This window comes from Macrotis lagotis, chromosome X (assembly GCF_037893015.1).
Source record: "Macrotis lagotis isolate mMagLag1 chromosome X, bilby.v1.9.chrom.fasta, whole genome shotgun sequence".
Lineage (NCBI taxonomy): Eukaryota > Metazoa > Chordata > Mammalia > Peramelemorphia > Peramelidae > Macrotis > Macrotis lagotis.
In genome coordinates this window covers 87,419,190-87,491,278 of record NC_133666.1, presented here as the reverse complement: position 1 = coordinate 87,491,278, position 72,089 = coordinate 87,419,190, and the positions used below count along the sequence as shown (strand labels likewise).

At 38.7% G+C, this 72,089-nt stretch overlaps 2 pseudogenes; one reads left to right on the top strand and one right to left on the bottom strand.

The window, feature by feature from the left end:
* Window positions 1-8,169: 8,169 nt before the first annotated feature.
* On the bottom strand, window positions 8,170-9,399 carry LOC141498047 (eukaryotic initiation factor 4A-I pseudogene; annotated as a pseudogene).
* A 7,413-nt stretch (window positions 9,400-16,812) lies between these two features.
* On the top strand, window positions 16,813-56,552 carry LOC141498740 (transcription factor E2F5-like; annotated as a pseudogene).
* The last annotated feature ends 15,537 nt before the right edge of the window (window positions 56,553-72,089 follow it).

The following is a 72,089-nucleotide window of genomic DNA, read 5'->3' as shown; positions in this document are numbered from 1 at the left end:
CCCTCCTGGACTGTTTCTTTACTCATCTGTCTTCCTCTGCCTGTATCTAACTCTCTACAGGTGTGTAGATAAACATATAAATCTGCATTTCTCCTATTTTTACAGCAATGAGGAATTTAGTTTTGTGAGCACATAAGAGTTAAGAACAAATAGTGCATCACTCACCTCTTCTCTTGGCTCAAAAAAGAAGCCAGATAAGGAATTGTTTAGCATGAAAGCCAGTGACTCAGGATTCAGGGTTTCCTTGGAAACATGAGTCACCATGACAACTGGTGATTGGGATCAGCTGATGATTCCTACATAGACACTGAATACTTGCCCAGCAGGACTAATACTCTGCTGTGTGTGGGGGGGGTGCTCCTTCCTAGAGCCCTTGCTGGGGTCCTTTCCTGCTACAAAGATGTGACCATTCCTAGCCTGATCTCCTTTCCCCAGGAGAAAAGGTAGAGAATCAAGGGAAGGGAAGGGTCCACACCAGGTGACACAGGAGCACCGTGACACGTGATGTCCTCTCTCTCAGCACTCCTCCCCCTCCAACCTCCAAACCTCAGGAGTTATGCACACCCTGACTTCTGAAGTCCTAACTGAGACCAATATCAGACTCCCATGTTCTGCAGCAATTTTCCACCTTTACTTCTCCCTTCCTCCTACCTCCCTTTAATAAAGAGCATCGATTCATTCTTGTTATTTTAGTAGGATTGTGATGGTGTCAGGTGGAAATGAACTTGTACTTCCTTCTGCCTGGGACCAGTCCTAAATAATGCACTCCACAAAGCATACAGACTTCTCAGGTTACCCCACACACCCACTCCCACACTGCACAATGTGGTAGATGCTCATTCATCACAGATATGAAAGACAAGGGAAGCCAAGGTAGAAACTTTGCAGAGAACCAAGCTTGTGGCCTCCAAACCTTAAACCAGAAGCCTTTCCTCAACATCACTATGAATGAGTGGATTTTACAATACAATGTGGAAGACTGTGTAATGGAGTAAGGGAAATATATAAGCTTACGTCTATTCTCCCAACATCAATGATAAGCCTCCTGGACAAGTTTCATAATTTCTTTTGTTAAGGTGCCTCCAGTGACAAAGCATGGAGTTTCTAGGTCATCAATTGTGGAACAATTCACCCTTCCCTCAACAAAGAAGAGAAAATGAACCCAGAATTTATGATATTCTTCCATAGGCTTAAATTGTGGAAACTTATTGAGAAATGCTGCATTCAGACATCTCTAATTGCTATTCTAGCCTGTTTCACACCAATGACATACATTTCTGTAATCACTTCTCCACAACTATATCAGACTTCTTAACTCCCCAACACCCTTCAGTAATATTCATTAGATTTTGTAATTAGGGATAGTTTCTTCATTGTATTTTTATCCCCTGAGCCTAGAAAAATACCTGTGATATCCTAGGTGCTTAATACATTTCTCTTCTTTCATTAGTTGAGCTTGTCTTTGAATATAGTCCTCTGATTGTTAACACCACTTCTATCATAAGAAATCAGAGGGCTCTCACCCAGTAGAAGCTACTCAAGCTTTCTCACTGAAGTCTATCAAAATTCTATACTGGAAAAGAGAATGAGTATAAGCAGTGACAAAGAAAACCTAAAAGAAAAATACAATTGAAGACATATAATCAGCAAGAATTCCAAAAGGAAAATATAAGATTAAAGAAATTAAATTTTTAATGAAAGAAATAATAAGAATGAGACTTTAAGAATAAATAATTAGAAATGAATTTAATTAGCAACTCAGTATAAAATGGACTGAAGTTTGCATGAACAAGTAATTCCCCCAAAATTAGGATGTACCAAACTTCAGTCAGTTGTTCTCTGACATAACAAGAAATATCAATAAAAAGCCCAAGGTTTGAAAAAATGGAAGAAATTTTGTCATACCTCATAGCAAAACCAACTAACCTGAAAACAGAGTCAAGACTAATCACTTAAGAATCATTGCATTACTTCAAAACCATCACCAAGTAATCTGGTAAGAAAACTAGTTAAATCTTTTGTGTAAGAGGACAAAATAGAATAAAGCACTGGCCTTGGAGTCAGGGGTACCTGGGTTCAAATCCGGTCTCAGACACTTAATAATTACCTAGCTGTGTGGCCTTGGGCAAGCCACTTAACCTCATTTGCCTTGCAAAAACCTAAAAAAAAAGCGGACAAAGTAGAAATAGAAAGGATCTTTACTTCATCTCTTGAAATACCCCCAAATTGAAAATTCCCAGAAACATTATAGACAAAATCCAGAGCTTTTGGGTCAAAGAAAACACATTGCAAGTAGCCAGAAAGAAATAATTCAAGTATTGAGTTATGCCAGTGATGATCATATATGATTTATCATTAACTATTATAAAGAGAACTGGAAATACAATAATCTAGAAGGCCAGGGTAATAGAACATAACCAAAGATACATTATCGAGCAGAACTGAGAATAATCTTGCAGGAGAAACATCAGTCTTTAATGAAATAGGGAATTTCCAAATATTCCTGGGAAAGAGAGCTATGTAAAAGCTTTGAAATGCAACCAAAGAGAAAAATGAAAAGGCAAGCATGAATAAACACTTTCAATTTACAAAACAAACAGAAATATAATCAAATGTGGGGAAAAATCATGGTACTCTCTGGCTTCTATTACCATCATTAGATGATAATTAGTAAGAGGGCATTAGTTCTATTATATCATGTAATAAAAAGGGGGGAGATAAAAAATGCTGATTAGAGAGGAGTAAGAGCAAAAATGTTTAGGGAAAAATTATCTTACATAATCAGTATGTTCATGTGGAAGACTATATGAAAAAGGTAAAAAAGGTAGAACCTGAGACCCTTGAACCTCACTCTCATTTAAACTGATCAAAAGAGGTAAGAACACACACACACACACACACACACATACACATGTGTGCATACGCATGCCGCTCGAGTGCACACACAGACAATTGGGAAGAGAAATACATTTTGTTCAGAAAGGAAATAAGGAAAATTGGAATGGATGAAGAACAAGAAAACAATATAAACCATGAGAAAATTATTGTAAGGATGAGCAACTTAAAAAAATTTGAATTTTGGGGGGGCAGCTAGGTGGCACAGTGGATAGAGAATAGACCCTGGTGTCAGGATGACCTGAGTTCAAATCTGTCCTCAGACACTTAATAATTACCTAGCTGTGTGACCTTGGGCAAGTTACTTAACCCCATTGCCTTGCAAAAACAAAACAAAAAAATTAGAATTTTGATCAGCATGATGAGCAAATATGATTCATGAAGACTATGTCAGTAACAAGCTGCTCCCTCCTCAAATAGAGGTGAAAGATTCAAAATGTAAAATAATATATATGTGTATTCATTTATGTATATATTTATTAATGTATATACATATATATGTGTGCATATAAAATACATTTTTTGGACATGGGCATTGAGTACAATAATTTTGCTTGAGCCAATATGTTTGTAGCTAAGATTTCATTATATTATTTATTCAAGGTAGGGAGATGGAAAGACAAGAATAATGTTTGTAATTGATTGAAACATAAAAATTTAATGGAAAAACTTCCACTTTGAAGGCTAGAGTTTTATCAGTGAACTACATGAAAGAATCCTCTTTCGAATGATAAATCCTTGCAAGAATAATGACTAGAAAGAAAGAACATTTTCCTAGACTTCTTGAATTATAAAGCACTTTTATCCCTATTGCATTGTCAGTTGGATAGTACAAAAGTAATGGGAATGTGTTTGACTGAGTTCCTAAACTGGGTTTGACTCATACCTCTAATGCTTACTACCTGTGTATTGTTGACATAGTTACTTAACCTTTCCAGGTCTCAGTTTCTTTATCTGCAGTATATGATGGTTGAAATAAAATACCTCAGTGATTCTTTGAAACTGTACAGTTACCTTTCTCTGAGGAGCTTAGTTAAGAAATGTTAGATATGTGCCCACTGAGCAACAAATTACTTTCACAATATTTACTCACAAAAATATTTAAAGAATCTTGATACTGTTGCATAACAGTTATTATTCACAGTTGGTCCATAAATTGCATCAATATCTAACTTTTCATCCAGAAGAAGCAAGATCTGCCTTCTTTTTAGTATAAAATTTGGGTACTTGGGATAAAGCAAACTATTATATGTGGTCTGGTGGGTTCATGCTTAAGTTAATTTTGCTAAGGTTTTCCTCCTTCTAAAAAAACACTACTCTGGAGGCAGAGCCAAGATGGTGATGTAAAGGCAGATACTCCCCTGAACTCTCTCCCAAACCACTCCAAATTCCTTTAAATAATGACTCTAAACACACTCTGGAGTGGAAGAACCTACACAACTACTGGGTGAAAGAGTTTCCAGGCCAAGACAACTTGGAAGTTCTTCAGGAAGAATTTACTGCACTCGGGTGAGAGAGGAATGCAGACAGGATGGCTGCACTGGAATAGGGCAGCCCCTACAATCCATAAGTATGAATCAAGGAGTTTGGGTCAGTGTCAGCAGTAGTGGTTTCACTCAACCCAGAGACTGCCAATGACAAATTGGAAGTTCACTAGGAAAAGACTGCCTCTCTGGGCTGAGAGTGGAGCACAGTCAAGGACTGGCTGCGACAGTGTAGGCCCTACCCCAGCAGACCAGGGGCTGTCCTTGGGAGCCATTGAATCAACAGTGCTTCTGGAGGTCTCACTTCATAGACAGAAATGCAGATGGTCAAGAGGAGAATACTGGGATCTCTTTGCTTGTCATTGAGGAAGGAATCTGTTCCTTTGCCCATACTCTGATTTGGCTAACAGTTCCAGGAAGACAAGGAGCAGTAGCACAATAGACCTTGTTGTCCAAGGAACAGGAGACCCTCCTCACAGTTCCAAGATAGAAAGAAGTGACAGTTATCACCTACAGAGGAGACTACAGGTCAGAAGAGGAGTAAACACATCTCCTTAGGTCATATCTTTTTGGGAGAAATGAAAACTTGCAGGTCCTTAGAAGTATCTCTGAATATGGCTGCAAGAATCCCAAAACCTTGGGACAGTGCACCCTCCACCATGGAAGCAGGGTTCCTCCTTAATAAAAGAATTAAAATCACATCATAAACTGGGGAAAGGAGCAAACAATAGAAGAAAAACATTGTGATGCTAGACAGTTACCACGGTGATAGGGGACATCAAGACACACACACAGAAGAAGATAAAATCAAAGTTTCTACATCTCACACTTCCAAGAAAATTATGAATTGGCCTCAGGGAATGGAAGGGTCCAAAAAAGAATTTAGAAAGTCAAGGGAGGTAGAAGAAAAATTGGGAAAAGACATGAGAGCAATGTGAGAAACTCATGAAAACCAAGTCAGCAGCTTAATGAAGAAGACACCAAAAATACTGAATAAAATAACTTCTTAAAAACCAGACTGGACCAAATGGAAATAAAAGTCAAAAAAGACAATGAGGAGAAGAACACCTTAAAAATCAGAATTCATCAAATGGAAAAGGAGATACAAAAATTTACTAAAGAAAATAATTCTTTAAAATATAGAATGGAGTAAAGGGAAGCTGATGACTTCATGAGAAATCAAGAAAGAATAAAACAAAACCAAAAGGATGAAAATCTAGAAGAAAATATAAAATATATCACTGAGAAAAACACATCTGACATGGAAAGTAGAAATAGACAAAGGAGAAATACTTTAAAAATATTGTCAACCTAAATGCCAAGTTTCCAAGAAGAACCTATGCATCATCTTTCAAGAAATTATCAATGAATACTGTCCTCATATTCTTGAAGGAGAAGGTAAGAGAGAAATTAAAAAAAAAATCCCCTGATTACCTTCTGAGGAAGATCCCAAAATGAAAACTATTGGAAATATTATAGCCAAATTTCAGATCTCCAAAATCAAGGAGAAAAGTGTAAAAGCAAGCAGACACAAGTTTTATCAAGCATTTATCAAGCAGACACAGTCAGCATAACACAGTTTCTACATGAAGTACTCATAAGGTTTGCAATGTTACTCTGGAAGGCAAAACAGCTCAGATTACAAAGAAGAATCACTGCCCAGTCAAGGGGAAAAGATTGACATTCATTAAAAAGGAGACATTCAAACTTTTCTGTTGAAAAACAGAGCTGAACAGAAATTTTGATCTTAAAATATAAATGACACATAAAAAGGTAACCAGCAAAGGCAAATCATAAAAATTTTAATGATATTGTACTGCTTATATCCTTGCATAGGAAAATGAGCTTTCCTATTTGTTAGAGCAATTAGAATATGAAAGTATGATAGATTAAAAAGATAGAGTTAAGGAGTGAGAGGAGGAATGTACTGGGGGAAAGGGAAAAGGGGAGGAAGATTGGGTTAAATTATTGCTTGTAAAAGAGGAAAGAAAAAGCTTTTGACATGGAAAAGGGAGCCTTGAGGGACAGAGTCTATAGATAGGCAGGCATCATTGTCATCATTCCCTCAAAGAAGGAATAATATACACACTCAATTAGATATAGGACTCTATCTTACCCTAATGGAAAAAAAGGAGGGAAGGGGGTATGAGAAAAGGAGGTGAAGGAAAGAAGGGAAGATTGTGAGAGGGGGTATTCAGATTCAATACACTTTTGGAGGAAGAACAGGGTGAAACTTGAGAGAGATTAGAATAAATGAGGGTGGGGGAATTGGAGGGAGTGAAATATACATAGCAATCATAACTGAGAAAACAATATTAAAACAAGTTTCTTTGATAAAGGCCTCATTTTACAAGGAGAAAACTGAGTCAAGTTCATAAAAATAATTAGAGCCGTTCTCCAATGGATAAATGATCAAAAGATATGAACAGCTATTAGATGAGGTTATCAGTGTTATCTGTGACCACATTAAAAAGATGTTCTAGCTCATTATTGATGAATGAAATGCAAATTAGTATAATTCTGAGGCACTACCTTATGCCTGGTTGATTGCCTAATAAGACAAAAAGAGAAAGGGACAAATGTTGCAGGGGATTTAGGGAAAATGAGATGAATGCATTGTTGGAGGAGCTGTGAAATGATTCAACAATTCTGTAGAGTAATGTGAAACTATGCCCAAAGGGCTATAAAACCATGCCTACTCATTGATCTAACAATGCCACTACCAGGTCTATATTCCAGAAGATATGAAAAACATAAAGTACAAAGACCTATATAGATAAAGTTATTTATAGCAGCTCTTTCCTGGTGCCTAAGAACTGGAAATTAAGGGGATGCCCATCAGTTGGAGAATGGCTGAGCAAATGGTGGTATGTGATTCTGATGAATGTTGTTCTGCTCTAAGAAATGTTGAGCAGGATGCTTTCAGTAAAACCTGGAAAGACTTACAAGAGCAGATACAATGGGAAATATACTATACACAACGTATACACAACGTAATAGCAATATTTCAAGATAATCAACTGTGAATGACTTACTTTATCTTAATAATGCTGTGACTCAAGACAGCTCTGAAGGATTGGTGATAAAGGGTACTATCCATCTCCAAAGATAGAACTGATGGTGTCTAGATAAGATTGAAACACATTTTATAACTTTATTCTTTTTCGAGGTTTCTTTCTTTGGGTGGGGGGAGGTAGCAGGAGAGCAGAATTGGATTGATGGGAAAAAATAGCTAATATATTTTTCTATCCCTTTCTCTACATTTTTTCATAATATATAATCATCTCTATGTATGCTATCTTACCTTTTTATAGGGTGTAGTTAATTATTTATGTTACTATCTAGTTCTCCATGGGAAAGGGAAGAAAAAACTCACTTCTCTACTTGTCTTATGTCTTTTAATAGGCTTGAAAAGTAGTTGCCATGAGCTACAGGAACCCAGGATTGGAGAAATCTTGAGAAATAGACAAGTCACTGTGTTGATTAATGATTTAGTCCAGCTGATAAATACTTCCTGTAACAATATTTTTTCCTCTTTTAAAATTTTTATTTTTTATTACTAAGCTGTTCAACAACACAACCAGGATGACTTAAGCTTAAACTTTTGGGAAAAAAGCAAACAAAAAGAAACAAAAAACTTTTCTTTTTGCCTCAAAAATTGACATTTATTCAGTCAAAAAAGGGAAAAAAATGACAAAGGTGTCCATCCCTTATTCCCCCCTCCCATTCAGCTCCCCCTCCGCCCATCCTAGAGTGCAGGGCCCTGGGTGAAATCAGGTAGGGAAGCCCCTCAGATGAGGTCAGCCACATTGAGAGGCATCTCCTCAATGGAGGTGTTATAAAAGGTCTCGATGTCTTGAAGCATCCTCTTGTCTTCCTCTGTCACCATGTTGATGGCTACGCCTTTACGACCAAAGCGTCCACCATGGCCAATTCTGTGAATATAATTCTCCCAGTTGGTGGAAAGGTCATAACTAATAACCAAAGATACTTGCTGAACATCAATATCTCTGGCCAATAGGTCAGTGGTAATAAGCACCCGACTGGAACCTGAACGAAACTCCCTCACGATTACATCACGTTCTTTTTGGTCTATGTGTCCGTGCATTGCAGAGACAGTAAAGTCACGGGCATGCATTTTCTCACTAAGCCAATCCACCTTTCAGCGGGTATTGATGAAGAGAACAGCTTGGGTAATAGTCAGCGTTTCATACAGATCACACAAGGTATCTAGCTTCCATTCCTCTCTTTCCACATTTATGTAAAACTGACGAATGCCTTCAAATGTCAACTCCTCCTTCTTGACTAGAATCTTGATAGGATCACTCATAAACTTCTTGGTCACTTCCAGGACATCTGAGGGCATGGTGGCTGACAGGAGTACCACCTGAGTATTGCCACTGAGTTTCTGGAATATATCATAGATCTGGTCCTTTAACCCACGACTCAACATTTCATCTGCTTCATCCAGAACAAACATCTTGATGTATTTAGGAGATAAGTATTGCCGGTTAAGCATGTCAAAGACACAGCCTGGGCTGCCCACAATGATGTGGGGAGCTTCCATCTGCAATTTCTGGACCTCAGCTCTAACGTTAGTTCCTCCAATGCAGGCATGGCACGAGGCCCCCATATAGTCTCAAAGTGCCATCACTACCTTTTGGATCTGTTGAGCTAGCTCTCCAGTGGGTGCCAAAACCAAAGCCTGTGTGGCCTTTAAGTCCAGTTCAATCTGTTGCAAAATGGAAATGGCAAAGGTAGCAGTCTTCCCGGTCCCAGACTGGGCTTGAGCAATCACATCATAACCCTTGATACAAGGAAGAATTGCACGTTGTTGAATAGCAGATGGCTTCTCAAAACCATAGGCATATATACCACGAAGAAGTGATTCTGAGAGGTTCATATCGTCAAAACTATCCACATTCTCATTCCAGTTACTCTCGATGACACCATCAGGGTCCATTCCATCAGGGCCATTGTCTCTGGATCGGGAATCCTGACTCACAGACATGATCCTGGGAACTAGCAACAAAAAACTTTTCAATCAAACTTTTTCATATTGGTTAATCATCCTTTGTGCTCCTGAAGCAAGTACTTGGGAACCACCATGGGTTAGCTCTGTCTATTGTGGCTAAATTGTCTTTACAAGTTTTCATTTCAATATTGATTGACTCTCTAATTTCTTAAGTCAATTATATGAACTAATTGAGCCAAATAAATTAGCAACACTCAGCTTAAACAATGGCAAGGGGCATTGATTTACTTGTCTTTCATGTTTTCTTGTGTGTTAACTCATTTGGTAGGAAGGCCTTATTGTAATCCTTCATTGCCACATTCCTCTGGAAGATCTCACTTCAGGATTATGTCGAAGACTTTTATACCACATACCCTCCAAGTTCTGCCATAAGCCAGATGCTGAGTGGAACAAGGTGCTACTACTTAACTGAAGCATCATTAATAGTAAAGAAATATGTATTTATTCTGGGTCTGAGTTCCATGACTAGTGGAACCATGTACTCAAAAAAGAGAAGTTACTTTCAAATCAGACACCTCACTAGGATAAGTTGTGTGAGTTCAGCCAAGTTTCTCCTAAATTCAGATATGCTGTATTATAAGGAACTTCCTATCTCTATCTGTTTCCATCTCTTGCTGCTAGTCTATTCTGGGAGATATGTATTAAGAATGACATTCAATGCTTTGAGATCTTCCCAGCTCTGTAATTCCTTGAAAATATTCATTTTTATCTATCTCTTGTTAACCCCTGGATTCTTAGACTACCAGGAAAAATTCATGCTATTGAAAATTTGGGTCATTGTTTTCATGAAACAGTAGATTATGGGACAGAGTCTATATATAGGCTGGCATCAACAGGGAAAACTGGAGGGAAAAGGGACTTTTTCTTAAAAGTTGTGTAGCTAGATTTAGTTATGGCAACAGCTCAGTTCTTCTACTTTGAGATGCTTATAGAAAAACTGGTTTTTCTTGATATTTTTCTTTTCTACCCTGATGAAGTTTTACCTTACCTACTTTTTGTTTATTGGGTCAGGTTGCCAGTTATTGAATCAGTTTGATATGATCTCCTCAATCATTTCATTTTACTTCAAAGTCTTCAAAATATTTATCTGATTCTGAAAGAGCTCCTACATTTTCACAAATACCTTAGGGCATGACCAAGTCTCAGGCAATGAATTTGATTGATTTTAAGAGCTGAGTGGATAAATTATAAAAAGATGGAAACAGGAGTTTCTTTCTTTTATTTTCTTTGACTATGAAGTTGCCAGAGGAAGATATCTAAGCTCTCCACAAGAGATTGCTCTAAATCACTAATAATTAACTCATGCAAATTGAAACACTTCTGAGGGAGCTCAGAGGTCTATAGGTTTGACAGAATTGACAAAAATGGAAAATAATCGTTGCTGGGAAATCCATGGTAAAAGAAGTACACTAACAGTATAACTGTAAACTTGTGTTGCAAATTTCAAAAATCTAGAAAACAATTTGGAACTATGACTCAGAATTATTGAAGAAAACATACAATTTGACCTAACGGCAATACTATGAAGTCCGTAATTCAAAGACTTCAAAGAAAGAGAGTAAGTACCTACAAGGACAAAATTATGTCTAGGACTTTTCTAAGATGGCAAATAATTAGAAACTGAAGGGGTTCTCATCGATTATGATATGGCTGAAGAAGTAAATCAATATGAATATTATAAATATTCTTTTTTGTGAGGAATTGTAAACAAATATTTTCAATAAAAAATCTGTGTGTAATATTAATTTTTGTCCAGTGAAGTGAGCAGAACTAGAAGAATTTATCCAATAACAATAAGGTTGTAAATGAGATAACTTTGAAAAATTTAGAAACTATGATTCATTAAATAATCAATCACGATTCTGAAGGACTCAAGATCACGTATTTTGCACTTCCAGTTACAGATTCAGAATACAGATTGAAGCATATTTTATTGAATGTTAACAAAGTGAATTTAAATTTTCTCATGTTTTTAGTTTGATCTTTTGTGGGATGTTAGAGGATAGACAACTGAAATAGAGAAAATGTATCTGAAAATAAAATTGCATTTAACAAAAAGGTGCACAGTATTTGTTCATAATTGTTTCTGATTTATTGTTTCCATTAAGAGTGGTTGTTATCAGACAAAGTCATTACTTTGCAGTGGATCAGATAAACAGTAGAATTTTAATCTGATTTTGACATTTTATGAATGAAGGAGCTTTTGACATTCATTGTTCTGATATCCTAAATTTAACTTCTGCTACCACCTTCTTCCTACTGATTGGACTGTGTGAAAGCTTGAGGCCATGAGCCTGTGAAGCTCATATTGGAAATAGTCAAACAACAAATTGAGCAGAAAAAATATATCTTAATGGTACCTGCAGTGCACACTAATTTAAAATACAGAGCTCTCCAGAATCTGTAGAATTCTGATGCTCTCAAGGCCAATCATGCAGAGATGCTTTTTTTTCTGATGAATATTTATTGCAGCATCATGGTCTCAATTTTCTACAACTGGTAACCTAATGATAATAATATAGTATTATTAACAAGAGAGATGAGCTAAGATAATATAGTACAGGGAAGAAGAAAACCTGACCTCAGTCACAGAACTCTTGCACAAAATGTAGAAAAAGCATCGGATTACTTAATGTCAGATGCAAGAAAAAAAAATTGTGAGTGACTTTTTCCAATTCAGTTCGGCAAAGGAAGACAGAGAAGTTTGTGAACTAGAGCAAAAAAATCTAGCCATGAATATCCACTGTGGAATTTTCCAATATGGGACTGAACCTGTGTAAAGATGTGCATCATGGTGAGAAGTCCCAAACCCACAGAGAATGATGTTGTGTAGAAGAAGCATCAAGAAGCATCATGTTCCACTGGATGCTATGATTATTGCTACTCAGGGATAGATCCAGTACTGGACTGAGGAACAGAACTGAGCCAAAGGGTGCGATTCTAGGGCAAAACATTCTCTTCATTTCTAGACTTTGTACTGATTGAGGAGTAAGTGCAAGAGTAAGTTACAGCTGCAATTCTCTGAGCCTATAGTTGAAGAGGTTCCAAGATCCGATATCTACCCATTCTTGATCTTGCCATTTTAGAAAGACTGTCAGAAGTAAAACCTGATTCTTGGTCACACTGGATTTGTTGATCTTTTCAACTTTCTGATAGCGAATTGGATCTAGTAGGACATTTTCACAACTCTTTTTACTATTTTGCATAAATATAATTATGTCCCAAGGGAGTTGCAGTTTCTGCCCTCCAACTAAAATGAAATTCAATGAATTTTTTTCAGAATTCGTGGCTCTTCCCCAAGCAACACCATTTATACAGGAGTCAAGACAGGTGTCCAGTCAGTCTGATAAAATTTTAACTTAACTCTGTGTAATCAAATTATGTCATATGTGTTCTGCTGACCATTCATCTGCTTCTAATAAGTATAGCAATTTAGTTTATAACTGGTTAGTATAAAGAAATGAATCAGGAAATAAGATTGCAGAAGAGAACCTGGAAGTCATATACAAATGGTCTCAGAGATGAATTGAGTACAATTTATCAGTCATATAACATATGAAGCAAAATTCATATCCTGGTAATATGTACGGAATCATGATAAGTCTGGGTCTTGTCAAAATTTCTGATCTTATGATGTATGACTTCCATACAAAATTCTGATCACCATCCCTTCAGATCAGCAGAACAGAAAAAAAATGTGCTTATATATGTGAAATGAGAATTCGGAAGTTATCCTGACAATATTGAGATTATTTTGGTTATGTTAAAGAACAATGTGGCAGACAAAAGAGTTTGTCTACTCTTCAACCCCCCAAAAAAATCTATAAAAATGAGACTTTAAAATTCTGTCACTTCTCCACTCTCCCATCTCTGTGGAGTCCATGAAGTTTAGGGCTCCCAATTGTTTTTTAAATTTAATTTTTTTAGAAAGATTTTATTTATTTTGAGTTTTTCAATTTTCCCCCCATTCTTGGTTCACACCCCACCCCAGACAAAGCATTCTGTTAGACTTTACATTGTTTCCATGGTATACATTGATCTCAGGGGAATGTGATGGGTGAGAAATGGGGATTTTATCAGAACTGAGACCTAGGGAGGGAAGAGCCTGAACCCAAGATCACAGTGCCTGGTTTTCTTTTGCAGATGTTGTTAGTCAGAAACATTTCTTACTTTTTTTTTCTCCTGGGCCTTCCATGCCTCACCTTGCCGAGTGCTGCTGCAGACAGCAGAAGGAAGGATCAATCAGTGATCCAGGAATAACCTTGTCATGACCCATGGGTGGGTTATTTGTTTTGTGCCAGAGACTGAATGTGGGAGGTCAATGGTGGTAGCATCTCTTCCCTTCTTCCTTCCTCTTGCTAATAGTGAAGCAGGGACAGAAGATGGAGCACAGGGTAGCAGAGCTCCGAGGTCCATATGTCTCTCTCAGATAAGGAGTCTAACCTGTCCCCTGGGCAGGTGAGGAATGACTAAAGACTCTCTCCTCCTCCCCATTTACAAGGCAAAGAACAGAGGGGGAAGAGAGAAAAGGAAGAAGGGAAAGGCAAGGAGTTGGGGGCAGGGTCTTGCTTAGGAGGCAGGGCACTTCCTCCTCATTGAGCTTGCAAATGGCACAGAGGGAGGAGTCTGCTTGCGTAGGCAATTTTGAGCTACCTTCTCCATCTTCTCCCCCCTCCCCCTCCCCCTCCCCCTCCATCTGGTGAGGCAGGTCCTGAGCATGGAAGATGAAAGGAAAAAAAGTGTGAGGAAAGAGGGTGACTCCAAGAAGGACTGGGTGGGGTCCAAGTTGTCTTCCTCTCTGCTGCAGTTGGTGCTGTGGAGGGAGGAGGCTGGGAGAGGCTAAACTGAGTGGCTGAGGTGGGGGGGGGCTTGCTCTCCACCCTCCCTTGCCTCCCCTTCCCCTGTCCTGCTGCAGACACTGGGAAGAAGGATCGCTCAGTGAACCCAGGGTTGTGAATGGGTGACCTGCTTTGTGCTAGGTGCTGGTGACAGGGCTTCCTCTCTCCCTTCCCTTCCCCTTCCCTCCCTTTGCCTCTGTTCGTAGTGGAGCAAGTTGAGAGCTGACAGAAGTTGCCAAGGCCCGAAGACAGGTTTCTTGGGCTGGCTCAGAGGCTTTCCTAAACGACGCTGACTCCCTCCGCCTCCCCCTCTCTCTCCCCCTCCCCTCTCCCCCTCCTCATCCCCCTCCCTCCCCCTCTCTCTCCCCCTCCCCCTTGTATCCTTGGGCAGCTTCAGCAGCTGTGGAGTGGGGCTGCAGTTGTTGAATTGTGCACCTTCCTCATTCCTCAAAGTCTGCTTCTGGAGGACAGGAGTATTTTTTTTCCTCTTTGGCCCTTGGGACTTCTCCTCAGCTTAGCTCAGTCAGTGCTTCTCAAGTGATGCAATGTGATCCATGGCCCTTTAGCCCAACTGGGTTACTCACAGTCCCCTGAACATTTCCTATATTTGGCCACCTCTGGGGGATGGGAATGTTTAGCAGCCAGCTCTCTAAGGAGGACACCTTTTGAAGCTAAAGCTCATTATTGGCATGGACTCTGCCACTTCCTCAGAAAAACAATCGGTCCAAGTGATTGTGCCACTTTCCTTGAGATATGAATGCTTCCAGGGAGGGGGTTAGATATACAGGTGCTTGACTCCTGCTAAACCTGTGATTTAACTAGCCCCTGTTTGTTCCCAATGCCTGTGTGGCCTGCTACACAGTCTCTGTTGCTTTCCTCCCAGCCTTCTCGAGGGAACCTGTTCTGCTTCCCCTTGCTAGAAGAGGTGGCCTTTCATCCAGACCTTTAAAGGGTGCCCAGGATCTCCCCAGGACTGGGGAAAGAGAGAGGCCTTGGAGGTGGGGAGGAGTGCATTTCAAGTGATAGCTCTCGGAGGGCTTTGTGTGTGGCATATGGGTCCCAGGAGGAAGAGCATTGTGAAATGAGGCTGGAAGGTAGGATGGGAGTAGGACCAGATGGGGAAGATCAACTTTGAGTTGGAGAAACCAGCCACACTGGATCATTCTCATGCCATACTTGGTGTATCTAACAAGACAATCAACATAGAGGTGGTTGAGGAGAGTCAGAAAAAGAACTGGAACTCTCCTAGAAGAATCACTGTGGCTTGGCTCGTTGTAGCCCTCGAACCATCACTGCTTGACATAGGTCCAAGCCAGGGAAGGACCCCTTGCATACCCAGCATACAGAGTAAAAAAAGACTGGAACCATAAGGCCAGACACCAAGCAAGTGGGAAACAGTCAAAGAAAACATGATGCCTTCATGTGAGGGCATCTCATTACCCAGGAAGAAGTGATGCTGATGCAGAATTCTGGAAAGCTCAGGAAGACTGGAGGAAGGGAGGCTGAGGCTGAGCCAAGTGTACCATTGCTGGAGAGGGAAAGATAATGGAAATTAACACACACACACACACACACACACACACACACACACACACAGACACTGAAAGACAATGGGACTCAGACCAATGCACTCTCTGTCTCTGTCTCTGTCTGCCTCTATCTCTTTTATGTCTTTGTCTCTGACTCTGACTGTCTCTGTCTCTAATGTCTGTGTATGTGCAGGGATGGCATCATATGTGGTGCTGGGGAAAACTGTCTCTCTAAGCCTTGTAAGGGTGGGGCCCAGAGAACATAGAACTACAGCGGTGATCAAGTAGTCCAAGAGTTTGGAGCAACTAGGCAGTACAGTGGCTAGAACCCTGAGCCTGGAGTCACAAAGACCTGAGTGCAAATCTGTCCCTAGACCCTTACTAGCTGTGTGACCCTGGGCAAGTCAGTAAACCCCATTTGCCTCAGTTTCTGTCTCTGTTAAATGAACTGGAGAAGATGATGGCAAACCACTCTAGTATCATTGCCAAGAAAACATGGCATCACAAAGAACTGGATATGACCATAAAGACTGAACAGTAACATTCTATGTTGTATATCATTATGCCACGCCCCCCCATGTTCCCTTTTTCTGCCTACTATTTCAACGCTGGCCAGTCCTCTAATGAGATTCCCTTACACACCCTATGCTAGCAAACTGGACTCAGGCCAGCAAGGGACAAGAAAAAGCATCACACCAGATCCATCCACCTACAATCCCAAGGGACCATCCTTGTACACTTTCAACAGTCCATCTCTCTAGTCTTCCAAGGGACCACCGCATCTCAGATATAGTATCTATCCTGGACAGGAAGTTAGGATTTCCTCTCTCCCTCAGTCAGCAACATCTTAAGGAGAAGTTGTCTCTCCAGGCCTTTCTCTCTAAAGCTTGTGTGCCACCACAGAATGCTAGAAATGGTAATTTTGGTAGAGCCCCGGGCTTGGGGTCTGGGATCCCCATCCCCCCACCTTATAAGCTGTGTGCCCTTGGGTAAGTCTTTGCACCATCTGTGCCCACAGTCTTAAGCATCCGATGCAACAGATATCCCCAAATCTGGAACTTGGGGATGATGGACTTGATGTGCCCCAGGCTGTTTGTGGCGCTGGGGCTGGGCTCTCCTTATGGATTTCCCATCACAGGAACACAGTGAGGGTTTTGGAGCTCCTGAAGAACACCAAGGGGCACTACTTCTCCGTGCCTGCCAGCTCTGGTATGTGTGTGTGGGGGGGTCTCACTCCAGCTCTGCCCATGCTCATGCCCGCCCCCTCCTGGCCTGTCATGCCATTACCCCCTTGCCCAAGCTTGGAGGTTTTCCCAGCCCCATCGGCCAGCCTTTGGGCTGGGCCTTTGCCCTTAGTATTGCCAGTGCTCAGTGTGGGCTAGCAGGTTGGACCTTGCCAGTGCCCCAGTCTTCTTTACAACCTTGCTCTGGCAGGGAGTTGGTCAGGACTGCAGGAAAGAGCACATTTCTCCTCCCCCTTTTGGGTGTAGTCTTGGGTACCATTTCTGGTGCTCTGCTGCCATCTAGTGGCTGTCAACATAGTCCGAGGCCTCATGGGGGATGGAGCTACTATCCCTTTACCCTTTCTAGACCCCATTTCCTTTTGATTGTGGTCGAGGAAGATGATGCGAAGGCCAGATCCCTTGTTTCCCTGGTCAGGAGCCTCCTCAGGCATGCCAAGCGATAGCCCAGAAGTGAGCTGAGGTGGGAACAGAAAACCATGAATTGCCAGTTCCAAGCAATGCCCCCTTGGATATCTGTCACACACCATCCCCAGAAGGAGAGGGTGTGCCAGTTCCTTGTGGGGTGGGAGTGGATGCTTTGGGGTGGGGACCTCATCTGAGCTCCTTCTCAAAATGGTGTTTGTGCCCATCTCAACCACCACAACTGAACTGTAGTCATTGGCCAAGTCTTGGGACATTTTCTACTACTTCTTGGGGAGTAGGCCTGCAAGGTAAGCTGACTATTGTTATCAAGTCAGTACATTCTCTTTGTTTGCAAGGAGTTAGAAACCTCCTTCACTTGGACCCCCAGTGAATAATCATCTTTCACAAATGCATCTCAGTCGCATGAGATCCACCATCTAAGTCATTATCTCTTTTTTGTCTCTGACCCACTTTTCCCAAATCCTTCCTCCAAGCTTGCCTATTTCTGTCTGAGGATGATATCATCCTTCCAGGCTCCAGATTTCTAAAGTCTGTGTCACCCTTGATTTTCCTTTCTTCCTTCCTTCCCTGACCTCCCCACAGACATCTGTCTGATCAGGAGCCAAGTCCTATCAACTCTTCCTTTGTATGAACTCTGACCTCCAGCCCCTTTTCTCAACTCACAGTCATTCCCTTCATTCAGGACTCCATCAGCTGCCTCTGGCAAAGGCTTCCGTATATCTTTCCCTTATTCTCATCTTTCCCCTATGACATCCACCTTCCACACAGCTGCCAAATTTTTATTACTACAATCCAGATCTATCTTTTCACTGCTCTCCTCTAAAGTCTTCAGCTGCTTGCAGTATAAAATACATTACATGGACCTGGAGTGTTAATTAAAGGCTCCTGATATTTGGAGGGGGAAACATTTGGGTATGGGCTTGATGTGTTAGCATTAGAGAATGAGAACCTCCACCTCTCAGGCACACCCCTTGAACCCTGAAGGGGGGGGGGCATATAACTGGCCTCTAGGAATGGGAAGTACTTTTTTCCATATCATTTTCTCCCTGTAAGTGACATGCTAGTTGCTACTAAGTCGTTGCCACTTAGCAAATAGACTATTTCAAAGCCTACTTCCAGACCTTTGACTTTTCTGCACTGCCTCCTCCAACTTATTTTTCCTTACAATGCCTAGCTTCTGGGGAGGAATTTGGAACTGTGCTCAAAGCGTTTTTAAAACTGCATTGCTGATCAATAGCACTACTAGGCTTGTAATCAAAAGAGATTAAAAAAGGGGGGAAAGATCTATATGTACAAAGATACTCAAAGCAGGTCTTTTGTGGGGGCAAAGAAATGGAAATGGAGGCAATGCTCATCAGCTAGGGAATGGCTAAACAAGCTGTGCTGTAAGAAATGATGAACAGACTGATTTTAGAAAAACCTGGAAAGACTTACATGAACTGATGAAAAGAGCCAAGAAAACATTGAGCAGGGTTGCAGCCATACTGTTGTAATGGTCATCTGTGAATAACTTAGCTATTCTTATCAATACAATGATCCAAGATAGTTCCAAAAGACTCATGATGAAAACTTTTCTATTCTAAAGAAGCAACTGATTGCAGTTCAAAGCATGGCAGTGCTCAATTTTTTTCCCTTTTGGGTCTATGTCTTCTTTCATAATGTGACTAATTTGGTAATGTGGTTATTTGATGGAACATGTATCACCTTGATCAAATTGCTCAGTCTTAGGGAGGGAGGAATGAAGGCGGGAAGAAATATGGAACTCAAAATTGTAAAAAAAATGAACAAAATTGTCACTACATGTAATTGGGGAAAAATATAACATTAATTATAAAAATAATCCTTAGGTCATTTTATGCACAACTCCTGTGGACTTGCTACAAGGGGTCTTTCCTGATTACCACAAGTGCTGACTGCTCTCTCCCTCTTGAGGGAGTTTGTCATTTTTGGTTTATGTTTTGTTAGATGTATCCATCCTGGTCCTCAGCAGTTGGTAGAGTGTAATTTTGTTGAGGCCACGGTCTATTTGTTGTTTGCCTTTTCCTTGCCAGCGCTCACTCATGATCTCTTTGTTGACTTGATGGACAGCTGCTCGCTATTTCGTGTAGGAAAGGTTAAAAACCCTAAAGGAGATTCTGTGATGGGAGAAATAGGGTGAGTCAGCACTTCCATGTGTAAGAACTGGGAGCTCTTGACTGCTAGTTCCCTTGAAATCAGCAGTAGGAGAGGGCTGCCACCAGACCTGAGAGAAGAGAAGTGCTTTTCTTGTCACTAGAGTTCGGTAAGGCATTGAAACTGCTTAAAATTGTCCTGTCCTGGATTTCAGTTGAACTTTCTAAGTTCATTTCATGGGCTCAAGAGCATTGAGGGAGACTAGGTGGCACAGTGGATAGTGCACTGGCCCTGAAGTCAGGAGGACCTGAGTTCAAATTCGGACTCAGACACTTCAAAATTTACCTAGCTGTGTGACCTTGGGCAAATCTCTTAACCCCCATTGCCTTGCAAAAACACCCCCCCCCCAAAGAACAACCCCTAAAACAAATCAAGAGTATCACATCTGCACTCCTACTCTCTTCTCCCCCCACCTACTCCAGTTCTCCTTTTCCTTATCATTAAAAACCAAGTGCGTCAGTCAATAGATATTATGTACCTTCTTTTGCCAGGTACCTGGCTAAGCACTGGGGATACAAAATCAAAAGCCAACCCTAACCCTCCAGGGTGCTAATGGGGGATGATCACTTTCAATGAGCAATGTTCAAACAAGTTCTAGGTTGGTTCAACTGGAGGACAGGCATGAGAATGAAGGTGGGGTAAGAATGACTTTCTGTACCAGGTGGGATTTTAGCTAGGCCTTGACGAAAGTCCACAAAGTCAGGCAGAAATTCATTCCAGTCATGAAGACAGCCAGAGAAAATGCCCAGTTTAGAGATTTTTCTGGAACGGTAGGGAAGTCATTGCAACTGGATCCAAGAGTATTTTGTCCAAGAGTATGGTGTCAGGGAGGAAGTGAAAAAAAGCCTGGAAATGGAGGAGGGGGCAGGTCAATGAAGGACTTTGAACTTCAAATAGAAGATTTTCTATTGACGCATGGAGTTGGTAAGGAGCCACTGGAGTTTATGAAGTGGTTGAAATGGTTCCATCTGAATGAGGAACCAACAGAGACTGAGAAGGACTGATCAGATCGGTAGGAAGAGAAGCAGCCATGAATTCTGCCCTGAAACCCTAGACAGAATAAAGGATTCAGGAGAACATGGTGATCAACAGTGTCAAGGAGGTTGAGGATTGATTTGGTAAGAAAGATGAAATGGGGACTTGGCGCATGCCTAGATCACCTAGCATGGAAGCACCTCTACAAAATGGGGAGGAGTAGACTCTTCTGTGTCCAGAGGATGAAGCTCACCACACTGTTCAGCCACAGCATGGACTCCTCCAAGAAAGAGATTGTAGCTTTTCTCCTCTCCTTTTACCCTGTGACTCCAAGATGTGAATTTTGGAGTGTTTCTTTCTGTTCAGTGTCATTTGTTCTTTTCAGTTTCAGGTGCTGGTAGTGCTTTTTCACTGGATCTGGGAGTTTGATCCAAGGTAACTTTGAAGCCAGGATTCCAAGTAGAGTGTCATTTTTCCTGACAGCTCTAATGAGAGGAAGATGTGAAATCTAGATCTTTGGCCCTTGCCTGGGATGCTTTCCCAAATGACTTGGTAAGAGACCAGGACTCTGGAGCAGTTCCCTGAATTATCCTCACCTTCCAGGAGCAGTCTTATGAGTTAGTTGGTTCCTTTGCATTTCTGCATTTGTTCATGGGGTTTGGAGAGTGCTTTGCATAATTTTCATTTTCTGAGATGGCTGAAATAAAAGCTGCACAATAATTGATTCCTGTATTGGGCATTGAGTATCCACAGAGGGGTAGTTCACCAGTGCATAGCTTCCTCATTCCTTCAAGCCTGTATACTGCACCTCACCTCGCACCATAGAGATATAAAAAGAGGCAACCTGTACAAATACAATCCCAATTTAAAGCCTAGACTGAGAGACAGAGTCTTGCTTAGTGTAATTTGAGTCAGTGAAAGTGAGTGTCATTGGGGCAGCTAGGTGTGCAGTGGATAGAGCACTGGACAGGAGTCAGCAGGACCTGAGTTCCAATTTGATCTTAGACACTTGATACCTACTAGTTTTGTGACCTTGGGCAACTCACTTATACCCTATTGCCCCACAATAAAGAAAGGAAGGAAAAGAAAGAAAGAAAGAAAGAAAGAAAGAAAGAAAGAAGGAAGGAAGGAAGGAAGGAAGGAAAGAAAGAAAGAAAGAAAGAAAAAAAGAAAGAAAGAAAGAAAGAAAGAGAATGTCTAAAGGGTGAATATGAAGGAATTTGAATCCTATCAGGTCTCTTCTCCAAGGTGCTGATTCATTAATCTCTGCCCTTCTGCAGTAGTTCAGGGACTGAAGGGATTGTTTGAATACACAGGTTTCCTTCTGTTCTCTTCACTGGCATTAAGAGTACTCATATATAGGGGCAGCTAGTTGCACAGTGGATAGAGTATTGGTGCTGCCATCAGGAGGACAGCAGTTTGAATCTTAGATACTTAACATTTACTAGCTGTGTGACCTTGGGAAAGTCACTTAACCCTTATTGCCTTGCATCCAGAATCATCTCCAGTCTTCCTGATTCTGGTCAGTGAATCTAGATGGCTCTGCAGGAGAAAGTGAGGCTGGCGACTTAGCACAGTGCCACCTCACTCAAATCCAATTCATAAACTTGTCATGGAATCACCTCTCTGAAGTCATGATCTTCTTCAAAAATGATGAACAAACATCATCAGGACTATACCTATCCCTTGGAGCTTCCTAGCTGCTTCAAGTAACCTGAGTGAAAAGAAAGTCAAGATTTGGGGCAACTGAGAGAGCACAGAGCAAGGGTGTCTAGCTCCACTGAGTTCCTCTAGTCTTGCAGGCATGAAGCTCCAGTCTTCTTGGTTACTGTCAGTTCTTTTCAAACCCTCATTCTTTTAAAATGATTTACAGGCATTGTTGCCTGAATGGCAATGGAGTGCCCGACAGTCTCTTCAAAGAGAGTTCTTAGGGGCGGCTAGGTGGCACAGTGGATAAAGCACCGGTCTTGGAGTCAGGAGTACCTGCTTTCAAATCCGGTTTCAGACACTTAATAATTACCTAGCTGTGTGGTCTTGGGCAAGCCATGTAACCCCATTTGCCTTGCAAACACCTAAAAAAAATAAAGAGAGTTATTAGATCCAATGCCATGCTAGCCAAAGGACCACTGACCCCAGGAAGTGGTCAGTCTAAACCCTCTCTATCCCTTCATTTCCCCCCACCCCCATCTATAGGCATTAAAAATTATTCCAAGAAAGTTAGGTTTCTTTGTGGTAAAGGGTGTGAATGATCCCTTCCTAGCTAAAGTTCTGAGTCCAGTCATCTCCATGGGAATGACCAAAGAAATTATGGCCTAAAGAGAAGGAGCAGGAGTAGGGGGGTGGTGACTGGAGAGGAATGGGGATGTTGGATGAAAGACAGAGAAATTGATGGATAAAGTGAAGAACAGAAGGGACTTGCTCCCCTTCAACCAGAAAGGTGGGGAATGAGAGATGACTTTTTGGAGGATTATGCTTAACTTTACTGGGTATGATATTTTCAACCACAATCCCAATTTCCTTGCCCTTCACTATGTAGTGTTCTATGAACTGTGGTCTTTTAATTTAATGACTGCTGAATCTTGTGTGATTAAATTGTGGCTTGGCCATATTTGAATTGCTTTTTTTTTTCTTGTAGCTAATAATATTTTCCCTTTATCCTGTAAATTTTCCTCCTGGGATCTCTTTTAGGTGGTGACTGGTGACTTTTTTTATTTCTCTTTTGTCATCTTGTTCTAACACTTCAGGACAATTTCCTTTAATTATTTCTTTTTTTGACACTTAAAACCTTTATTAATCTGGTTCCAACCTTCCTTTCCATGTTTATTTTATGACTCTCTCCTTTATTCACTTGACATTCTAGACTTTCTATTTGCTATTTTCTACACATCACATTTCATCTTCCATTGTCATATCTTTGCATAGACTATTTTTTGTTTACAAAAATAAAGATTTTATTTATTCTGAATGTTACAATTTTCCTCCCAATCTTCTTTCCTTCCCCCCCACCCCCCATAAGAAGCTGTCTGTTAGTCTGTACATTGTTTCCATGGTATACATTGATCTAAGTTGAATGTGATGAGAGAGAAATCATAGCTTTAAGGAAGAAAAATAAAGTATAAGAGATAGCAAAATTACATAATAAGATAACGGTTTTATTTAATTAAGAGTAATTGTCTTTGTTCTTTGTTCAAACTACACAATTCTTTCTCTGGATACAGATGGTATTCTCCCTCACAGATAGCCCAAAATTGTGCCTGATTGTTGCCCCGATGGGGTGAGCAAGTCCATTAAGGTTGATCATCATCCCCATGTTGCTGTTAGGGTGTACGATGTTCTTCTGGTTCTGCTCATCTCACTCAGCAACAATTCGTGCAAATCCCTCCAGGCTTCCCTGATTTCCCATCCCATCTGGTTTCTCATAGAACAATAGTGTTCCATGACATACATAGACCACAGTGTGTTAAGCCATTCCCCACTGAAGGACATTCTCTTAATTTCCAATTCTTTGGTATCACAAATAGGGCTGCTATGAGTATTTTTTGTACAAGTGATGTTTTTATCCTTTTGCAGCATCTCTTCAGGGTATAGACCCAGTAGTCGCATTGCTCAATCAAAGGGTAGGCACATTTTCATGGCCCTTTGGCCATAATTCCATATTGCTATCCAGAAAGGTTGGCTGACTTCACAGCTCCATCAATAATGTATTAGTGTCCGAGATTTCCCACATCCCTTCCAACATTGATCATTGTCCTTTCTTGTCATATTGACCAGTCTGAGAGGAGTGAGGTGATACCTCATAGAAACTTTAATTTGCATTTCTCTAATAAGTAGTGACTTAGAGAAAATTTTCACATGAATGTGGGTCACTTTGAATTCCTTATTTGTAAATTGCCTTTGCTGATCATTTGTCAAATGGGGAATGGCTGATTTTATTTTATTTTTTTAATTTAACTCAGTTCAAAAGAGTCCTTTGTCAGGAATACTAGTAAAATTTGTTTCCCATTTTACTGCATTTCTTTTGATCTTGGTAACAGTGGCTTTGTCTGCAAAAGCTTTTTAATGTAATGTAATCAACATTGTCCAGTTTGTTTTTAATGATGTTCTCCATCTCTTCCTTGGTCATAAACTTCTCCCCTTTCCATGGATCTGACAGGTAAACTATTCATTTTCTCCTAGTTTGAGGTTAATATTGTTTTTTATGTCAAAATCCCATATCCATTTTGATCTTATCTTGGTATAGGGTGTGAGGTGTTGGTCTAATCCCAGTTTCTGCCATACTAACTTCCAATGTTCCCAACAGTTTTCATCAAAGAGAGAGTTTTTATCCTAATAGCTGGACTCTTTGGGTTTATCAAACAGCACATTTCTAGAATCATCTCCTGCTACTGCACTTAGTCTATTCCACTTGTCCACTGCTCTATTTCTTAGCCAATACCAGGCATATTTGGTGACTGATGCTTTACAATATAATTTTAGATCTGGTAGGGCTAAGCCACTTTCTTTTTTACTTTTTAAATATTAAATTCCTGGAAATTCTTGACTTTTTTATTTCTCCATATGAATTGACTTACAATTTTTTCTAACTCATTAAAGTAATTTTTTTTGTAATTTTGATTGGTGGGGCAATAAACAAGTAGTTTAATTTTGGTAGAATTGTCATTTTTTTATATTAACTCGGTATATCCATCAGCAGTTAATATTTGCTAAGTTATTGAAATCTGATTTTATTTGTGTGAGAAGTGTTTTGCATTTGTTGTCAAAAAGGTTCTGAGTAGACTCCCAGGTATTTTATATTGTCCAAAGTTACTTTGTCCTTCATTATTTTTTCAGTTTTTTTACAAGACAGTGGGGTTAAGTGACTTGCCCAAGGTTTCACAGCTAGGCAATTATTATGTGTCTGAGGACAGATTCCTGAGGACAGGCCCTCTTGACTCCAGGATTCAGTGTTCTTTCCACTGCACAACCTAGCTGCCCCTGAAGTTACTTAGAATGGGATTTCTCTTTCTAGCTCTTTCTGCTGCATCTTGCTAATCATATATAGAAATACTGAGGATTTATGAGGGTTTATTTTATATCCTGTGACTTTGCTAAAGTTGCTTATTATTTCGAGTAGTTTTTGAGGTGATTTTTTTGGATTCTCTAGATATACAATCATGTCATCTGGAAAGAGTGAGAGTTTTGTCTCTCCCTTCCCAATTCTAATTCGTTCAATTTCTTCAATTTCTTTTTCTTTTCTTATGGCTAAAGCTAACATTTCTAATACAATACTGAAGAGTAGTGATGATTTCAGCCCTGATCTTATTGGGAATGCCTCTAGCCTATTCCCATTGCATATAATGCTTGTTGACGGTTTCAGATAGACACTGCTTATTATTCTAAGAAACAATCTATTTATTCCTACACTCACTAGTGTTTTTAGTAGGAATAGGTGCTGTATTTTGTCAAAAGCTTTTCCAGCATCTATTGATAGAATTAAATGATTTCTGATAGGTTTGTTATTGGTACAATTATTTAAACTAACTGGATTCCTGGGATAAATCCTACTAGATCATAATGTATTATCCTAGCAATAAGTTGTTGTAATTGTTGTGCTAAGATTTTATTTAAGATGTTTGCACCTATATCGATCAGGGGGATAGGTCTATAATTTTCTTTCTCTGTTTTAACTCTTCTGGGTTTAGGTATCAGCACCATATTGGTGTTATAGAAAGAGTTAGGCAGAGTTCCATCTTCAGCTATTTTTTGAAAGAGTTTATATAGAATTGGAAACCAGTAATTCCTTAAATGTTTGAGAGAATTTACTTGTGAATCCATCTGGCCCTGGTGATTTTTTTCTGAGGGAGTTCAATAATGGCTTGTTGAATTTCTTTTTTTTTTTTTTTGAGATAAGGTTATTTAGGTATTTACTTTCCTCTTCATTTAAGTGGGAAACTTATATTTTTGTAAATATTTGTTCATTTCACTTAGATTATCCAATTTTTTGGCAAAGATCTGGGAAAAAATAATTCCAAATTAGTTCACCTTTTTCGTTAATGATTCTAGCAATTTGATTCGCTTTCTTTCTATAAATCAAATTGACCAGGAGTCTATCAATTTTATTGACTTTTTGATAAAACCAGCTCTTGGTTTTATTTATCAGTTCAAAGTTTTCTTGTTTTCTATTTTATTAATTTCTCCTTTTATTTTTAGAATTTCTAATTAGATATTTAATTTTGGATTTTTAATTTGTTATTTCTTTAATTTTTTTAGTTGCATATTTAGTTCATTGATTTCCTGTTTCTCTAATTTATTCATTTAAGCAATTAAAGATATTTTATATCCCCCTACTGTGGACTTGAGTGTATCCTATAGGCTTTGGTATATTGTTTCATTATCGTCATTATCTAGGATGAAATAATTCTTTCTATAATTTGTTGTTTCATCCACTCATTCTTTAAAATGAGGTTTATTTAGTTTCCAATTAGTTTTGGGTTTGTATCTCCGTGGCCGAATATTGCATGTGATTTTTTTTTTTTGCATTATGATCTGAGAAAGATGTATTCAGCATTTCTGCCTTTCTGCAGTTAATCATTAGGTTTTTATGCCATAGTACGTGGTCAATTTTTGAGTAAGTGCCATGTAGTGGAGAAAAAAAAAGTATATTCCTTTCCATACCCATACAATTTCCTCCATAAGTCTATCACGTCTAGGTTTTCTAACAATCTATTTACCTCCTTAACTTCCTTCTTGTTTATTTTATGGTTAGATTTGTCTAAATCTAAGAGTGGGAGACTAAACTCTTTCCTTTAGAGACAGTAAGTTTCTTGAGGACAGAATGAAGAACAAATGTCTAGGTGAGACTGACTGAAGGAAAGAGCAAAAGGAAGTATCCTTTTAAGAAATGGCTGGGGTTAGACTCACTTCAGCCTCCAGGGGAATGTGAGTCAAACTTTTATAATCCTGCCAACTTCCTGTGCAGGGAAGAATCCTGGGGAAAGTGGGTTAAAGTGAGACCCCCCCCCCCACACACACACCTCTACATCTTTTGGGTCAGGTCATGCATTTTGGAAGACTAAGGGGCTGGAAGCTGGAGGAAGAGAAGAATGGGCTGAGGTTGTTCTTATCTTGGGGGATTTATATTTGACAATGAAGTGACATTGGACAATTGCAGGGAATTTGCAATTCTGCCTACAGGCTTCTGTATTCAGCAAGCTGTGAAAGAAGAATTAGAACAAAGTGGGGGAAAGAATGATAAAGGGAAAAAAAAACATGAAAAAAGTTTTAAAAAGTGAACCTAGTAAGCTTTGCTGTGCATTCAGAAGCCATAGGTTTTTCTTTGTATATGTTCTATAGCTTATCTTGGTATTGGATGTGAGATGGTGGTGTCTGCTAGTTTATACCACAGGATTTTCCAGTTTGACCAGCAGTTTTAGTCAAATAGAGAGATCTTATCCCAGAAGCTGGAGCCTGAGTTTTTCAAAGTGGAAGTTACTCTAATTATTTCGTACCTTCTACTGAACCCTTCTCTATTTCCTAATCAGTACCATACTGTTTGGATGGCTGCCAGTTTACAGTATGGTTTTAGATCTCCTACAGGTAGGCAACCTTCCTTTGTATTTTTCTCCCATGAATTCGTTTCATCTTCTTGACCATTTCTTCCTCGAGATGAGTTTTCTTCCTATTTTTTCTAGCTTTCTAAAATGGTATTTAGGTGGTTTGATTGGCGTGGCACTGGATAAGTCATTTAGGGTCAGTCATGAAATAATCAACTGACTGGATAAGATGCAGACTGCTGCAAAAGAAGCATATGAGGCTCAGCAGAAAGAACTGGAGAATGGCAGGATGCATACCTGGTGGGTTCCCAGGGGGGTGAAACAGCTCTATGTGGACTTGCCCCGAAGAAGTTGACTCAATGCACCAGAAAAGAGAGCCTTTCACTGAGCTATCCACAAATGGCAGCACTCTGATTTTCATCAAAGGCAGGAGCAGTCTGCAGGTAACACTGAAGCTGCTTTGTCAATCTGCGCCTTCTGAATACTTGCATGTGAGTAGTGGCAGTGAAGTGAGCAACATTGCAGTCTTTCCTGACTGGAACCAAGTAGAAATGCAATTCTTGTTCTGGAGCAGAAAATGTCATTAAACCTGGTACCATCTCAAACACAAGCAACAACTGACTGAGGAATTCTTTTATTTCTGATGAGAAGGAAGCTGTAAAATGAGAAGGCTGAATTAGATGAAAGAGTCCACTTTTAAGGGTCTAAGTGTTCCTGAGATTGAGTGTCTTCTATCAGGGTGTGATGAAAATATGCTAAAGAAAATTTTCAGAGACTGATCTGAGCAAAGGAAAGTTTTTTCCCTTTGCTTTTTTTCTAGAAAAGGGCAGACTCCCAGGCACACCAAGATGTTTTCTCTCAGAGAGCCGCACTGAAAGCACAGCAAGTTGGTTTATAAAGATTTTAACCCCATTGTCTGCACCCAGGCCCCACTTCCCCTTTATCCCATTGGCTAGGTTTCAGGGGATATAGTCTATTCGCAGAAATCAACTCCAGCAATAGATGCAAAAAAAAAAAAAAAAAAAAACCCGAATGTAATGTTTTCAAAATACGTATCTCACCAGATGGTAGGGTGACCTGTTACCTGACCATCTTAGTTTAGAGAGCATTGAAGACCTTCATAAGTGTTTTGACTAGAAACAATAGAATTTTCAGGATCAGCAAAAAAGTATTATTTTTTATTAAAAAATTATTAATGAATAAAAATTCTTGTGCAAATTGAGATAATTGTTATAACTGGTCCTTTTCCTTTTAATTTCAAGCAATTTTTATTGTACCAGAAGAAACAATGTGAACACATATATCCTGGAGTAAAATATATATGAAACAAATATAAAACTCTTCTGTTTGACATTTAAAGGTTTTTATGAACAATTCCCTTCCTATTTTTCTCATCTTTTGACACTTCACTCCCTTTCATAGATACACTATGGTGCAGCAATCCCGTTTTACCTGCTATTCATCATATGCAAGTTCGATCTCCACTTACTGCGCCTTCATAGTGACTGTCCCTTCCTTCCATTTATTTATTTATTAATCTATCTATCTATTTATTTATTCTCATTTTGTACAAAAAATGTTTTTTATACATTATTCAAATATTGTTGTTTAAGAATAAACATAATACCCCCTTCCCCCAAGAAAATATAGACCTGCATAAGCAATAAAGTAAAGGGGAGAGAAAAAAATTAAAATTAAAATTAAAAATAATAATAAAAATTGTAGGTATGGCCAGGTGGCACAGTGGACATAGCACCAGCCCTGGAGCTAGAAGCACCTGAGCCCAAACCCGGCTGCAGATACCCAACAATCACCAAGCTGTGTGACCCCACACTAGCCACTCCAACTCCACTGCCCTACAAAATCCCAAAAAAAGACCCTAAATAAAATAGTAATAATAATAGTAGGGGCAGCTTGGTGTCAGACAGATCAGTGGACCTTGAGCCAGGAGCACCCAGGTCCAAATCTGGCCTCAGACACCCAACAATTACCCAGCTGTGCAGCCCCAGGAAGGTCACTCAGTCCAATTTACCCTGCAACACCCCCCAGAAAATAATAATAATAAAAATGTGCTTCCGTCTATGTTCCAACACCAACCAGTCCCATTTGCCCTGTAACACTCCCAGGAAATATTAATAATAATAAAAATGTGCTTCAGTCTGTGTTCCAACACCACCAGTTCTGTTGCAGGTGGATCACATTCTTTAGGATAGGCCCATCATGAAAGTTACTTCCATATTTTTCCACCATTGCCATTGCTGATCACAAATCCCTCCATTCATACTTCTCTACTACCATGAACTATATTTTCTCTCTCCTTTCACTCTGTCTCTGCTGTAGGGTAGTTCAGTGGCACAGATGACAGATCCCCAGCCCTGGGACCAAGAGGTCTCTAAATCATGTACCACCCCTTACCCAGCAACCACCCGGCCCTAATGGTCCTGGACAGGCTATCCAATCCCAGAGCCTTGCAAGGAGTTAAAAAGAAAAGGTGTTATATCTCACAGCTCTCCCGCCATGGTCCATCTCTTCTCCATCACTCACATACCCCCCGTTCCCCCTTTCCACTTCTCTCTTTCTTACTACAGATGTCTATATCCCATTGAGGATATATGCTGTTTCCTCTCCTACCCACCTCTGATGAGGGCAGAGATTCCCTCATTCCCCCTCGCCTTCCCCCCTTCTATATCATTGCAATAGCTCATTGTAATCAAGAAAAATCTTATTATATGAAATATCTTAATCTACTCATCCTCTCCTTTTGCTTTCTCCCATTACATTTCCCTTTTGTCTATTGACTCCATTTTTATATCTATCTCTCTCTTTCTGTCTCTCTCTCTCTCTCTCTCTCTCTCTCTCTCTCTATATATATATATATATATATATATATTCAAATTCAGTTTTCTCCTGTACTTCATCTGTAAAAGCTCCTTCTACCTGCTCTATTAAATGAGGAGGTTCATATGAGTATTATCAGTATCATTTTTCTATACAGGAATACATGTATTTCAATTGTGAAAGCAGGATGTCCTGGGTCCCTTGGAATGTAAGGTTTTCACTTTCTTTTATTCTTTTTTATTCTTTTTAGGATTTTGCAAGGCAATGGGGTTCAGTGACTTGCCCAAGGGCACACAGCTAGGTACTTGTTAAGTTTCTGAGACCAGATTTGAACCCAGGTGCTCCTGATTTCAGGGCCCCTGCTTTATCCACTGTACTACCCAGCTGCCCCAGAATGCAAGTTTTTTTGTATGTTTTTGAAAAGCCATGTGGTTAAGTGGCTTGCCCAAGGCCACACAACTAGGTAATTAATTGTCTGAGGCTGGATTTGAACTCAGGTACTCCTGACTCCAGGGTGGATGCTCTATCCACTGAGCCACCTAACTGCCCAACCTTTTGTCTTTTAAGAAGTATTTTTCTGAATCCATGAAATGAAACATTTTAATATTTATTTTGATAAGATTTTTTTCATCCCCCATTTTTCTATCTCCTCTCTGCCCGCTCACCTCCCCCTTTAAAGTAAGCAATATAAGTTTCATGTGTCTATGCTATGGAAATAAGTTATGTTGTGAAAGAAGAATCAGAGAAAAAGAGAAAATAATACCATAAAAAGGAACAAAAACCATAAAACATAAAACAAGTTTTACATTTTGATGTTAGTAGGATTTGAGCTCTCCATTCAGATTCCATTTTTCTTGGATGTATATGGTATTTTTCATCACAAGTTCTTTTTTGAATATATTTTGACTTCTGCATTCCTAAGAAGAGGTTGATCATCGCACAAAAATGTTATTGCTGTGTGCATTGTTGTCCTACTTCTCCAACCTTCATTCAGCATCAGATCTGCATCAGAGTTCTTTGCTTTCAGTCATTCATACTTTGTATTTGTTATATTCATCAGCCTCAAGGATTCCCTGAGATGAAGAGAGAACCTTTCTACCTAATAGGCTGGGAGTTCTTGTCACCATCCCTTGCTCCATCTTGTTGTACGGGAGTGAGTTGACACTTGTCCTGAGGATGCCATTTGAGAGGGAAAATCAAGGTGTGAAAGAGAGTTATTTGTTTTTTGGCTAACAGTGGAGATGTGGATAGATTTTAAACTGGGTTATTAGAAGGAATAGATGGGAAGAAGATAGAAGAGCTATATAAAAACAATTGCCAAATAACAGAGGATAGATGAAGACTACTAAGTAATCATCCACTCGAGATGTTAACAAAAAGGAGAAAGAACCTATTTGTACAAAAAATATTTCTAGAAGTTCTTGTAGCGTTAGCTAAGTTTTGGAAATTGAAGGCATGCGCATCAATTCAGGAACGACTGACTTAATTGCGGTATATGAATGCAAGAAAACAGTATGCTTTAAGAAATGACATTCAGAACATGATTTCTGGAAAAAACTGGACATAATCCCACCAGTCCACCTTATGATTCATCAGTATTAAGTTGGAAACTGTGCTGAGGCACAAAAGTGAGTTGTGGGAAAGTAGAAATGGGGAAATCATTGTGCTTTGTTCTAGGAGAAAATATTGGAGATGGGTCAGCATTAGAAGAGAGGCAGAACTGGAGAAATAAGGAATGCAGTTGAATGAGGTGAAGGAACAGGGGTGGCTGTATTAGAGATGACAAGAAAGTCTCAATTTGAAAGTTGTGTAAGGGCACAGTGGGGAAGAGAAGGGCCATAAAGACCAGGTGACTGGAGAGCTTAAGGACCTGCTGATCACATATTGTTTCCAATGACTTGCTGGTGGAGGATTTTATTTTGAAACCTCAACACTTTAGGACACTAATTTTTACTGCTTAACAGTATGATACTGTACAGAGAACTCTCTTTCTTCCAATTACTTTTGCTACTTTATCTTCTCCAGGTACTAACTAGGAACTGGTATAGCCAAATTTCCTCTCCCTGTCTTAAATTCAAATGTAGTAAGCTGTATCAGCTCCTTTGCTAGGCCCTTGTTTCAGGGATCAGTTACATTCATTTATACTGTTATTTTTTGTTGGTGTGATTCTTTGTTCATTCCTTCATTTTTCTAATTATTTGTAGAGATAGTTTACAACATTGATTTCTTGTTTCAACAATTACATATAAAGAATAATTTTAATATTAACATTTGCAACATTTTTGAGTCGCACATTTTCTTCATTCGTCCCTTCCCTCTCACCTCCCCTTTACAGCAAGCAATTTAAGTTATAACTGTATAACTATATTAACTTTATTTCCCAAAATATTCCATTGTGAGAGAAGCCAAACAATAGGGAAAATGACATCATGAGAGGAAAAAAGAAAACATAAAACAAGTTTTAAAAGTGAAGTTTGTATGAAACTGATCTGCATACAGACTCTATCTTTCTCTAGATGTGAATGGCATTTTCCAACACAAGTTTTTTGGAATTGACTTTGATCACTTTGATGCATTCCTGAGTTTATCATAGTTGATCATCACACAATGTTGCTATTGCTGTGTACAATGTGACCTGATTCTGCTTACTTACTTGGAAATCACAGGCATGCCCATCAGTTGTGGCATAGCTGACGAAATTGGGGTATAGATTGCAAGAGAATGTTATGCTATAGGAAAGAACATGCAGAAGATGAACAGAGGAAAATCTGGAGCAACTTTTCCACATAGCAGGCTGGGAGCATATTTTAATCCCTGATTGGACACCCTTGTTGATGAGGAGGGAGATGAAATTTGCCCTGAGGATGCCATTTGAGAGAGTAATGAAAGGTAGGACAGCAGGTTATTTGTCTTGAATAAAAAGTGAGTAGTGGGAAGATTTGAAACAAGGTTATTCCGAGAAATCAATGTGAAGAGAGTAGAAGAGCTGAAAAAAAATGCAGTGTTACAGAAGGATAGGTCTAGATGATAGGGAAGAATCAAATAGAGATTTTGTTTAAAAAGGAAATAAACTTATTTGTACAACAATATTTTTAGCAATTCTTGTAGTGGTGACTTACATTGCTTGTTGCAGATAAATCGCTTCATTGTGGCAAGGCTGAAGAAATTGTGGCATATGAATGCGAGACAATGTTATGGTAGCAGAATGAATATGCAGAAGATGATATTCTCTGATCTTTGCAATATCCAACATTTAGCACATTGTCTTGCAGATACTAAGTTCTTAGGAGATGATTGTTGTGTTAGTGACAAAATAAAAATTTGGACTTGACTTCCACATGTTAATAGAAGTTTAACATGATACATTAAGAACATCAGATGATTTTTGATGTGACACTGCTGTAGAATGCCTAAGAAATATTAATGAAGAAGTGATACATTATTCCTGTAAAGTTTCATAAGTCAATGACACAAGCAACGTAAATCAGGTCCCTTCACCCCAGGAAATCAGGGTGGGTGGAATGGAGAATAGGGTGAGGAAATGAGGATCGAGACAGCTAAAGTGATTGTAGAATAAACTTGAGTTTGATGTCATCTCATGGAGTCAGTAAGCATATATCAAATCTTCACTATGCACTAAGCATCGTATAAGTGTTAGGAATACCAAGAAATACATAAACAATGTTTTCTGCTGTTAGGAACAGACACCTAATTCTCATGTGGGAGGGGAGTGAATATTCAAAATTGTGTGTACATGGAAGAGAATTATAGAATCTTAGAAGGAAGGAAAAGGCCATGGTGGGGGAAGGAGTGGGGTGGCAGGGAAGACTTTTTGCAGATTTCATCTGAAGCTTGAAGGATGTCAGAGAAGACAGTAGGAAGAGATGAGGAGGGGTTTAGGACTTTAGATATATATCTGGGAATCATCCATATAGAGATGATGATTGCATCTGCACTGCAATGGAAGATGATGAGATCTCTACGTGAGCTAATACAGAGAAGCGATAATAAAGAAGGACAGACTTTTAGGGAACATTCCTGGTTTGTACATGTGGCCTGGAAGAAGATTCAGTGAAAGAGTTGCAGAAGGAATGGTTAGGAAGGAAGGAAGGAAGTGAGAGGCAAAGGAGAGCAGTATCATGAAAACCTGGAGTGGATACAGTATCCAGGAGAAGATAGTGCCAAATACTGGAGAGATCCATGAGGATGAGGATTGAGAAAAGGCCTTTAGACGTGACCAGTATCCTTCATCACTTTGTGGAAAGCATTTTGAATCAAATGATGAAGTCAGAAACTGGACTGCAGAAGCTTCATAACTGAGTGAGAGGGAAAGTGGCATAATTTTCTTAAGATATTTAGGTGAGAGATGTAAGGGATGGTGAAATAAAGAGAGAAGCCTTAGAGGATTTAAGATGGGTGGATAGAAGAGAAGGAGCTAGTTGATAGGGAGAAAATGAAGAGTAGAAAGAATATGGGAATGATTGGGACAATCTGCTGAACAAAACAAGGAGAAATGATGATGTCTTCATGACTGGGACCTTCAAAGGCACCTACGTTAGCAGTAAGGCACTCCAGCCTCCTTTTTTTAACTTGCGAAACCTGAAGAAAAATAAAGTGAAAGAAAGAATGAAAAAAGTGGCTTCAGTCTATATTCAGACACCAAGAGTTTTCACTTTGTGAGAGCTAAGATTTTGTAACATCAGTCCTTCAGAGTTCTCTTGCGTCACAGGATTGCTGAGCAAAGATAGGTCCTTCACAGCTGATCATCCTGCAATGTTGTTGTATGTGGTATAGGGCACATTTCTGATCATTCTGCTCATGTAAGTTTTTTACTGACAGTATCTTGTTCATTTTTTTCCCATAATAGAACAGCATTTCATCTCAATCCAATGCCATACATTTTTTCAATCATTCCCCAACTCCTGGGGAACCCAGCCCTCCCCAACTCCCCAACCCTCAATCTCTAGCTACTCATCACCAGAAGAGGGCTGCCATAAATATCCCCATATAGATAGATTCTTTTCTTCCCTTATTTCTTCTCTTCTGGAAGGCTGTCCTACCAGTGGAACTATTAGGCAGAAGGGTAGGCCTGGTTTTACAGCCCTTTGGGTGTAGTTCTTAAATGCTCAACAGAATTGTTGAATCCTTTCAACATTCCTCAATTTCCATTCATCCCTTCCAAAATTTTTCATTTCCTCCTCCTGTCATATTAGCCAATCCAACTGCATGTCTTCCATTAATAGTCAGATAGCACATTTAAAAAATAATGAGATAGATTTTATTGATAATCTCATCTAAAAACTGTTCTTATTTCTTCATCAATGATCAACTGAGAAATGACTTATTTTTTCAAAAATCTGAGAAATTTAATTTGAGAAATGGAGCCTTTATCAAAGAAACTTGATGAAAATTTTTTCCCCATAGTGGCTACTGCTAGCTGTATTTCCTTTGATCCTGTCCCCTCTCCCTTTCAAAGACTAGCAATTTTCATTATACTTCTCACTATAGACCTCGCTAGCAGCAAACATGAGAAAGTCATTTTTTCTTCCATGGGCTATATAAAGCCTAGGCCCATGGCATGTTAGAACAATAGGGACCCTTGAGAGAATAATCCATTCTAGTTTCCTGACTTTACAGAAGAGAAAACCAAAACCAAGGGAGATGATAGAACTGGGTAGAATCCCCCTTTACTGACTTTTCATCCAGTGTTCTTATTAACTTCTGGGCTTTGTTATAGGCAACATCATATCAATGTCCTGTTTGACCTTGATGGCGCTCTGTCCTATGGCTATGTCCCTCATGCCAACCAGTTATCCTAGAATTTTCTACTCACTGTTTACAAAGAATGGAACTCAACAAGAAGGTAGGTGCAAATCCATCACTAATACTGGAAAAATGACCTACAGAACAGAACTAACCGACAATGAATGGTTGCTAGTTTCATCTTTACACAGAAGACCACTAAAAAGAATTGTAATGATAATGCTTCACAAATATTTTCTCATTTTTCTTCAAAATAAGCTTAGGAGTCTATTATTATCTTGTGAAGACACTGCAGCCAGTGAAGGTTAAAGTAAATTTTCTAGTGCTATGCACCTAATTTTAGTGTCTGAGGCTGGATCTTCTCACGTGCAGATCTGCTGCTTTGTTTCCTGAGGCCCCCAGTGACCTTAACTAAATCACTGACCAAGGTCCAATTGGTGTACTGCTCATATACATTGAGCTAACCAGCCAAATATTATGCATGACCTCTGAACCTCAAGTGGAGATGTTGTACAAGGGGACAGGCTTCTTGTTCTATGTCTGATAGCTGATTGTTTGATTTATGACATCTCTTCTGGGTTTTAGTTTACTTGTTTGTAAAATGAACAGATTGGTCTAACTCTTTTTAAGTTCCTTCCAGTTCTCAAATCTGTGGTCCTATTGTTTAGTCATTTTTCAGTCATGACTGACTTTTTTGTGATCCCATTTAGAGTTTTCTTGGCAAAAATACTAGAATGGTTTGCCATTTCCTTTTCATTGTAGAGATGAGGAAATTGAGGCAAATGGCTCAGGATCACATAGCTAGTAAATATTTGAGGCTGTATTTGAACTCATGAAGATGAGTTTTCCTGACTCCAGGTCCAGTATGCTATCCATTGTGCAACCCAGCTAGCCCCTTATTTTTTCAATGATATTTTATTTTTCCAGTTACACATTATGAAAGTTTTTCAACATTCATCCACTTGTATATTTATAAGTTACTCAATTTTCTTCCTCCTTCCCCCTCCTCTGTAGTGAATGTTGTACATTTGTGTGTTTAACACATTTACATATTAGTCATTTTGCACATGAGGAATTAGAATTAAGGGGGGAAAAATTTAAACCAGTACAGAGGAAGGAAAAACATAAGAGAAATTTAAAAAAAGCCAGCATAGTGTTCTTTCAGATTCTGTTATCTTTTTTTTAATCTGTATGTGCATGGCATTGTCCCTAACAGGCTTTCCAGAGTTGTCCTAGCTCTTTGAACTGCTGAAAGAAGCTTCACCCATCACAGTAGATCAACTCATTCTTGTTGTTACTGGCTAGAATGCTTTCTGGGCTCTGTTGCTTTCACTCAGCATCAGGTCCTGTATTTTTTTGCATGCTTCTCTAGAGTCTTACCATTCATGCTTTTTGTCATCTGAATAAGTTTTGAGTATTTTCAAAAATAAAGGAAGCATGTGATTCAGAAGTGCTAGATGTATTATAATCCACATTTGGAAATCACTTAGATAATAATTTGGTCAAGACTATGGTCTTGCCAGTCTTATTAAAGCTGGGTTCGTGAAATTCATATTTTGTACCTTTTCCATGTTCTATGTTCTACTTATTAGTAGTGCTCCAAAAGGCTTAGTCTAATTTTAAAACTGCTCTAAGTGAAGATGGAATATGTCTGAGAGGAGCTGAAAGAATTGTGCTCAGTGCATGTTGTGGGGAACTTCTTTGGAGTCCTACTGCCACTCCCTGCCTGAAGGCTACAGGGGCAGAAACAACTTGGCAGACTCTCCTGAGCTCTCCCCAATTCTACTCCAAACAACTGTGTTCACAGGGATTATTTGTGCTTGACTTGTGGAAGAGCATTCCGAGCTCACATTGGTCCTTATCCAAGGCCATCCAAAATCCCAAGTCTGATCACCAAGTAATCTTTGCTGATTTCAAAAAGATGACTCAGATGTGAGTGATTTATAAAAGCTTTATTTTGTTTTGTGATAGCTTCTTTTTTCTTCCCCAATGACTTCTCTAAGGCATTTAAAAAATATTTAATTTATTCATTTTCCAACTATACATAGAGATAGTTTAAGCAATAATTTTTACCAGGTTTTTAGTTTCACATTTTTCTCTCCTTGCCCTGCCAAGAAAGAAATCTAATGTAGGTTATGTGTTGATCATTTTCCTTTTTACTTATATTGACCAATCTGATAGGTGTGAGGTGGTATCTCAAAGTTGTTTTAATATGCATATCTCTAATCCACAATGATTTAGAGCAGTCATTTCTTCATCTAAGAATTGCCTTTTAATATGCTTTGACCATTTATCTGTTGGAGAATGTCTTGATACATGATAAACTATTCCTTATTTTCCTACCTTACTTATGCCATCACCTTTTATGACTCTGGTATCCATTTTTAACTTATCTTGTTCTAGGGTGTGAGATTTTTATCTAAACTTAGTTTCTGTCTTACTATTTTCCAGTTATGCCAGCATATTTTCTTAAACAGTGAGTTCTTATCCCAGAATCTGGAAGTCTTCAATTTTATCAATCAGCAGATTAGTAGAGTCATTTACTTCTGCTTCTTTTGTACCTAATCTATTCCACGGAGCCACCGCTCCATTGATTAGCCAGTACAAAATAGCTTTGTTGCATGTTGATTTTTCATATGATTTTAGTTCTGGTAGAACTAGGACACCTTCAAGATTTCTCCATTTTTCCATTCCAGACATCTGGCATGAGGTAGGTGGGCTATGGAGTAAAGGCTACAGAGGAAGGTGAGCAGGGGCTGGTGAGAGTGAATTGACTACTCCAGGATTTCAGAGAACAGCTCAGGGAGGTTGGTTGGTTGGTTGGTTCTTGTCCTTCTTTATCAAAGAAGACCAAAATTTCATCACTATATTGGAGACAAATGACAGTGTGTCTGACTGTGGCTGATCAGGTCAATAGGAGAGCACTGAATGTTCTTCCACACGTCAGGCAAAATTAATCCATGCAAACAACTGGGATGTTAACTCTAAACTTACATATGTCACATGTTTGCTTTGAGCTGTCACCAGTCTGCCCTCCTCATGGAGCACAGCAGCCTCTCTAATGAGGGCATTCCAGGCTGGCCATCCTGTGCCAGTCTTTCCCATGCTGTACACTCTATTCTAATATTCTTTGTTTTTTAGTTTGTTGCAAGGCAAATGGGGTCAAATGGCTTGCCCAAGGCCACAAATCTAGGTAATTATTAAGTGTCTGAGGCTGGATTTGAACTCAGGTACTCCTGAGTTCAGGCCGGTGCTCTATCCACTGCGCAACCATTTTCTAATATTCTTAAGACAGACCTTCAGGATATCCAGGAATTACTCCTTCTGACCCTCTTGTGAGCTCTTTCCCTGTGTGAGTTCTCCATAATATAGTCTTTTTGGAAAGTGTATTTCTGGAACTCTAACAATATGGCGAGCCCATCGTCATTGCTCTCTCATTAGTAATGTTGGAATTTTGAGTTTGAGAAAGGAGGGGAGAGGAGGCATACCTGTGGGCCCTAGCCATCTGCCTCCTGCACCTGTGGCTGCTTTGGAGTCTCAATGGCAGGCACAAAAAATTATTCATAAGTGCCATGTTCAGATTAAAATCAAGAACCAGAAGAAATTGGAAAAAGTTGCAAAACTTTAAATCTGGCCTTGGGTAAAGGGCTAAACTGGAATGATTAGCACTATGTAAACCTGGTCTGGACTGGCTCAATGATTGAGTTATTTTACTCTGAAACTCATCTTAAAACAGACCATGGCTACTTTGTAAAGGGATCACTCATCGCGATTTATGTTGTGCTAGCTGCAGTCTCTGCTTCTCACCAACTCCAAGATTGTGACTGAGTCATTCTTGCCTATTTCACTTCAGAATCCTTGAGAAACTCATGATCCCTCATCTCTGAACTGTTTTTGTATTGGATTTAACCATTCTACCCCATGTGAAGGTCCTAATAGTGAAGGACAGCAGATGCAAATGATTGTGTCAGTGAGCAAATATTTAAAACCTTAACCAGAGAAGTATTTGAAGGGACTGGATTTTCAGTTTCTAAGCAATCCAAGCATGAAAGGTCAAAGAAAACTTGCTCATACATTTTGCATGAATACATCTTCACAAGAGTAGAACAGTCCATATTAATATCAGATTATTGAACTGTAAAACAATTTGGAATAGAAGCCTACTCTTGCCATTTGAAGGAAAACCATCTCATAATGCATAAATTTTATATCTTAGACCTAGAATTCTTTTTTTCATACTATATGTTTCTTCAGGATGTGATTTCTCTCTCATCATATTCAACTTCTATCATTTCATACTATGGGAATGACATAAAGACTAACAAACTGCCTTCTGTGGGGAGGGGGAGGGAAGCATGATTGGGGGAAAAATTGTAAAACTCAGTAAATAAAACCTTTCTTAAAAAAGACATAGAGTTCTTATTGGAAATTTCAAAAATGGTGCCACTCAATCGGGGCAAGAAAGAAAATCAATTGCTAGCAATGCTGTGCTGGTTGTCCTGGAAATGGTTCAGTTCCATTCCCTTCTGATCAGTAGAACTACAGGACTTAAACATGGGGAGAAATAAGATTTGACTGATCAAGTCAACTCACATTAGGCAGTCAAAAAGATGAAAGTTGCCCTGAGGATGCCATTTGAAAGAGTAATGAAAGGTAGGACAGCATGTTATTTGTCTTGGATAAAAAGTGAGTAGTGGGAAGATTTGAAACAACGTTATTCCAAGAAATCAATGCCAAGAGAGTAGAAGAACTGAAAAAAAAATTCAGTGTTACAGAGGATAGGTCAATGCCATAGGGTAGAATCAAATAGAGATTTTGTTTAAAAAGGAAATAAACTTATTTGTACAACAATATTTTTAGAAATTCTTGTAGTAGTGACTTAGATTGCTTGCTGCAGGTAAATTGCTTCATTGTGGCAAGGCTGAAGAAATTGCGGCATATGAATGCAAGAGAATGTTATGGTAGAGGAACGAATATGCAGAAGATGATTTCAGGAAAACCTGGGAAGACTTAAATTGATATAAGATAGAGTGAGCAGATGCAGGAGAACACTGTCCACAGTAACAGCAATATTGTCTGATGATTAATTGGGATTGACATTCTTAGTTTCAAGAATAGAATTCTTGATCTGCTGGTCAGGGTTTCTTATTTTCAACCCATGGTGCGGTTGAACTGACATAAGCCCCTTCAGTCTAGTCTTATCTCCCACTTCCTTCAGACCACTTTTCTTCAATCACAAAGTTACTATTTTCCCATTTTTCTCATTCAGCTCAGTCTCAAAGTCCTTTTCTGTAGAGTAGCACAGGATTTGTTCCCATTTTAAGGTGGAATCACCAAAGGTTATGGTTTTAGAATGGAAAGTTTTGTTTCTGAATCCTGTATGACCTAATCAGAAATCATTTCCTTATATTACAAAGTGGTTGACCAGATGGACTTGTAGTTTTTCTCTATATTCACTGATGCAGTGATGTCTAATGGTGTCCAGTTTATCAGTTATAATAAATGAGGGGCGGAAAAGAAGTGAGTTTCTGAGCACAGTCATGAAATTTAAAGCCAAGAAGAAAGAGAGAATTGATCCATGAGGGGTGGGACTTAAGGGAGAGACAGAACCAGGCCTCTAGTTTGAAGAGACTTTGGTTTGTTTGTAACTTTTCTAGGGAATGATCAAAAGAGACAGAGACTTGAGCGACATTACCTTTGAGTTAGACAAGAAGCCTAAGAAGCCCTGGTTTTCAGGACAAGTTCATTTGAGGAGCCTATTCATGATGGATAGCCATCATTCGGATGAAGATATCTATGGTTAGGCCTAGAAGCTCAGTTTGAGTCAATAAGGTATGACTACCCCAGACATTAATGGTATTGAGGGGGCTGGTTTTAGGAGCATAATTTTTGGAATAAGCTGTTGTGGATGCTCAGAAGCAGTGGATAGAGCAGTGGGTTTGGAATTAGAACACCTGAGTTCAGATTCAGACACTTAGTGACCCTCCGGAAGTGACCTAATTGCTGTTTGTCCTGTAAGATGAAGATCATCAAAGCACATCAAAGCACAACTGTTAGGTGAGGAGCCAAATTAAAGCATATCAAAGTACAATTTTCATGTATTTGTTGAGAATCTTATGTTGAACATTCAGTGACTGCCATATAGGAGTTTTTGGAACTCCTCATTCACTTCCCTTCTCCTTTGCCCCCGTCTGTTCAGAGCCCTGGTACATAAATGAGTTGAGTTTTAAGAAGAATATTTACAAAGGATCTTGAGAAGCTGAAGACTCTCTAGTGGAGGAAAATGGAAAGAGGTCCATGAGGATGTAAGTGTCAGGTCAAAGAATCTCAAAATTGATTGTAGAATGGGGAAGCTAGGAGAATATTTGACAATCTTTTTAATGGGGTTTGAAAGGTTGGTATGTATGTGAAGTTATGATAGGGTTACATTAGCTCCTTTGTTAAGCTAATTTTTTCCTGATGGGCTGCATTTATTGAAACATTTATCTTTCATTTTTCCCATTTTTGTTTGATCCTTTTTTTCCAAATTGATATATTGAGATCATTTTCAACATTTATTTTTTAGCAATTTTTTTCTAATTCCATGCAACTAGAAATTTCAGTATTCACATTTGCAAGGTGATTTTCATCCCTGTCTCTCCATTTTATGGGAAACAATATAACAAATTCATGAGTAAATGTGTTTGCCTTATTTCCTGATAAGTTATGACGAATCAGAGCAAACCCAAAAATAAAATCATGAGAGCAAATGAACCATAAATCTTTGAAATAAACTTTAAAATGTGATGATAGAATGCTTTGATTTGCTTGAAACCTCCATTTCTAAGAATGTATGATAAGATGGCATTTTCCGTCTCAAGTGTTTTAGAACTGAGTTTGATCTCTCCATTCCTGAGAAGAGTTCAGGTTATCATAGTTGATCATCATACAATTTTACTATTACTGTGTACAGTGTTGTACTGGTTCTGCTCCCTTCATTCAGCATCAAGTCTACATCAGAATCTTTTGCTCTCATTCATAGGAATCAGGGTGGGTGTATTATAACTCAAAAGAAAATGTGAAATTGAAACATACGAAAGGGAACAATGGGGAAGAAAAAGGACCTGAAGACCTGTTGATCTGAGAACTGTGGGACCAGCTGATCACATATCCAGTGAATTGATAGGAGGATTTTTTTTCAAAACTCCACACTGGAGGAGCCCCAAAGGATAAAACTTTTCAGTGTACTCTCTTTCTTCCAGTTACTTTTCTCCTCGAGCTACAAACTGTGTACTGCTGTAGTTAATTTTTTTTCTCCCTACCTTCAGTTCAAATGTGACTTAAAATATCTACTTTGTTAGGGACCCTGTTTTCGGGAGGGCTATTTAATTAATACATTTTTTAGTTGTTTGTTCCTTTATTTTCCAGTTATATGCAGGGAGAATTTTCAACTTTTGTCTTTTTTTAAGGTTTTTGAAAAACAATGGGGTTAAATGGCTTTCCCAAGGCCAGACAGCTAGGTAATTATTAAGTGTCTGAGGCTGGATTTGAGCTCAGGTACTCCTGAGTCCAGAGCAGATGCTCTATCCACTGTGTCACCTAGCTGCCCCACTTTTTGTCTTTTAAGAATTTTTTTCTGAATGGAAGAAATGAAAGATTTTAATATTTTTTTGAAAAGATTTTTTTCATCCCGCATTTTTCTATCTCCTCTCTGCCGCTCACCTCCCCTTTATAGTAAGCAATATAAGTTTCATGTGTCTATGCTATGGAAATAAATTATGTTGTGAAAGAGGAATCAGAGCAAAAGGCAAAATAAGACCATAAGAGGGAACAAAAACCATAAACCATAAAACAAGTTTTACATTTTGATTTTAGTAGGACTTGAGCTCTCCATGCAGATTCCATTTTTCTTGGATGTGTATGGCATTTTTCATTACAAGATCTTTTGTGAATTTATTTTGGCTTCTGCATTTCTCAGAACAGGTTGATCATCACACAAAGATGCTATTGCTGTGTGCATTGTTGTCCTACTTCTTCAACCTTCATTCAGCATCAGATCTGCATCAGAGTTCTTTGCTCTCAGTCATACATACTTTGTATTCTTTTATATTCATCAGCCTGAAGGATTCCCTGAGATGAGGAGTGAACCTTTCCAAGTAATATGCTGGGAGTTCTTGTCACCATCCCTTACTCAATCTTGGTGTTCGGGAGTGAGTTGACACTTATCCTGAGGATGCCATTTGAGAGGGAAAAGCAAAGTATGAAAGAGTGTTATTTATTTTTTGGCTAACAGTGGAGATGTGGATTGATTTGAAACTGGCTTATTGGAAGGAATAGATGGGAAGAGGATAGATGAGCTGAATAAAAACAAGTGCCAAGTAATAGAGGATAGATGAAGACTACTAAGTAATCATCCACTCGAGATGTTAACAAAAAGGAGAAAGAACTTATTTGTACAAAAATTATTTCTAGCAGTTCTTGTAGTGTTGGCTAAATTTTGGAAATTGAAGGTATGCACATCAATTCAGGAATGACTGACTTAATTGCGGTATATGAATGCAAGAAAACAGTATGCTTTAAGAAATGACATTCCTAACAAGATTTCTGGAAAAAAACTGGACAGATTCCTACCAGTCCACCTTATGATTCATCAGTATTAAGCTGGAATCTGTGCTGAGGCACAAAAGTGAGTTGTGGAAAAGTAGAAATGGGGAAATTGTTGTGCTTTGTTCTAGGAGAAAATATTGGAGATGGGTCAGCATTAGAAGAGAGGCAGAACTGGAGAAATAAGGAATGCAGTTGAATGAGGTGAAGGAACAAGGGTGGGTGTATTAGCAATGACAGGATAGTCTCAAATTGAAAGATGTGTAAGGTCATGGTGGGGAAGAGATGGAACATAAAGACCTGTTGACTGGAGCGCTGAAGGAACCACTGATCACATTTCCAATGAATTGCTAGTAAGAGGATTTTTTTTTGAAACCTCAACACTGGAGGACACTAATTTTTACTTCTTAAAAGTATGAAACTGTTGAGAGAAGTCTCTTCCAATTAATTTTGCCACTTTATCTTCTCCAGGTACTAACTAGGAACTGGTATAGCCAAATTTCCTCTCTTTCTTAAATTCAAATGTAGTAAGTTGTATCAGCTCCTTTGCTAGGCCCCTGTTTCAGGGATCAGCTACATTCATTTATACTGTTATTTTTTGTTATTGTGGTTCTTTGTTCATTCCTTAATTTTTCGAATTGTTTGTAGAGATAGTTTACAACATTCATTTCTTGTTTCAACAATTACATATAAAGAATGATTTTAATATTAACATTTGTAACATTTTTGAGTCGCACATTTTCTTCATTCGTCCGTTCCCTCTCACCTCCCCTTTACAGCAAGCAATTTAAGTTATACCTGTATAACCATATTAACTTTATTTCCCAAAATATTCCATTGTGAGAGAAGCTAAACAATAGGGAAAATGACATCATGAGAGGAAAAAAGAAAACATAAAACAAGTTTTAAAAGTGAAGGTTGTATGGAACTGATCTGCATACAGACTCTATCTTTCTCTAGATGTGTATGGCATTTTCAACACAAGTTTTTTGTAATTGACTTTGATAACTTTGATGCTTTCCTGAGTTTATCATAGTTGATCATCACACATTGTTGCTATTGCTGTGTACAATGTGACCTGATTCTGCTTACTTACTTGGAAATCACAGGCATGCCCATCAGTTTTGGAATGGCTGATGAAATTGGGGTATAGAATGCAAGAGAATATTATGCTATAGGAAAGAACATGCAGAAGATGAACAGAGGAAAACCTGGAGCAACTTTACTGATGCAAATTTGAGTGAGAACAACTAGGAGAACACTGTCCACAGTAATAGAAATATTGCCTGATGATTCCCTGGTATTGACCTGCCTAGTTTCAACAATACAAAGTCTCATCTGCTGGTTAGGGTTTCTTATATTCAACTCTTGGTTTGCTTGAATTTGCAGAAGCCCCTTCATCATGGTCTTACCTCCTAATTCTTTCATAGTACGTATCTTTATCCACAAACTTACTATTTTCTCATCTTTCCCATTTAGCCCAGTCTCGGAGTCTATTAACTTTATTGCTTTCCTATTCAGTAGCAATGGATTTGGTAATATTTTTTAGGTAGAATCAGGAAAGATCAAGGCTTTGCATTAGACATCTTTGCATCTGAATCTTGTATGAGTTAATGGGATGCAGTTTCTTTATCTAACAAAGTAGCTGACCACATGGACAAGTAGGGTACTTGATCTGTACCCCATGATCTAGTGATGTCGTTTGCTGGCTGTGAGAAATGAGGGCAGGGGAGCAGTGAATTCCTGAGAAGAATCATGGAATTTAAGGCCAAGGCTTCCTAGCAGAGAGCATTGCTGTATGAGGAAGGGGGCTTAAGGGAAGAGATCCACATCATATTTGATTCATTTTGATTTTTGTTGTTTGTATCATAGTTTTCTTGGATTTTTTTTTGGTAGGGCAGTGCAGTGGGGTTAAGTGGTGTGCCCAAGGCCATACAGCTAGGTAATTATGAAGTGTCTAAGGCCGGAATTGAACTCAGCTACTCTTGACTCCATGGCCAGTGCTGGTGGATAGTGGATAGCCACTGTGCCACCTAGCCACCCCTTTCTTGGATTTTTTAATAATTAAAATGGAAAAATCAATTTTCAGTGAATTCAACTTGATTTTGTTTTGCCTTTGTGCTTCTTTACATGGAAAAAATAAGAAATGAAGATCAAAAATTTTTACATAAATGAGGGGAAAACCCAAACCGTTAAGTGCACTTGCTCTTCCCAGAGAACTAGTACGTTTACTCTGACTGTGACATCTGTCCTGTGGTGGCTCTTATGTTTCCTCCTGAGTGCATTGGAGTACTTAATGGTTAGTGCCTTGAGTTGAATCTTGGAGTCTTTCTACGTCTCCTTTGAGTGTAATTTTGTGAATATAGGAATGATTCAATTTGATCCTGCATTATTCTCTTCTTATCTGTGACTGACTCCTCACCCATTTTTGGCTTTACTTTGATTTTCCAGAGTAATTTTCCAATGAAAATTAAAAAAAATATATTTTGTTACTGTGATATCTATCTATAGCAAAGATTTAGTTCTCCATAATACCTCTCTCTCTCCAGTAGTGTAACCAGCCTCCCAAAACATAATATTTCCACAAGACTGTTAGGATTTTGGGTAGCGTTGCGATGAAATTTTGTTATTGCTTGTGTTAGATGCTTTTTGTATGTATAGGGTCAAGCATTCAAACTTGATTATCATGAGATCAGCTTTGATGGACTAGCCATGGTGTGAGAATGCCAAATGTATACTTGCCCAAAAGGACATTTTGTGGTGAACTGACCAAGGACAAATGCTGAGAAGGGGAGAGGACGTGATGCAGGCATATTCTGCTGGTCTCTTGAGAACTTTGCAGTGGATTATAGTAATTTTGTGACTGTATGATCGATTGAATTTGATCCTACTCTTTTCTGTTCCTCAGTGTTCCTGAATCCTCTCGAGTTTTTGCTTCTAAAATGATTTATTTTTATGTTCCAGAGACATTTAGAATGAAAATCAAAAAAAAATATTTTTTTTGCTGTGATATATATCTATAGCAAAGATTTACTTCTCTGTAATTACCCTCTCTCTCCAGTGCAGTCACCAGCCTCCCAGGGGAAAAACCTAAATGTTTCAGAAAGACTGTTCAGCTTGGGGCTAGAATTTTGATAATTTATTGTACTTGTTTGTCTTAGGTTCTTGCTGGAATGAAAGCACCAAACATTCCATTATGTTTATCATGAGGACAAGATAGATGGACTGGCCACGGTGTGAGAATGCCAAACCTACAGTTGCCCAAAAGGATATTTTGTGGAGCACTGAACCAGGATAAATGCTGAGAAGGGGTCAGACCACATGCTGCAGGGACATTCTGCTGGTTTCCTGAGAACTTTGAAATTGATTGTGCTACATGGGAGCCAAGGCAAAGGCCTGCCCATTATGGTTAGGCATCAGAGAGTTTGCTGTGCTCTATAAGGAAAGCAGAAGGGAATGCTCCCAGGAGATGGGAGATGTGCAAGTTTAGGGTCCCCACCGCTGGTGTTCACGTGGGTGATTTGTGGCTGCCCTGTGATAGAACATTCCTAGCTTATATTGGGCTGATTGGCCACAGTGATACACATGATCACTTGTCTCTAACTTAGTGATGTCATCTTGGTCTTTTCAGATAGTGATTATGGTTGTCCTTCACTCTGCAAAACGCCCATGACACTGGGGACGTGATGCTGACACAGTCCCATGAGTGGGATTTGTTTGAGGGATTTCTGCCCCAAGTTACTGTCATTTTCTCCTCCAGAGCTATCTGAGTCATTTTATGACAAAAACTTCTCTGTCTGTCAGTCTCAATGCTTGCCTGTCTCCCTGTGTCTCTGTCCTGATGACCTCGTTGTGCTTTGCATTGAAAATGCTCTAAAATTAAATGTGTTAATCTGCAGATTTGTCCTTCATAAGGGACAACTGTTGCAAGAAAGAACAAAAGAAATTTGGTTAATATACACGTTGGTAAGTATTTCTTTAAGCTTGCCAATTATGCAGGCATGTGGGGAGGCTGGGCTAGAGAAACAAACTCTCCAAATGAGTGGTACCTACAAGTGTAGGTGCTGGATGTAATACAAAGAAAGTAATTGATAGACTGAGATATCTCAAAGCAGAAATTGAGGATCTGGAACTAAAAGAGAGATAACTTGATCAACAGATATTATGGCTACAGCAAAGCATCAAAAATGTTTTGGATGACTCCATTAACAACGGATTTTCTTATATAACTCATGAAGATATTTGTAACTGTTTTAATGGAGAAACACTTCTTGCTATTGAAGCACCTTCTGGTACGCAACTGGAGGTATCTTTTCCTGAAATGGGCCAGAATGGACAAAGGAAATACCAGATCAATTTACAGAGTCATTCAGGACCTATCCACATACTGCTTATTAATAAGGAATCCAGTTCCTCTAAGCCAGTGGTTTTGCCTGTTCCTCCACCTGATGACCTCACACAACCACCTCCTCAAGTTTCTTCTCCAGTGACTCCACAGAAACCTACTATAGAGACCCAGAATCTACCTGAACAACACACCCTTACTAGAGGTCAACTTCTTCAGCAGAAACCAGTTTCAGATACAGCCTCAGGCTCTATTTTTTTGCCTACTTATCATTCTTTTTTTAATTATATAAATATTTGTTTTCCAATTATATACAGTAGGAGTTTCTACCTATCATTTTTGGTAAGGTTTTGAGTTTTATACTCTTTCCCCCACCCTCCCTTTCTTCCGCCTTCCCTCCCCCCCCATAGAAGGCAGTCTGATAATCTTTACATTGTTTCCATGCTATGCATTGATCAAAATTGAATATGTTAAGATAAAAAAAATCCTTGAAGAAAAAAATTAATTTTAGATAAAGCAAAATTATGTAGTACATAAAACAACCTTTTCCTTAAAATATTGAAGGGTATACAATGCTCTGGTTCTGTTCATCCCCTTCTTGCTTATCATTCTTAAAAATATTAGACATTTTACTTTAAGCATTCTTTTATTTTTAAACTCTATTACTTGTAACAGTTATTTCACTTCTAGATACTTTGGAAGCCTGTGTGTTAATTTGTCTTACTGTGATTTTGTTTTGTTTAGTTTCTGCAGGACAATGGGGTTAAATGACCTGCAGTCATAGAGCTAGGCAATTATTGTGTCCAAGGTCAAACCTGAACCCAGGTTCCCCTGACTCCAGGACAGGTGCTCCATCCACTGTGCCACCCAGCTGCACCTGTTAATTTATCTTAGAGCTGTAATGTCAACTCTTTAAAAAAAAGAAGGGAATAGGATCTCCCTCAACCCCAATTTAGATGATTTATTTTATTGCTTCCTTAATTTGTTTCTGTTACAGTCATGAATCCTATTCTTTGTAGTAATTTATCCAGAAGATACGTTATTTTTAATGATGCATTTATTTTAGTTTTCTTTATTCTTTCTACATCTGCTTTCTTTACCTATTCTAAAAGTAGACATTCCCCAAGTTCTGTTCTAGGCTGTCTCTTTTATTTAGACTCCCTTGAGTTAGTTATATGCATTTCTGCTTGATGATTTTATATCCTACTGGACACATATTTGTAACAAATGATTTGGAAATCGATTAGTAATTATAAATTAGTAAATGTGAGCTGAGATGGAAACATATCAAAATTAAGGGATTTGATTTTTACTTAATCTTAATTAGGTAAAAGTGAACTTTTGGAAACAAAATTGAACTGTTGATATAAACTAATTCATTACTGAGAAAGAAAAAGTCAATGTGATTATTTTTTGGTCTTCAATCTTTGAAACTCACATTTTTTGAAAACAGTATTTTTTCTAGATTATGAAGTTCCTTATTCAAAAATAAAGTCATTTTCATTTCATTTCATAGAATTTAGAACTGGAATGGACCTATTTCTCTCAAGTTCTCCCATCTTTTTCAGGTACCTTGGTTTGCAGCCTTCAAATCATTTTCAACTTCTTCCTCAACCCATATATTGAATATGTTGCCAAACCTTCTTGGTTCTACCTCCTCAACATCTTTTCCTACCTTTTCCATTCTTTCCCTTCCCTGTACTCACATGACTACCTTTCCAGATCAAACCCTTACCTTCCCCTGGACCAATAGAGTAGTTTCCTAATTGGCCTCCCTGCCTCCAGCCTCCCTTGCTCCCTCTCCCTTTCTCTAATGTGTTCTTTCCACAGCTGCCAGTGTGACATTCCAAAAGTTCAAGTCAAAAAATTTCAGTAGCTCCCCATATCCTTCTAAGTTTAAATATGAACTTCTCTGACATTTAACACAATTTAAAACTAGTTTTCACCATTCTTTCTATATTTATAAGTTACTCCTGCATCTGGCCTAACTTGCCTTCTTCCTTGCACATGATCTTCAGTCTTCTTCCCATAAAACCTAGACTGTTTTCTAGCTTTAAAAATTCCCTCCTTCCTCACTTCTGCTTCAGAGTCTCTGGTTTCTTTCAAAACTAAACTTAGATGCTGGTTCTTAATAAGGCCCTTCCTAATCTCCCCAGCTTCTAATGTCTTCCTTGACATAATTATATTTATATTGTAAAATATTTTTTATAAATACTTAAATATACATATACCATCTCCCCCAATAGAATGTAAATGCTATTTAACTTTTGTCTATACCTAGCATGTGCCTGCCACTTAGTAAGTATTTAATAAAGGCTTATTTATTTGATCTTACAAGTCACTTAATCCAATAAATGTATGTTAAGTTGAACTAAACCTCCTCAATTTACAAATGAGATAACTGAGTCCAAGAAAGATAAAAATGATTTACCCACATTCACAGAGAAAGTGCATGGCAGAAACCAGATTCCAACTCAGATCCTATGAACATGAGGATTGTGGTATGGGGGAAAGTGAGAGGTTTGGAGCTAGCAATTTTAATTGGAATACCAGCTCCTGAGGTGGCTAGGTGGCACAGTAGGTAGAGCACCAGCCCCAGAATCAGGAGCACCTGGGCCCAAATCCGGCCTCAGACACCCAACAACCACCCAGCTGTGTGGCCCTGGGCAAGTCACCCAACCCCACGTGCCCCGCAAAAAACCTAAAAAAAAAGAATATCAGCTCCTCCATTTATTTAGTTTTTCATCTGTACAATGAAGGAACTATCATAGACCATAGATTTCTTAGAGCTGGAAAGTACTTTAAAGGCCATTGATTCCAAAATTTTACAGACAAGTAAACTGAGACACAGAAAGACACATCTTGCTCAGTCACATAGGCAAGTGTCTAAAGTCTTCCTGACTCCAAGTCTACTGGTCTCTCAACATCTAGAGTCCCTTCCAACTTGATTATCTATGATCCTATAACTCCCATTATTCTTTCCATTATATCTAATATAAATATTACTGATTTAAACTATTTGTTATAGATTGGCATAAATGGAACATATTTGTGTAATTATTTTTTTACTTAAATTGTCTACCTAATATTCTGTTCTTTAGTGCACAATAAATGTTTAATGGTGACATTTCACACTTCAAAAGAGCTAAAATTTCATCAGTGAAAGGTCGGCCCTCCACTGACACAGATTGTAACCTTATTGTGCCTTAGGAGACAATATTCATGAACTAAGGTGACTAAAAATCAACTGGCTGGCAGTCTTCTAGAAATGATACTTCTCTCTGAATTTCATAACCAGGTTGCTTTCTGCTTGGCAAACACAGCCTCAGTTCCCTAATCAAAACAACTTGATATTGGCCAGAGCTTTCTCTGTTAGCATTGCTTTGGAATTCCAGAGTCACCTTTGCCAGATGGTGAAATTTTATGTCAATGCTATTTTCTCCAAACACAAGTGATTTTAATAGTTACCTATTTACTCTTCATTAAAAGTCCTACTCCAATGCTTTACTGTGGTATGGAAGTGACTTTGGGTTTTCAAATGCTGGTTATACACAGAACAAACTCTTAAAGATTCTGTCATGCTACAAATGCTTCAGTTAGAGACTAGAATGAGCCCTGTCTGTTGTCTGAGGACCAGCCTTGATTAGTTCAGAGGCTTTATTGGCAGGCAGACCTCAAGAAAATGAAAATAATGTTAATTCTAAAATTGGGGTTTCATTTTGTGTAAATGGAGGGAAGTATACCAGTAAAATTACTTGTCTTTTATAGAGTCTCATTTTATAATATATTTAAGACAATTTTAGATTCATGTAGAGAATTATGGAAGATCTCTGAATTTATATATCTAAATGGTTCAAATAAATTCCACGAATTCTATCTTAACAGAAGCCAAAACCTTTTACAGAAATTCCTAATTTAATGTATAACTGTTAACAAGGATTTTATCAAAATAGTGGCTGTTAAATAAATTTGTTGCTTTCAAAATATAAATATTGATTGCTTTCCTTGACAGCCCATTATCCCTTTTATTTCCAATGAGTAGAAATTGTTTATTTCTTAGGAAAGGCCTATTTATTTTGTCTAGATACAATATTAATAAAATTGGTAACATGACTGAAAAATTTACAGACAAATTTACCATGGTTGAAAGAGCATAATAGTGTAGTGAAGAGTGTTAGCTCAAAACCAGGAAGACCTGGATTAAAGTCCCAGCTCTGCCATTATTAGTCATGTAATCTTTGGTCTCACTTTACTTTATTTGTAAAATGGCAACAATATTTATCCTACCTTCTTCAGAACTTTTTTGGAATGCTCAAGTTAAGTAATGTGTATAAACTACTTTGCAAACTTTAAAATGTTACCTAAATGCATTATTATTATTATTATTATTATTATTATTATTGGAGAATTCCTGCTTCCCCATTAATGTCAAATTAGTAAAGAATTTATAGGAACTGAATTTTTCCTTGACAACTTTGCTTTATGCAAATATGTCGTATCAATAACAATTATGGCATGTTATAAAAAACTATTTTATTGATTTATTTGTCTGGTTTTGTTTTTTGTTTTTACAGAACCATGGCTTCCTATGTATCTTTCTTCAAGAGACCCTATTGTTTTTAATTTTAATCCTTTCATCTCATTTAAACAAGATCCACAAGAATAATATAATAACCAACTTGTAAGGGCAACAAATCTGACTGTATCAGCAATAAAATTTTATAATTATTTGAGGAGTCATATCTTAGAGCCAGACATTTATTATGTCAACCCCAAATGGAGCAAAAGTAAGGCCTTTAAAAGATTTCTCAGTTTTCTTCCAACTTCAGTATCTTGGTATGGAACATATTTTGCAGAAGCTTATCCTTTAGATATGTCACAGTATGTTCATCTCTTTAACAGTTCCAGAGTTCCTTTTCATGTGTCTCTTGAACCTCCTGTTTGATGTCCAAATTATCTGTTTAGATCTGGTCTTTTCATCAGAAATTTTTGGAATTCTTCCATTTTGTTAAATGGCCATCTTTTTCCCTGGAAGAGAAGGCTCAGCTTTGCAGGAAAGTAGATTCTTGGCTGCATTCCAAGATCCCATGCTCTTCGAAATATCTCATTCCAGGCCCTTTGATCCCTTAAAGTTGATGCAGCCAGGTCCTGCATGATCCTTACTGTGGCTCCTTGATATTTAAATTGTTTCTTTCTGGCTGCTTGCAGGATTTTCTCTTTTATCTGATAGTACTGCAGTTTGGCCACAACATTTCTTGGTGTTTTCATTTTAGGATCTTTTTCTGGTGGGGATCGATGTACTCTTTTCATAACTACTTTGCCCTCTGATTCCATGATATCAGGGCAGTTTTCCATCACTAAATCCTGTAATATTAAGTCCAGGCTTTTTTTCTCTTCAATGTTTTCAGGAAGTCCTATAATTTTCAGGTTGCCCCTCCTCGATCTATTCTCAAGGTCAGTGGTTTTCTTTATGAGGTATTTTACATTTGCTTCGATTTTTTTCTATTTTTTTGATTTTGTTTAACTGAATCTTGCTGTCTCGTGGAGTCATTCATTTCTGTAGACTCCATTATTTTTGGGGGGAGGAGTTTTCTTCATTAACCTTTTGCAACTCCTTTTCCAATTGGTCAATTCTACTTTTGAAAGAGCTTTCCATTTGACCAATTGAGGTTTTGAGAAAATTAATTTCTTTTTGCATTTGCTCATTTGAGGATCTGAGAGAATTATTCTCATTTTGTAATTGTCCAATTGATGATCTGAGAGATTTATTCTCCTTTTGTGTTTGTCCAATTGTACTTTCTAAGGTTTTGTTTTCTTGTTGCAAGGTATTAATTGTCTCTCCCAAATTTTTAAGCTCCTTCCTTATTTCTTCAAGGAAGTCTTTCTGTGCTGGAGACCAGATTGTATTCTCCTCAGAGGTTTCAGGTCTCTCTGAGTTGGGGTCTTTCTCTTCCAGGAATTTTTCTATGGATCCACCTTTCCACTGACCCTTCTTCATTATGCTAAGACCTTGAGTTGGGGGGGGGGATTGGTTCACCTGGGCTTGAGATCACTAAAGGCTTTACTGAGTGCAGTTTTTCTGGCTGGCCAGTAGGAGGTGCTGGTTGCCCTCTCTGGAGTGTCTGTGAACTTGATTGGGAGGCCTTCTCCTTTTGCCTTCAATCAATGGTGGGCTTTACCCTGGCCTGAGGTCATTCCTCAGCTGGGCTGGTTCTTCTGCTCACACACCTGGGCCTGAGGCAGAAGTAGTTTGCCTTTGTTTGGGGAGAGGCCTCTATGCAATGGAGGCGTGCCCTCAGAGTTTCTCAGACTGAGGAGCCTAGGGATGGTGTCTGCAGCTCTCGTGCACCAGAACAATTCCCCCAGCCTGGTCCCAGAGCTCCAGGGGGACAGCACCAACACCAGCACCTCTGCTTCCCCATGGACCCAAGCCCCTTTCGTCCAGCCCCACTGCTGATCCAGCAGGTCCGGCTCTTGGGCCCTCAGACTCCCTGTTCCAATTCAGCTGTTAATCTGGCTGATGCTCCCTCTGAACCCAGACTCACACGCCAGGATTCTTCCAAGGCTGCTGCGGGAGACAAATCCTGAGGTAGATGTTCTTTCTCCTGGCTTTTCTTTCTGGGTTTTCTGGATCGGATTTCTTTTAAGATGTTTGTTTCATGTGATAGATGGGGAAGAGATCAGGAGACTTTAGAACTGTGCCTGTCTTCTCTCCGCCATCTTGGCCAAAAGTCCCCTCAGGCTCTATTAGTGGTGATATCATTGATGAATTAATGTCTTCAGATGTGTTTCCCCTATTATGGCTCTCTCCTACTCCTGCTGATGACTACAACTTTAACCTGGATGAGAATGAAGGAGTGTGTGATCTCTTTGATGTACAGATACTAAACTATTAGATTCCATAAGAACTATTTGGCCTGTATCTAACTCTAACTATATAACACCCTAGACTTCTTCATAATCTAAGTATTTAAAATAAAGAATGTAACAACTTTTTTAATTCACTGACTCTGGTAGTATTTTTCCTTTTGTTTAATTAATTACTTCACAAAACTGTACCCAAAAGAACAAAAGGGGTCTGATCTTTTCAGGGCAAAGTGACTTTGCAAGTTTTATGATTTGGTTGTTTTTTTCCCCAGAAAAAAAATTAGCCATGATTTTCATATTATTGTTGTTCTTATCATCCCAACATCTCTTATTTTTCCCTTCTGTAGGAGGAAAGTTGATACTAAGCAAGTCTTTTTTAGGTCACTACAAAATAATTGATCTCGGTCTCTTATCATTTAAAATATTTTATACCATTACTGCCATCAACTGTCCCTATTTTTCTTTATATCCTTCTAGTCCAATTAGTTTTTCCCTGCCATGTGCAAAATGAAGGATATACAATGACACATGAATTGTTTCAGTGAGCATATTTTGTGAAGTGCCTTCTGTTTTAGCACTTTAAGTTTTTCATGTTTTGTTGACTTCCTTGACATTCTACTTTCCTAGATTTTAGGAAAGCTCTCTGTATGTATTTTGCATTAAAATGTGCCAATGCCTGTACATTAAGAATTTTTTTTTTTTAGGTTTTTGTTTTAGGTTTTTGCAAGGCAAACTGGGTTAAGTGGCTTGCTCAAGGCTGCACAGCTAGGTAATTATTAAGTGTCTGAGACCGGATTTGAACCCAGGTACTCCTGACTCCAAGGCCGGTGCTTTATCCACTACACCACCTAGCTGCCCCTAACATTAAGAATTAAAAAAAAATAAAATTGTACAAACAAACAAAGAAAATGATTAAAGAAGCCACACCATTGTCTACATTTGCTGTGTTCAAATAAGTAGCAATTCTACTCTGACTATGATGTGTGTCCCGTGGTGGGTTGTATGTTTCCTGCTGAGTGCTCTGCACTCCTTGTTGGGTTAGCACCTTGATTCGAATTCTGGATTGTTTCAAAATCTCTTTTGTTTGTAATCTGGTGACCATAAAAACGATTCAATTGGAACCTGCTCTTTTCTTTTCCTATCTATTCCTGAATCCTCTCAAGTTTTAGCTTTTGTAAATCTTTTATTCTTCGTTTTCAGAGACATTGTATAATGACAATTTGAAATAATATTTTGTTTTTTGACATATTGCTATAGTAAAGATTTACTTCTCCATAATTCCACTCTCTCTTCAGGAGAGTCTCCAACTTCCCAAAGGAAAAAACCAATATGTTTCAGAAAAACTGTGAACCTTGGTCCTAGAGATGGCATAATTCATGGTTATTGTTAATGTTAGTTCCTTACTCAAACTAAAGTGCCAGGCATTCAAACATTACTTTCAGGAGGGCAATTTTGATGGACTGGCCACAGAGTTTGAATGCCAAATGTACACTTGCCCAAAGGGATATTCTCTGGAGCACTGACGCAGGATAAATCCTGCAAAGGGGTCAGAAGAAGTGATGCAGGGTCATTGTGCAGGTCTCTCCTGAGAACTTTGACATTTATTGTGCAACATGGGAGGCAAGGCAAAGGCATGCCCAGCACTGTGTGCCATCAGAGAGTGTGTTGTGCTCTATGCATAAAGCAGAAGGAAAGCCTCTCAGGAAATGGGAGATGTGCAGGTTTAGGGTGCCAATGCCTGGTGTTCAAAGGGATGATTTGTGCCTGACCAGGGTTAGAGCATTCCTAACTTGTCTTGGGCTGATCAGTCTCTGTGATACAAGCGGTAACATATCTAACTTTTTGGTATCCTTTTGATCATTTCAGATAATGATTATGTTTGTCTGTCGCTCTCAAAATAGACCATGACAACGGGGAGATGAGTCTAAGACAAACCCATGAATGGGATTTGAGTGAGGGGGTGCTGTCCCAAGTTACCAAACTTACTTTCTCTTCCAGAATCAACTGGGTCCTTGAAGGACAAAAACCACTCCTCTCGCTGTCCTTCTCTCTGTTTCCCTTTGTCATCTCTCTGTCTCTTTATTGATGACCTTCGTGAGTTTGACATTAAAAAAATAATCAAATTAAACATGTTAATCTCCAGCTTTGTCCTAATAAGGGACAACTGTCTCAAGAAAGAGCAAAAAGAATTTGGTTAATACAAATGTTTATTTGTATTACTTAAAGCTTGTTAATTTTGCAGGCATGTGGGGAGTCCTGGGTAGAAAATCAAATTCTCCAAATGAGGTTTTGAATCAGCCTTTGTATAATTTTCATATCAGAAAGTGGGATCTGATGAACATATATATGGCTTTTTCCCTCAGGAGTACAGTCTTGGTCTTAGGTATACATCTGACACAACTCCTAGAGGCAGGTATAGGATGACATGTCAGGAGAGATGGCTCCTCCCAGGATCCTTATGCCTTATCATTGAAGATAATCCTACACGAGGTGTAGTGATTAGTGAAATTTTCCCATCTGTTTGTTATGTTGGCTTCACCCTGTGAGTCTTGATTTAAAATTCGTGGTCAACAGTTTACAACCCCTATCTATCTGTTTCTCTTTCTGTCTGTCTGTCTATCTTGATTTAATTTTCTTGGTCATCAGTTTAGAATACCTATCTATCCATCTGTCTTTCCATCTATCTTTCTGTCTGTCTGTCTGTCTGTCTATCTATCTATCTATCTATCTATCTGTCGGTCTATCTGTCTATCTGTCTATCTACCTACCTATGCTTATTTCAAAGTCTATACCTAACTTTCCTCTGTCAGTATCTCTATTTGCTTATTTAGCTGTCTATCTCTGTTTGCCTAGTTATCTCCTGGGTCAGCTAGCTGCACCTGTACAGTCATTTCTAGTGCATCTTGATCTTGGTTCTTTCTAATCCCCATTAGAGCATTTGCTTTTCATGAGATCTCTGTAATGTTTCTCAAGTCGAAAGCCCAAATCCATTTTCTTTGAGTTTTATCATGACTGCAAAATGTGCCAGATAATGACTTGATACATGGAGAGGAAGGAGAATATTGATTAAGAGGAAAGTATTCAAAGAAGATATGGGAAATAGAGGACTGTTCTAGTGCTATGATGATATTTCACCACTATGAAGGAATAAAATCTCTTCCTTTTGGGAGGTGATGCCATGAAAAGGTCCTGAATAGGATTTTATTGAGTTGGTGAGGTTCTAAGTCAGCAGCTTTACTTTCTCAACCAGGACCATCTGGATGCAGTGCCTGGATGTGAATCAGGATGAATGGAGGTGGCCAATAATTGGAGATCATCAGGAGTAAGTGACTTCTTCCATAAGGGCAAACTGTCTAAGGCCAGATTCGGACTCCCTATCGCCTGACTCCAAGGGAAGTACTGTGCCACCTAGGTGCACTCATACCTGGACATCAAATAGACATACATAGAAAACATAGTCAGCAACAGCATAGTTTATTTACATTTAAGGCCCTTGACTCTACTTTGAGTCATTCACCTGCTGAGGTTGTGAGATTTCATTCATTCTGCTTTTTAGTTTTTGTATAATAGTTTCCTTAAATTTTTAAAAATGTAAATGGAAAAATCCGTTCCAGTGAAGCCAAATGGATTTTCTTTTTCTCTTAGCCCTCTTTTTGATCGAAAAAGAAAAAGGTAAGAAAGAACAAATCTTTTTTTAAAACATGATTAATGAAACCACACCATTGTTCTCATTTCCTATGTCCAAACAAGTAGAAATGCTACTCTAACAGTGATGTGTGTCCCGTGGTGGCTAGTGCTTTGGAGTACTTGATTGTTAATTCCTTCACTTAAATTCTGGAGTCTTTCAAAGTCTCTTTTGTTAGTAATTTTGTGACTGTGTTATGATTCATTTTGATCCTGCACTTTTCTGTTCCTCTCTATTCCTGAGTCCTCTCAAGTCTTAGGCTTCTTAAATGTTTAGTTTTTATTTTCCAGAGACATTTTAAAAATTAAAAAAAACCTCTCATCTGTCTATCCCTCTCAGTGCTTGCCTTTGTCATCTCCCCCTCTCTGTGTCCATGTAATGATGAGCTGGGTGTGTTTTGCATTGACAATGTATTAAAATTAAACATGTTAAAATGCAGATTTGTCCTTCATAAGGGAAAACTGTCATGAGAAAGCACAAAAAGAATTTGGTAAATATACATCTTTATAAGTATTTCTTTAAGCTTTCCAATTATGTAGGCATATGGGCATTCCAGGGTAGAAAAAGATACTCTCCAAATGATGTTTCTAATGGTCCTCATCACTTTCATATCAGAAAGTAGGATCTCATAAAACTATATATGGTTTTGTCCCTCAAGTCTTCCATCCTGAACTTAGGATGTGAGTATATATCAGACACTTCTCCTAGAGACTCGCATAGGAGGATATGTCAGGAGAAATGACTCCACCCAGCATCCCTATGCCTTATCATGTCAACTAATCCTAGGTAAGGCAAGTGAAAATGTCCATTCTGCTATGTTGGATTCACCCTGTGACTTTTGATTTCATATTATTGGTCACAGGTTACAACCCCTTTTTAGCTGTGTCTCTGTCTCTCTATACTTCTTTGATACTACTTACCTATCCTTCATCCATTTGAGTATCTCTATTTGCTTGTGTTTTTGTCTATCTCTGTTTGCCCATTTACCTACTGGTCCAGCTAGCTGCAACAGTACAGTCATTTCTAGTGCATCTTGGCCTTATTTCCTTCTATTTCCCATGGGAGTTTGCTGTTCTTGAGTTCTCTGCAATGTTTCTGAAGTCCAAAGCCTAAATCCATTTTCTCGTACTTTGATTTTGACTGTCACATGTGCCTGACAATGACTTTATATTAGTTAGGCAGTAAAATATTGATAACGACGAAGTTATTCAAAAATGATAGGCAATAATATTGGACTTTTCTGGTGGATTGTTCATGTTTGTCCACTATGAAGGAAGAACAACTTTAGCTTTTGGGAGGTGATGCCATGTTAAGTATGTGAATGGAATTTTATTGAGACTGCGAGGTGGTTTTCCAGAGTACAGGACCTAAATGACATCACTAAATTATTTATATTTTCCAGAGACATTTTTGAATGAAAATTTAAGAACATATTTTGATACTGTGATATATGTCGGTAGCAAAGATTTACTTCTCTGTCATTTCCCTCTCTCTCCATCAAGTCACCAGCCTCCCAGTGGGAACACCAAAATGGTTCAGAAAGGTTGTTTTGATAATTTGTTGTTATTGTTTGTGTTAGTTCCTTTTTCTAATTAAAGAGCCTTCCATTCAAACATGATTGTCCTGAGGGCAACTTCAATGGACTGGCCACAGTGTGAGAATGCCAAAGTTAGACTTGCCGAAAAGGATATTTTGTGGTACACTGTCCCATGATAAAGGATGAAAAGGAGTCAGAAGATGTGATGCCCGGACATACTGCTGGTCTCTCTTGAGAAGTTTAAAATAGTTTGTCCAAGATGTGAGACAGAAGAAAGGCCTGCCCAGCCTGGTTTGGCATCAGAGAGCTTGCTGTTCTCTATGAGTAAAGGAGAACAGAATCCTCTCAGGAAATGGGAGATGTGCAAGTGCATACTTGGTGCTCACGTGGGTGGTTTGTGACTGACCTGTGATTGAGCATTCTTAGCTTTTTTTTCTGCACTACATGGCACTTACACAAAAATTGAGCATGTATCAGGACATTAAAAACCTAATGTTCAATAGCAGAAAGGCAGAAATTTTGAATATATCTTTCTCAGATCATACTGATATAAAAATGGTATGTAGTTCTGAGCCAGGGAGATAGAGAACCAGAGCTAATTGGAAACTAAACAGCCTCATTTTAAAAATGAGTGTATCAAGCAACAAGTTATGGAAAGAATTAATCATTTCATCCTCGATAATGACAATAATGATAAAAAAAATACCAAGGCCTATGGGATACACTGAAGGCAGCTAGTAGAGGATATATTAGATCATTAAATGCTTACATGAATTCATTAGAGAAAGAAGAACTCAATGATCTAAATATGCAACTATGAAAATGAAAGAAAGAACAAATTAAAACCCCCAAATTAAATACCACATTAGAAATTATAATAATTAAAGGAGCAATTAATAAAATTGTAAGTAAGAAAATGATAGAACTAATAAATGAAACCAAGAGATGGTTTTATCAAAAAGCTAGTATCATTGATAGACTTTCATTCAATTTGATTAAAACCAAAGGATGAATAAATCCAAATTGCTAGTAACTCAAATGCAAAAGGTGAACTCACCAGCAATGAGGAAGAAATTAAAATTATAATTTGGAATATTTTACCCATCTCTATGCCAATAAGTTAGACAATCTTTAACTTTCAACTTGCTACCCAAAAGGAGGTTTGCCTAGATTTCCTGTTGTGTCTATGCAGAATTGTCATGGTTGGAATGGACATTTCCTTTCTGCACAGGGATTCCTCACCCATCTTTAAATACCCACTCTTTAATCCCCAACCCCCTCCCCTCCCATTTTCCTTTGTAGTTGTGATTTAGGGCCTGGAGGAAGAGTGTCCTAGGAAAAAAGCTAAGGACGACAGCTCATGACTAGGATAGCTACAAGATATTCAAGAGCATTAGCTTGATCTCCTCAGCAGGAGGATTTCTGCGAGCAACAAAAATTGTAGAAATATCAGGAATTATAACAAGGTTGGAGATGGCCCGTCTCTCCCACAGGCAATAAGCGGATGAGGCACTGAGAAAGCAAGAGAAAGGATGCAGTGAGAGTGGAACTAGCCCTTCCAGGCCTATTGTCTGGTGTCTTCGCCATCCCCTGCCAGGATGATTGAGCTGCCTGCCTTGTTGCCCCTTCCTAGAACAGAGAATGCCTGGGCCTTTGTAACTGAACTCAGGTACAGATTTGATATCTTGAAGAAAATGGGAAGAGACTGAGCTGCTGAGAAAACAGTAAGATTTCACATTCTTTGAGGGTTGAAGAAACCATGAATTGGCAGTATTGGTTGAGCTCCTAGGATCTTCAAACTTGAGACTTCTCCTAATTTTCTATCACCAAGCAATGAATTATCCCCTCCCCAAGGGGTCCCACAATCCAGGATCCTCTATTCTCATGCCCCTGGTTCAGAGGAAAAGCCCCAGCCCTCTTCCCTTCTTGAAGAACAAAAGCCTATTACAATCAAGGTAAGCCTCTAGATGGCAGAAAACCATGGGGGGGGGGGGTTCCTTCATTCCTGGGCCATTTGCCTAGGGTTTCTTTTGCCTTTGGGGAAAAAGCTATACCAGAAAATGTAAAAGAGCAATGTGACATTCCCTTCCCCTGGTGAGAGACAGAGAGGAACTCCAATATGTTATTTCTGGGGGACCTGTGATTAGTCAGTCCCCTACGAAAAGGGGAGGTAGTGGTCATTTGGGTAGTGTCCATTCTGGAACAATGGGGGGAAATACCTAGTGGGTATGAGAGCTAGGTTCGTGTGCCTGTTGGACACTATGCATCACTTGCCCCAATTCCTTCTGGGATGAAATGCTGGTGTGGACCAGTGGGGAACAGGCCTGGAGAGAATAGCGTGATGACATCACCAGAATACAGGGGCAGCTCTGGAACCTGTGACATGTGATTTAACCACCCTTGTGTCTTACATGTCTGCCACATTCACAGGTGTGCATTAAGCACACTGATTGTGTGCCTTTGGCCATTTACTTCTCCACACATGAGCCTTGGTCACCCAGAGAGCCCAAAATAGAGAGCCACAGACTGGTGCTCTTGGAAGAAATAGAAAAATAATAGAAAGGCGGGGTAGGTTTTGTGGGAAATTATAACAAGTTTAGCTTTAGGGATGTTCAATTGAAGATACCTATAGAACGTACAATGCCAAATGAATAAATAGGCAATTGGAAATCAGAGACTGGAAGTCATCAGAGAGGCTAGGGCTAGATCAGTAGATTTCAAACCCTTTAGGACTGAACCCACTTGGGGTTGTGAGATCACCAGGAAAATAGGATACAGTATATCAAGAAGAAGGCTTTCTGGGATACCACAATTAGCTGCAATGACCTAAATGTAGATCAATCAGAGGACACTGAATAGGAGTGGTCAGATTAATAAGATGTCAATCATGAGAAGAGAATTATTGACAGTGGAAATAAACTTATTTGTACAACAATATTTTAAGCATTTCTTGTAGTGATGACTTAGATTGCTTGTTGCAGGTAAATCACTTGATTGTGGCAAAGTTGAAGGAATTGTGGCTTATGAATGTGAGAGAATGTTATTCTAGACAAAAGAATAAGCAGAACATGATTTCAGAGAAACCTGCAAAGACTTGAATCAATAAAAAATTGTGTGAGCAGATCCAGGAGAACACTGTCCACAGTAACAACAATATTGTCTGATGATTAACTGCGATTTACATAGTTTCAATAATAGAATGTTTGATCTGCTGGTCAGGGTTTCTTATTTTCAAGCCATGGTGAGGCTGAATTGACATAAGCCGCTTCAGTCTAGTCTTATCTCCCACGTCCTTCACACCTCTTATCTTCATCCCCAAACTTACCATTTTTCCCATGTTTCTCATTCAGCTCACTCTCAAAGTCCTTTTCTATTCAGTAGCACAGGGTTTCGTCCCATTTTAAGCTGGAATCAGCAAAGGCCATGATTTTAGAATGGAATGATTTGTGCCTGAAGCTTGTATGACATAATCAGAAAACATTTCCTTATTTAACAAAGTGTTTGACCAGATGGACTTATAGTTTTTCTCCATATTCCCAGATCTAGTGATGTCTAGGGGTGTCCAGTTTGACAGTTGTAATAAATGAGGAGAAGAAAAGTGAGTTCCAGAGAAGAGCCATGAAATTTAAGGCCAAGGCTGCCTAGGAAAGAGAATTAATCCACGAGGAGTGGGACATAAGAGAGGGAAGGGACCAGGCCTCTAGTTTGAAGATATTTTGGTTTATTGGTAACTTTTCTAGGAAATGATCAAAAGAGACAGAGACTTGAGACAAATTACCTCTGAGTAGAGAAGAAGCCTATGATGTCCTGGTTTTCAGGGCAAGTTCATTTGAAGAGCCTATTCATGATGAATAGCCATCATTCTGATAAGGATGTCTGTGGTTAGCCCTAAAAGCTCAGTTTGAGTCAACAAGGTATGACCACCCCAGACGTTAATGGTATTGATAGGGGCTGGTTTGAGGAGCATTATTTCTGGAATAAGCTGTTGTGGATGCTCAGGAGCAGTGGATAGATTAATGGGTTTGGAGTTAGAACACCTGAGTTCAGATTCAGACAATGAGTGACTCTCAGGAAGTGACCTAACTACACTTTGTCCTGTAAGATGAAGATCATCAAGGCACCACTGTAACTTGAGGAGCAAAATCAAAGCACAGATTACACATATTTATTGAGAATCTCATGTTGAACATTCAGTGGTTGTCATACAGGAGCTTTGGAACTCCTTATTGCCTTCCGTTCTCCTTTGTCCCTTTCTGTTTAGAGCCCTGGTACATAATTGAGTTGAGTATTAAGAAGAATATTTACAAAGGGTGTTGAGAAGCTGAAGACTCTCTAGCAGAGGAAAATGGAAAGAGGTCCATGAGGATGTAAATGACAGGTCAAAGAACCTCAAAATTGATTCTAGAATGGAGCCAGGAGAATATGTGACAATGTTTTTAATGTGGTTTGAAAGGTTTCTATGTATGCAAAGGTATGATAGTGTTTGGACCCTGTGGTCAAAATCGAAATAATAAAAAGGGTCAGCATACAAAAAGTCAATGGCTGTAAAATCAAAAGAAAATATTCAAAAATTATTGATTTCCTATATGAGTATGGGCTCTGTCAGGGTGAAAAGTTGATTCCTCCTTATCGGAAAACCATAAGCTAAAGGGAGATAAGCACTTGTTTGTCCTGTGGAAGTGGATTTGCAGTTATTGGTTGGGCTAAAGAAGCAGTGAGTTCTGTTTTAATTCTTGTATTCTATGACCTCTTGGTATCCTGTGTCCCCAGGCATCTCAGGATGGGCTTGGTAAGGACTTTTAACTCTCATCTGAAGGGAAGACATGCTCTCCTGTTTGATGCCTTTATAATCCATCAGAGACCTTAGATATTTTTGAGTATTTATTCTCCCAGTAACTTTAATTTTTTTCTGTGCAACTCTTCTCTGTTTGAAAGGTACCTACAATGAAAGATGGAGGCAGAGTTTTTCCTCTTCACTTGCCTGGAATGCCCACCTGTGCGAACATTATGATTCATGAGCACTGAGCTGAGAGTTGCACTGAGATCCCAAAGTGAGTTTTGGAAAAGCAGAAACGATCATATGTTTGGGATAAAAAAAAAATGGAATTTGGTCAATTAGAAGAAAGTCAGCAAGGGAGAAATAAGGAATGTTGTAGAATAGTCTGAAGGAACCAAGGTGCCTGTGTTGGAGATGAAAGAACATGTCAGATTTAAACATGTCAAAGTGATCAATGGGGAACAGAAGGGCCATAGAGACCTGATGACCTGAAGGATGCACTGACCATATATCCAGTGAATTGCTGGTGGGGGGATTTTCTATGCAAACGTCCACACTGGAGGAGATGAATTTTTATAGCCCAATAGTATATGACTCTTCAGTGTGCCCTCTTTCTTCCAGTTACTTTTCCCACATTATCTTTTCCAGGAACAAACAACGAACTGCTGTAGTCAAATTTTTTCTACCGACCTTAACTTAAAATGAAGTGAATTACATCAGCTCCATTGTTAGGCCAACTTTTTAGTGAATGGCTGCATTTATACAAACATTTATTTTGTTAATTATTTTATTTTTTGTTTGTTCCTTTTTTAAATTAATATATTGAGATACTTTTCAACATTTATTTTTAGCAATTTTTTTCTAATTGTATGGAACTGGAAATTGTTATATTTATGTTTACAAGGTTTTTGAGTCCCAAATTTTCTTCCCTCCCTCCCTACCCTCTTTCTCCATTTTATGGCAAACAATGTAACATATACACAAATAACTGCATTAATCTTATTTCCAAAAATGTTAGGATGAATCAGAGCAAAAAATAATTCACATCATAAGTGGAAATAAACCATAAATCTTGAAACAAATTTTAAAATGTGATGATAGAATGCTTTGCTTTGCTTGAAACCTCCATCTGTAAGAGTGTATATGATAAGATGGCATTTTTTATCACAAGTGTTTTAGAGTGTAGTTTGTTCTCTCCATTTCTGAGTAGAGTTCAGGTCATCATATTTGATCATCACACAATCATACACACAGTTGTGTGTATTGTCCTGCTTCTGCTCCCTTTATTCAGCATCATGTCAAAGTCAGTCTTTTGCTCTCAATCATTCATACATTGTTTGAATGTATTGTATTGTATTGCTATGTTTTCCAGCCTTAAGGTTTCACTGAGTTGAGGAGTGAACCTTTCCACCTAAGAGTCTGGGGCTACATGACTATCCCTGCTTGGAAACTCTTGTCAATCAGGACTGAGATGACAGCTGTCCTGAGGAGGCCATTTGAAAGGGATAAGCAATGTATGATAGAATCCTACTTTTCTTGGATAAAAATGGAGATATTGAAGGTGCCAAGCCAAGTTCTTCCAATAAATCATTGTGAGAAGAGTAGAAGAAGTGAATAAATAACAACTTTAGATTAACAGAAAATAGATGACTACTACTAATTCTGCTCCAAATTAGATGATAAAAAAGGAAAATAATATATATGTACATAAATACTTCTAGCAGTTATTGTTGTTATTTCCAAATAAGTTATTTTTTGAAAGATGAATAAGAACAAAAGTTCAAACATCTTGAGATAAAAAAATCATAAAACAAGATTTAAAATGTGCAGACAGCATGCATGATGTGCAGGCAGACATCATCTTTCTCTGGATAGGGTTGGCATTTTCCATCACAAGTCTTTTAGAATGACTTTGACCCCTGCATTCCTGAGAAGAATGAAAGTTTGGCATAGTTGATCATCTTGCAGTGTTGGTATTGCTGTGTTCCATGTTATCCTGATTCTGTTTACATCATCCAGCAGCAGGTCTGAATCAGAGTCCTTTGCTCTCCACAGTTCCTATGTTGTAATGTTGTATTTGCTATGTTTTGCAGCCTCTAAGATTCCCTGAGAAAAAGTATCAACTTTTCCACCTAGCAGACTGGGAGCATATGTTCATCACTGATTGGACACCCTTGTTGATCAGGAGGGAGATGAAAGTTTCCCTGAGGATGCCATTTGAGGGAGTAATGAAAGGTAGGACAGCATGTTATTTGTCTTGGATAAAAAGTGAATAGTGGGAAGATTTGAAAGAAGGTTATTCCAATAAATAATTGCGAAGATAGTAGAAGTGCTGAAAAAAGGCAGTGTTACAGAAGATATGTCAAGGCCATAGGGCAGAATCAAATAGAGATTTTGGTTAAAAAAGAAATAAACTTAGTTGTACAACCATATTTTTAGCAATTCTTGTCGTGGTGACTTAGATTGCTTGTTGCATGTAAATTGCTTCATCGTGGCAAGGCTGAAGAAACTGTGGCATATGAATGCCAGAGAATGTTATGGTAAAGAAAGAATATGCAGAAGATAATTTCAGGAAAACCTGGGAAGACTAAAATCGATATAAAATTCAATGAGCCGATCCAGGAAAACACTGTCCACAGTAACAACAATATTGTCTAATGATTAACTGGAATTCACATGCTTTGTTTCAATAATAGAATGTTTGATCTGCTGGTCAGGGTTTCTTATTTTCAACCCTTGGTGAGGTTGAATGGGCATAAGCTCCTTCAGTCTAATCTTATCTCTCAATTCCTTCAGACCACTTATCTTCACTCCCAAACTTACTGTTTTCCCATTTTTCTCATTCAGCTCAGTCTCACAGTCCTTTTCTATTCAGTAGCACAGTTTGGTCCCATTTTAAGGTGGAATCAGGAAAGGTCATGGTTTAGAATGGAAAGTTTTGTTTCTGAATCCCGTATGACCTAATAGAAATCATTTCCTTATATTACAAAGCGGTTGACCAGATGGACTTGTAGTTTTTCTCTATATTCCCTGTTCCACTAATGTCTAGTGTTGTCCAGTTTGTCAGTTACAGTAAATGAGGGGAGGAAAAGAAGTGAGTTCCAGAGCAGAGTCATGAAATTTAAGGCCAAGGACAGAGTGAGAATTGATCCATGAGGGGTGGGACTTAAGTGAGAGAAGGAACCAGGCCTCTAGTTTGAAGAGACTTTGGTTTGTTCTTGACTTTTCTAGGGAGTGATCGAAAGAGACAAAGACTTGAGAGACATTACCTCCGAGTAGAAAGGAAGCCTAAGCAGTCCTGGTTTTCAGAGCAAGGTCATTTGAGGAGCCTATTGATCATGGATACCCATCTTTCGGATGAAGATGTCTATGGTTAGGCCTAGAAGCTCAGTTTGAGTCAATAAGGTATGAGTACCCCAGATACTAATGGTATTGATGGGGGTTGGTTTTAGGAGAATAATTTCTGGAGTAAGCTGTTGTGGATGCTCAGAAGCAGGTGGATAGAGGAGTGGGTTTGGATTTAGAACACCAGAATTCAGATTCAGATTCTGAGTGACCCTCAGGAAGTGAACTAATTGCTGTTTCTCCTGTAAGATGAAGATCATCAAAGCACCAGTATAACTTGAGGAGCAAAATCAAAGCACAGATTTCACATATTTATTGAGAATCTAATGTTGTACATTCAGTGGTTGTCACACAGGAGCTTAGGAACTCCTTATTGCCTTCTATTCTCCTTTGCCCCCTTCTGTTTAGGGCCCTGGTGCATAATTGAGTTGTGTTTTAAGAGGAATATTTACAAAGTAAGTTGAGAATCTGAAGACTCTCTAGCAGAGGGAAATGGAAATAGGTCCATGAGGATGTAAGTGTCAGATTGAAGAATATCAAAATTGATTTTGGAATGGGGAAACTAGGAGAATATTTGACAATCTTTTTTTTCTTTTAAATTTATTTTTATTAAAGATATTATTTGAGTTTTACAATTTTCCCCCAATATTGCTTCCCTCCCCCCACCCCCACTCCACAGATAGCACTCTGTCAGTCTTTACTTTGTTTCCATATTGTACCTTGATACATATTGGGTGTGATGGAAAAGAAATCATATCCTTTAAGAGAACAGAATTCTCAGAGGTAACAAGATCAGACAAAAAGAAATCTGTTTTTTTCTAAATTAAAGGGAATAGTCCTTGTACTTTGTTCAAACTCCACAGCTCCTTATCTGGATACAGATGGTACCCTCCTTTGCAGACAGCCCAAAATTGTTCCCAATTGTTGCACTGATGGAATGAGCAAGTCCTTCAAGGTTGAACATCACTCCCATGTTGCTGTTAGGGTGTATTGTGTTTTTTTCTGGTTCTGCTCATCTCACTCAGCATCACTTCATGCAAATCCCTCCAGGTTTCCTGAAATTCCATCCCTCCGGGTTTCTAATAGAACAATAGTGTTCCATGACATACATATACCACAGTTTGCTAAGCCATTCCCCAATTGAAGGACATTTACTGGATTTCCAATTCTTTGCCACCACAAACAGGGCTGCTATAAATATTTTTGTACAGGTAATGTTTTTACCCTTTTTCCTCATCTCTTCAGGGTATAGACCCAGTAGTGTCACCGTTCCAAATAGTTCTCCAGAAGGGCTGGATGAGTTCACAGCTCCACCAACAGTGTAATAATGTCCCAGATTTCCCACATCCCTTACAACAATGATCATTATCCTTCCTGGTCATACTGGCCAATCTGAGAGGTGTGAGGTGGTAGCTCAGAGAAGCTTTAATTTGCATTTCTCTAATGATTAATGATTTAGAGCATTTTTTCATATGGCAATGGATTGATTTGATCTCCTCATCTGTAAATTGCCTTTGCATATCCTTTGACCATTTGTCAAATGGGGAATGGCTTTTTGTTTTTAAAATATGACTCAGTTCTCTGTATATTTTAGAAATGAGTCTTTTGTCAGAATCATTAGTTGTAACGATTGTCTCTCGATTTACTACATTTCTTTTGATCTTGATTACATTGGTTTTATCTGTGCAAAAGCTTTTTAATTTAATGTAATCGAAATCATCTAATTGGTTTTTGGTGATGTTCGCCAACTCTTCCTTAGTCATAAACTGTTCCCTTTTCCATAGATCTGACAGGTAGACTAGTCCTTGATCTTCTAATTTGCTTATAGTATAGTTTTTTTATGTCTACATCCTGTAACCATTTGGATCTTATCTTGGTAAAGGGTGTGAGGTGTTGGTCTAATCTAAGTTTCTTCCATACTAACTTCCAATTATCCCAGGGGTTTTTATCAAAGAGGGAGTTTTTATCCCAATGGCTGGACTCTTTGGGTTTATCAAACAGCAGATTACTATAATCCTCTCCTGCTTTTACACCTAGTCTATTCCACTGCTCCACCACTCTATTTCTTAGCCAATACCAAACAGTTTTGATGATTGATGATTTATAATATAATTTTAGATCGGGTAGTGCTAAGCCACCTTCATTTGCACATTTTTTCATTAAACTCCTGGCAATTCTTGACTTTTTATTTCTCCATATGAATTTACTTACAATTTTTTCTA